Here is a 72,089-nt window from a genome sequence, read left to right as displayed (position 1 = left end):
CAATCTATAGATTCAATATAATCCCTGTGAAAATCCCTATGATATTTTTTGCAGAAATAGGGGAAAAAAATTCTAAAATTCATATGGAATCTCAAGGGAGCCCTCCCCCAAAAATCTTGAAAAAGAACATAATTAGAGGAACGCTTTCTGATTTCAAATCTTAGTACGAAGTACAGTAATCAAAACAATGGAGTATCGACATAAAGACAAACATATAGACCAATGGAACAGAATAAAGAGCCCAGAGATAAATTATCTCACATATGGTCAAATGCTTTTTGATGAGGGTGCTAAACCATTCAATGGGGAAAGAACAGTCTTTTCAACAAATGTTGCTGGGAAAACTGGAGATCCACACGCAAAAGAATGAAGTTGGATCCCCACCCAATACCATACACAAAATCAACTCAAAATAGATCAAGGACCTAAATGTAAATAAGACCTAAAACAGTCAAACTCTAGAAGACAACAGGACAAAGGCTTCGTGACATTAGATTTGGTAATCATTTCTTGGGTATGATACCAAAGGCACAAACAACAAAAGTGGACAAATTGGACTTCATGAAAAAATTTTAAATGTTGTGCATCAAAAGACATTATCAGTAGAGCAAAAGGGCAACTCACAGAATGGGGCACAATATATGCAAACCACGTATCTGATAAAGAATTAATATCCAGAATACATGAAGAACTCCTAAAACCCAAAAATACAATCTGACTCAAAAATGAGCAAAGGACTTGAATAGACTTTTCCCCGAAGAAGATATACAAATGGCCAGCAAGCACATGAAAAGACACTCAACATTACTTAGGGAAATGCAAATTAAAAGATGGCTACTATAAAAAACAAACAAAACCCTGAAAACAACAGGTTTTGGCAAGGATGTAGAGAAACTGAAACACTTGTGCACTGTTTGTGGAAATGTAAAATGGTACAGCTGCTATGGAAAATAGTTTGGTGTTTCCTAAAAAAATTTAAAACAGAATTACCTATGATTTAGCAATTTCACTTCTGGGTATATACTCAAAAGAATTACAAGCAGGGTCTCAAAGAATTATTTGTACACTCGTGTTGATAGCAGCCTTATTCACAACAGCTAAAACAATCCAAGTGGAAGTGGAAGCAATCCAAGGGTGCACTTAATGGGTGAATGGATAAGCAAAATGTGGTCTATGAATACAATGGAATATTATACTGCCTTAAAAAGGAAATGCTGCCATATGCTATAACATGGATGAAACTTGAGGACATTACACTAAGTGAAATAAGCCAGTCACAAAAAGTCAAACACTGTATGATTTCACTTACATGAGGTACTTAAGAGTAGTCAAAATCATAAGGACGGATGGCATAATGGAGGTTGCCAGGGGCTGAGAGGAGGGGAGAATGGGTATGGTTTCAGTTCTACAAGATGAAAAGTTATGGATGGATGGTGGTAGTGGCTGCACAACAATGTGAATGTACTTAATACCACTTAACTGTAATATACTTTAAAATGGTTAAGATGGTAAATTTTATGTTATGTGTATTTTACCACATGAAAAGAGAAGTGGGGGAAAAAAACCACACAGGAATGTTTATAGCAGCTTTATTCATAATTGCCGAAACTTGGAAGCAAACAAGAGGTCCTTCTGTAGGTGAGTGGATAAACTATGATACACCCAGTGGAATATTACTCAGCGCTTAAAAGAAGTGAGCCATCAAGCTATGAAAGCCAATCTGAACGGCTATATACCGTATGACTTCAACCACATGGCATTCTGGAAAAGGGCAAAACTGTGGAGACAGTAAAAATATCAGTGGTTGCCAGGGTTTCTGGGCACAGCAGGAGACAAACAGAGGGAGCACGGAGGACTTGTAGGGCAGTGAAAATGCTCTGTATGATACCACAATAGTAGATCCATGTCATTATACGTTTGTCCAAACCCCGTAGAATGTATGGGGGTCACACCAAGAGTGAACCCCCAGGTAAACTATGGACTTTGGGTGGTTATGATGTGTCAGTGTAGCTTCACTGATCATAGCAAATGCATCGCTCTCGGTGGGGGGGGGGGGGCGGATGTTGATCATGAGAGAGGCTGTGCGTGGGGCGGGAGGGCAGGGGGTGTATGGGAAATCTCTGGACCTTCCTCTCAATTCTGCTGTAAAACTAAAACTGCTCTCTAAAAACATTTTTTTAAACTATAAGGCTTTATCAGAGTTTTGTTTGAAAATTAATTTCAGAATGGAATGTAATTCTTCAAAAGGATTGCTGTCAGAATAAATTCCTAGTTTTTAGTTTCAAACTTTCCTGATACTGTATCTGTATTTAACATAACATTTAAAAAAATACTTCCATATTTGTGTATATTTATTATAAACTGTCATTAAAATACCTTATGTTTATTGTAAAACACATGCAAAAATACAAATTCAAAGAGAGTGAGTTAAAAATAAATATAAGTAGAGGGGAGGGTGTAGCTCAGTGGTAGAGTGTGTGCTTAGCATGTACGAGGTCCTGGGTTCAATCCCCAGCACCTCCGTTAAAAAATAAGTAAGTAAATAAAATCTAGTTACCTTCCCCCGACAAAAAAATTTTAAAAAACAATAAATATAAGTAAAAATTCTCTTATTTTCTTCCCATATCCTGACAAACATGTCATGTCACTCCCCCGGGTGCCTGGGCCCCACTGTGGCAACCACTCCTCGAGGCAAAGGGAAAAGAAATGAGCCCTGGCCGCAGGCCCCTGGCGAGTGAGTGACTCAGGGAGCCTTGGGAGTGGAGGAGAAGGGGCAGGAAATGACTGTACTGTGCTCAGGACCATAAATTCTGCAGTCGACGTCAGGCTATCAGTCTCACAAGACACACTCTCCCTCCCTGCACCCTACCCAGGTGATCAACACAGAGGCGGCCCCTCTCTCATTCCCGCTTAAACTGCTCAGCCTGAACCTTGTCCTTGTGGGGCGTTGGCCTCCTCCCAGGCCACCCTGGGTGATCACACATCAGGTGGAGTTCACCTGGGCAGAGATGCTGAAGAGGTGAGCTATGAAATATGATGTACCCATACTCCTCCCAAGACAGCACCTGGAACTTGGTTGGAAACAACACTGGCATTTGTTCAGAAAATTAGGCTAACCAGGGTCATCTGAACCCTGGTTTGTCCCTCAGCATCTTCCACCACTCCTCAAAAAGAAGACTTGCCTGAAGCTGCTGTCCTGAAAAGTCAGCATTTCTGCCCCCTGCCTTAGGCAGGTATTATGAACAAAATTCCAATAGAATTTTTTTGAAGAACAGTGTCTTTCTTTAAACTGCTATAACCTTGTGAGCACATTATAAAACATACACAAACACAAATTATAAAACATATACAAACCTACAAAGATACATATACTTCTTTTAAGAATCCTCAAGGGAAAAAATGAACAATCTGGTTGATCACCAAGGTCCTCTCAAACCTAAAATTCTGATTTTGGGTGAGGTTTCATGTGAATATTATGGCAGAGTCCAAACATCAATCTTACTCATTTTATAGAGACTTGGTGAAAATATAAAACTCTGGTGGAAAGGGGCCTCTCTCCCACTCCCCTTCTCAGCTCCAGCCCTTTGAATTCCACCCACATCAGTGAAATGGAAACAGAAAACACAGATTAACTATGATGTGACCAAATCTCTACTTCGTTCTGTCAGCATACGCTCACCCTACTAAGTTCCTGAACACCCTTGGATGAATTTAAGAAGTCATAGAAGACACAGAATGAGGAATGACCAGGTTGTGGTTTTAAAATATGCACAACTGAGCTCTTCTGTTTCCTCAAGGAACGATTCATCACCTCCAGTAAGTGCTGTAACACACGCCAAGCACCGAGCAAGTGCCTAAGCGCACAGCAGGCTCTCCACGCCCTCACGTAAGGAACCGCACACCAACAGAGATACACACAGAAATATGCCAAATAAGAAACCTTCCCATGGTCCCCACTCTCTGGACCCACCCAGAAAACACAACAAGGATGTTGGTTTGAAGTTGGCACTGGAAGTAATAGCTCAGGTTGGAGAGTTTCTAAGAGGTCAGGCATGGGGCAGGAGTCACAGTGGACTCTTCCCACAAGTGGAATGTGTAGGGAAAGAGCCAGCACAGAAATCAGTGACAGTGGGCTTAGCTCCGGACTTCCGACCACCACGCCTGACTGCTGCCATCACTCTTTTGGAACCAGAGGGACGATTCCCCGTCATGCGGGGCTGAAAGATGTGTCTTTAGGACAGAATGAACAAACAGGTAGCTGGCCAGCTAACCAGAACCAGGCTTATCTGACGGAGGAGTGAGGGCGATGGATAAAGCTTACTAGATGGATGCGCAGTTTAAGAGAGTAGGGTCTGGGAAGGGCACTGATGGCTCCGCGAGCTTACTTTCAGAAACACAAACAATTGGTACTGGAGTAGGTGGTGGGGGTGGGGGGGTGGAAAATAACAGTGTTCTAAGGTTACAGGGTGGGGTCGGGTTGACAGGGAGGGGGAGCATAAACAGAGCGCTAGCGACTTAATCAAAACCCCAGGAGGGAAGGGCACACTTTTGAAAAGAACAAAGCTGCATGAAGGCTGGAAAAGAGGGAACGCAGACTAGGACAGTGAGGAAGAGGTAACAGTGGAATGCAACTTCTTCTCCTTTCTACATCTGACTTCAGTTTACTTTTGTCTCCCAGTCCTCATCTTCTGGGTCAATAGTGGAGCCTCTTGAAGGCTGACACCTTCAAATACCTGAAGGTAGTTCTCATATCCACCTTGACCCCCAGCCCTTAGTCACTGTGGGCCAAACATCAGACAAAGAGCCCTTTTAATCAGCCACTGTGTCCCAGTCACTCCTCACCACAAACCATCCCAGCTCAGGGCGAAACCTGCCCGTGCAGGGGTACGCTTCTCCCTTCTGCCACCTATTGGTGGAAATGAGAATGTCACATTCTTCCACCTGCTTTGCAAATAGATTGGAGTCTGAAAGCTCATTTGTCTTGTTATGCGGACCACATTCTTCGAAAGGAAAAATATATATATTATAAACGATGGTTCAATAATCACTCAATACACGCTTGCTAAATGAATAATATGAAATTATGCACACACACACTGTATTTAGCGTAATCAAATTTGGTCCCTTATGAGCTGTATGGACAAGCTACGTAGCGTTCCTCACCTGTAATAACAGTACTAATAATGGCAATCGCAGTGGCTAACACATTAATCTCTATGAGGATGAGCCACATATACAGTTCATTTAAATCTCACGAGGTGGGTTTATTACTATCTGTGTTTCTTCAGATAAGGAGGCTGAAACAAGAAAAGGCTGAATAATTTGCCCAATGTCTCACAGCTGGTAAGGAGTAGATTTGACAGTCCGGCTCCTTAGAATACAAATGGGAACAGTAATATCCACCTGTTGTGATTTTTCAAGGAACTAGAGATACACGTGTCAAGCAGTCAACACACAGTATGTTTCAGAAAATAAGAGATATTGATCCTTCCCTGTGTGCTGGGCCCTGTGAGATGTTAGTCACATCCACAAAGAGGCCATGGGCCCTGCCCTCTGGGTAAGCAGGGTCACAGGACTACACTAAGTCTGAGTTCAGCCAAGACAGCACCTGACTTTCCTTCAGTACTGTCTTCCTAATGCCTGGCACAGTGACTAGAAGGGACTGGAAGGAAGAGAGAGAGGGAGGGAGCAGAATTAAAAATGCATAGATAAAACCAGGTTTAAGACTCGATGAGGCAGGTAGGAGAGATACTCTTATTTCCCTATTAACATGTGAGAGAAACTGAGGTTCAGGAACTCACGAGGTCCCACAGCAGCAAGGGAACAGCGCTCTGGACTCACTCTTCCCTCGCGCTCTGCTGTGTTCCTCACCCCTCCAGTGCCCTCCAGTCCCTAGATGGCAGCCACAGGTTAGCGAAAGGCGATCATTTGGGGAAGGTGTTAGGTGAACAGATGGTTATGAACAGATAAACAGGGCCTACCACCTAGGCTTTCCATGAGCCCACTTTTTTCCTGGTCTCTCTTCCACTTGGCACAAATAGCTTTCCTCTAGGTCAGAGCGTTCAGTGCTGTTTTCCAAGGTTCTGCAGTTATTTTTAGCTGGTGTTTCAGTGCATACCTGGGACAGGTGAGGCACGAGAAGGAATGTGGGTGTGGGTAACCCTTCAGCCGCTAGTGCCAGGGTCTGGGTCTCTTGTCATTCCAGCCAAAGAGGCGTGACTCACACCCTGATTTATTATCAGCCCTGAGTCTAGATTTCACCTTAAGAACTATGTGGATTAAAACTTCTTGTAGATTCTCTAATTCTGTGCTCAAGGCTTTGGGGCATACTTGCTTGACATTATTTTGTTACCTGCTTTTGATAACTTGGACGCCTTCATTTTCTGTAACCAATACCACAGCCCGTGGTTCTTTCTGGTCTCATTTCCCAGGGCTTCGAGGGACCTGCGATAGAGAGTCTCTGATTTAGATTTTTTGATCTACCTGCATATAGAAAGCTACCCACAAAACACTCTGGCTGTAAGCCAGATGTCTTTATAGAGTCAGCCAAGTCCTAGGATATTCATCACATTTTTGAGGGACTGAGAAAGAATAATCATAATCTAGTTGAGTCTAGACCCTTCCTGACAACTCCTAGAATCCCCTCACAGTGCCCTTAAACTCCAGAGTGCCTGGGATTCTGGGCTGGCTCTAAGCCTGGAAGAGCCTATGCAGCTGAAACCCCATCACTGGGATCCTAGGACCCCTTCATAAGGTAGGTATTTTCCTCATTTCACTTTACCTCTGTACAGAGGAAGTAACACCAGGATAGCTGGCATCATGAAGCCATGATGCAATGAACACTAGATAAAGTGTCTTCGTGATTCAGGTGAGAAGTAAGGGAGAATTTTTTCTGGGCCAGCACTACTAATGACCATTGCAAGACACTCCCTTTATTAAGTCATAAAGTTAGGTGTGGGAATTATACCTGTGACGCTTGGGACACTGACGGCAGAGATGAACTTTACATTTCACTTAAGAGAATGTCATTTCTTTAAATGAAATCACATTTCACTTAAAATGTCACCTTAAATTTCTGTACCTCTACCCATCCTATCATTTCTGAAGACCCACCTCCTCTTTTCCACTTTCTTTGCAATTAGCTCTACCACTTGCATTCCACAACACCATCTTAAACCCCCAAAATGTAGCAGTCCAGAAAGACGGTTTGCACTGGGTTGAACTGAAAATTCAGGTCTACGTGGAATCCCAGAATGTGACCTCAAAACCAATGACTGTATCCACCCCAGACACACTCTCTTCTTACAAAATTACTACACTCAACAAAAATGATTAGGCACTGGCGGAGAATATAGCTCAGTGGTAGAGTACATGCTTTGCATGTACAAGGGCCTGGGTTCAATCCCCAGTACCTCCATTAAAAATAAATAAATAAACCTAATTACCCTCCCCCCCCAAAAAAACTTAAAAAAAAATTAGGCATCTTCTAGGTGTAAAAGCCCTCAAAGCACAAGACTGTTCATGACAGCAAAGCTGAAAGTTGATTTCCATTAACTCTCCCTCACCCTACCCAGTCCCTACAGTGCCAGATGCCGACTTCTCCCCTGGGAGCTGACGGCCCAGCTTTATAGCTCCCGAATTACATCACCCAACAGATGGGGACAAAAGAAAGGACATACCGTCCAACAGGCACCAAAGACAAGTGGGTCTTGGAATTACCCCCTCTCTGACACTTCCTGATCTTCCTCTAGTTACCTGGGGATAAGAGTCCATATAAGAAACCAGTCTTTCCCTCTAACCACCTGATTGATCCAAGAAGTCAAGGAAGTGAATCTACTCAGGATCTAAGAGACTCTGCAGTCTACTTACAGATTTTACTCCATCCCCAAGAAAAACACAACTTCCTTTTAGGCAGAACTTCCTTTTCAAAGCCATCCACCTTCTAGTTCCTTTGCTCATTTTTTTTAAAAATTATAACATTTACCTTAAATTAAGGACAATCAATGACTTTGCCATGAAACCAGCATTGTCAGTTTCACTTTTTTTTTTCTTTTTTTCCGCAGGGAGAGGCAATTAGGTTTATTTAGTTGTTTGTTTTTTCAGTGGCGTACTGGGGACTGAACGAGGACCTTGTGCATGCTGAGCGCGCACTCTACCGCTGAGCTACACCCTCCCCCCACCTGTCAGTTTCTTGCCGATTAGGAAGATCTCAGTTAAATCTATAAAGTCTTTCACCTAAAAAGGTCCTCAAGGAGTTTGAATCGTTTAAAAATAATAAATTTATTATTTCCCATTAGGTCTCATGAAACACAAGCTGAGGCTGCTTACGTATCACCATTTTACAGATGTAAAAGCTCCTTTTCTTTACAATTACAGGCCAAGTGCTTCATCAACCCCATCCTTGACTTGCAGCTGAAAAAAGCAAAGGTCTGTGTGACGTGACAGAGCACACCTGACTCATGTCAGGAGCAAGGAACCAAAGTCGGTAACAGTCACGGTCTTGACGTCAGCGCTGCAGCAACGGTGCTCTCACACACAGAAAGGGGACGAGCCCTGGGTGAGCTGAGCAGATTCTGGATACAATTCTGTTGGATTTCAGCCTGAGGAACTCGGCTGGAAGGGGTCCCATTCTCTCCTCCAACTCTCTTCACAGGACAGAAAGCAGAAATCAAGTCTTTACAAAAGAAATTAACGGCCTTTCCGTTTCTTCATTTTCCCTCCAGCCACCTTGTTCCTGACACCGATGGCACCCTCTGTATCGTCATTGTCCCCAGCATCCTCCCGCGTGCGTTTCTTCTTTTCCCCATGCTCCCGTAACTCCTGCAAGAAAACAGGATGGGACTGAAAATGAATGACTGTCACATCCTGGCCTCCTCTCCTTAAAATTAAATGCTGAGTAACTCCTTACTACCTCATGTTAGCAAAGGAATATGACCAAAATCCCAATGTACAAAAACGTTAACCTTATTAGTAATCAGACATGAAAATTAAACAATAAGCTACTATTTTCAGACGGCAGACCAGCAAAGATTTGAGAGAACGGTAACATCCAGTACTCAAGCTGTGGGGACATTCACATATATGGTCACTCACAGTGTAAACTGCTATAGCTTTTCCAGGGGGCAGTCTGGCATCCTGTATGAATTTGAATTTTAACTGTAAGTTCCTCCACCTAACAATTCAATTCTGCTTCTAGGAGTTTATTCTAAGGAAACAAGACAAGTGTGCAAAGCTGTACATACGAGGATGCTCAACACAGGACTAGTTAAAATACAAAAAATTGGAAAAAGCATAAACACACATCAGTGTCAATCATGTTATGTGCTCGTAACAAAACTGTGTAGCCATTAAGCAGTGAGCGCACGAGGACTCTAAGACACCAGCGTTGAAGATAACAGGGCTTCCAAACCTGCAAGTGATGCTGTTCTTAAAAATCTGAACTCGCTCTCCTCAGACCAACAATTTTCAAAAAATTGGAAAGCAATAAAATATACCTAATGCGAAGTCTAGAAGTCATAATTTGATTTCCCTTGATTCAGAAGGAACTTTCAACGACTCTAAGAAATGACTCCTGCCTCGGGTGTTTAGGAAAGTAAGGTAATTAAATCGAATCTGTGCCAAGAGACAGCCTAGATGAAGCACTGTGAATAAGGTTAAAATGTGGAGGAAAAAAAAGTGATCACGTGAATCTATATTTGTTGAAAAAGAAAAACGATACACGTTTAAAGTCTAATTATGGCTAAAGAAAGAAAAATAATTAACTGTTATCAACTGTTTTCTATGGGGGGAGTGGTTTATGTGTTTCATTTACTATTTTAATCTTTTCTCTATTTTCTAAAAATGTTTCCCAATGCACATGTAGTATTTTTATAAACAAAAATACCAAACAAAGAATTCCACGTGGGCAGAAAAAAAAAAGACAAATCCACACTTGAGCTTCTCAGAAAGAGCCCCGTGGGCAGTGAAGCCTCTGGCAAGCACTGCAGGGAGCCAGCAGCAGTGCAGGGGCGCTCCTGCAGAACTTCTCACCTCCACTCCAACTGCGGCAGCTACTGCTGGCAACTGCGCCATTTATATCAGCTTATCCGTGCTCATAAAACCTTGCAACGCAAGTATTATCCCCAAGTTACAGGTGAGGAACCGATTCTGAGAGATCAGACACTCTGTCCAAGCTCACAGTTCATAGCCGCATCTTCTGATCTCAAGTCCAAAGGGCTTCTTGGCACACGTGAAACATGAACGGTGGCAGGGAACATGACCACTGTGGTCAGACTGAGTCCAAACCCTGATTCAAGCATTTAGTTATAGGGTCGAAAGCAAACTGCCTAGGATCTCTACGCTTTAGTACACTTACCTCAAATTTAGAATAATATAACAGTTTATTAGGAGGATTAACACGATAAAGTGTCTTGCACGTGGTTGGTATCATTTGCCTAGAAGCTAGTGAGAAAAGGCGATGCGTACCATTCGGGCAAATCTTTGGGCTTCAGTCACACGTTCTGTCAGCATCATAACCTCGTCATCCTGAGTTGGGAAAACAGGCAGTCTCTTCCCAATTAAGTGTTCTATGCGCTGGAAGAGCTCCACATCGTATCTGAGGAAGGAAAGCTGGCATGGCTCTGGCTGGCTGGCCACACACACCTATCTACTCCAAACCCGATGCGACAGGAGCCACAGCTCTAAACAGTACCCGTCTGTGATCCCTTTTCAGAGTGCTGGTAAAGAGCAACCTCCTGCGCACAGCCCAGCAGAAAAGCACCCCATGTATCCCTTACTCCCAGAAAAGCCCTGGGCACGTAACAATTTGTTCCTTTAGAAAACAAAATCATAATAGTTACTCTATTACTTTGAGTTGAGGGAAAGGTCACTGCTCTTTGGCTCGAGCAGGTGAAATAACAGGGTGTTCCTGTGTGCTTCCATAGGCCAACGACCTCACTCCACACCCACGGGACATTACATGCTTCTGCGCATGTCTCTTCAGTCTTCACTAAAACCCTGCTAGGCAGGCACTATTATTTCTGTTTCACAAATGATGCAAACAAGATGAGGGGAGTTAAATGACTATTCTAGTAAGTGATGAAGCCAGGTTCCAAGTCAGACTGCTCCAAAGTCCTGCTCTGTTCCCTACATTGCTTTGCCCTAACGTCCAGTCACTTACTGGGTGACAAAGGTGATGGCCTTTCCAGAGCGCCCAGCCCGAGCTGTTCGACCTACTCGATGGATGTAATCCTGAAACAAAAAGGGTAAGTAAACTTGAGGTAGATGGAATATAAATTAAAAACCATGCATGTGAAGTCTTACCACAAGTCTTGGAAAGAAAACAGATTTGTGCTGGAAAACGGAGAAACGGACGGGGCGATTTGTTGAGATAAATCTACTTCATTTTTTTTATTCTCCTCATGGCACAAAATTGATGGCCGTTTTTCTTTTCTTTTATAGAAAACAAATCTACAAAGCACATCTACGTGCTTACAGACAGATGGTGTAAAGGAAGGCAGCACTGGGCCTAAGGCAGGCCTGGGTCACCGCTCTGCGCCCACCGTCTCCTAGCCGCACAACTGTCTGCAGGTCACATGACCTCTCTCAACCTTGGTTTCTCTCTGTAAAACGGGGTACAAACACACGCCCAAACTCACAGAGTTAGTGTGAAAATCAGGAGAGACAGCACCTTGTCCACGGGAGTTTAACACACAGCCGAGAGACACCAGCTGCTCTCAGGGGCAGGGAAAAGGGGGGCTGTCCTTCCCAGGGGCATTTGGGAAGTCTGGAAACGTACTGGGTTGTCACTGTGTCACCTGTGCACAGAGGCCAGCAATGCTGCTAAGCATCCTACAATGCAAAGGACAGCCCCACAACAAAGGATTCCCGGCCCGAGGCATTAACGGTGCTGGGGCTGAGAAACCCGGTACTGCACTGAGGACTGCAAGCCGTCACTTCTCATCAACTAGACTGACAGAGGTCAGCACGTGGTGCGTCTGCTCCTCCGACTGCGAGCATCCGACACTTCTTCCCCGCTCCTTCATTCACATTCATTGACATCACGTCCTCAGGCACGTGCAAGATGATGAGAATGAATAAATCAAGATCTTTCCCAATTTTTGATACTTAACTAATCAAGGACTAACCCCCCCCCAAAAAAAAAACCCTAATGTTGTAACTAAGGAAACATAGAAAACATTCCATTAAGGAATACATTTTGGATACAATGAAATACTATTCAGCCATTAAAAAAAAAAGAATGAAATCTTCCCACTCATGATAGCATGAGTGGACCTTGAGGGTGTGAGGCTAAGTGAACTAAGTCAAAATACCAAGATCTCACCTATACGTGGAATCCACAACGACAATAACTGAGCTCAGACTCAGATATAGAGAACAGCTCTGGTGGTTGCCGGGCGCAGGGATGAGAGTATGAGAGTGTATGAGGGAGAGAGAGAGAGTATGTGTGTGTGCGTGCATATGTGTGAGAGAAATGGGTGGAGGAGGTCAAAAGGTACAAATTTCAGTTATAAAATTAGTAGGTCATGGGGGTGTAACATACAACATAGTGACTGTAGTTAATAATACTGTACTGCATATTTGAAAGTTGCTAAGAGAATAGATCTTAGAAGTTCTCATCACAAGAAAAAAAAATATTTCTAACTATATATGGTGATGGATGTTAACTAGACTTACTGCAACCATTTCACAATATACACAAATACTGAATTATTACATTTTAAACCTGAAACTAATATAATGTTACATGTCAATTATACTTCAATTGAAAAAAGAAAGGAAGGAAGGAAAAGAAAGGAAGAAGGAAAGAATGACCAGAAATACACTCTGGGGCTAGGAGGTCAGGTCAGCATTGGACTCACCTTGGAATGAGTGGGAATGTCAAAGTTCACAACCACATCCACATGAGGTATGTCCAAACCCCGGCTTGCCACATCAGTTGCTAGAAGAATGGAACGAGCCTTTGCCTTAAACTTATTAAGGGATCCTAGGCGCTTGCTCTGAGATGATGAAAAAGAAGAAACGAAAAGAATTTTAATCTTGAAAAACTAAGAAATCTTGGAATCCAAGACACACACACTAGGCACACTAAATACAAAAACCAAGACAGAAATTTTTAAAAGGATGTTTCTCCCTAAGTCTGAACTGGGCTTCACAGGTCAAAAGGAAACATGGAAGCAACAACAACAACAAAGATGTAAGACTAAAGCTAGAAAACAGCAACATGAAACAGAGATAGTTTAACACGACAGAAAATTAATTGAGAAATAATTCATTCAACGCCTTTAGAGACCAAGGAATCACTATTCCCTGAATAAACTAACTCAGCAGCTTCCATACCAGACAACTACCTGTGGACAGTTCTAATCTGTGCCTCCTGCTATCCTGAAAGGAGGAAGCAGCATAAAATCAGAACACCTATGGGAAGATGCATTAATGTCAGGTGATGCTACTGCAGAAATCTCCTGCTGTAAGGTTATCTTTCTCACGCCCCCAGTTTACCACCGGCGATGCTGAAGAAGAGTTACCTGACTCATCTGTCCATGGAGGGGGATGGCAGTGAATCCAAGATTCCGGAGTAGCAATGCTGTCCTCTGAGTGTTGTTACAGGTGCTGCAGAATATCATAAAGGAGTTTCCAGCCAGTTCATTTAGAATATAAACCAGGTACGTATCCTATGTCAGAAAGCCAAGATAATACATGTAATCGAACATGGGGGAAGGGTGGAGTCCTGGGCATACAAATTAGGTAAGAGACTAAGCCTACAGTTGCTTCTCACTTATCCAGACCCCCAGCTGCCAGCTTCGCCCTCCTTAACCAGCACTGTCATCCCTGCAAACCATAGGTCTCACATATGGCCTGAAGCCAAATGTAAGGAGATCTGTACTCAGCAGATACAAAAAACCTTACATCAAAGCACAAAACTAGGGTACCTTGCCCAGAAAAAAGCCACACAATAAGCAGACAAAAGAAAAACCGCCCCAAGGATGGGGTTAGGAAGGAATTATATCATAACTTCATTACTGTGGTTTAATATGTTGTGAATTCCCGGAATGTTTGACTTTATCAATGATAAATGTAAGAACAGTCCACATTCTAAAACAAACAGAACAGGCTCCAATCTGTAGCACAGCTCTTAATCAAGGGTTGACACATTTTCAGATACTTTGGTTAAGAAGGAGAGGGAGAGGCAGAGGCAGGAATGATCAGCGTGAACACTTCACCTTGAATTTAGAAGGAATAAAAAGGTAATACTGCTGTAGCTTCTCAACCGTCTGGTATTTAGAGGAAACGGCACATTTCACAGGATTCTTCAGTGCTGCTCGCTGGAGTTTCTGCACCTGAAGAGAGAAAACCTAGAATAGTACACTGATTCCTAAATGTTCTATTTTTATTATTGTTACTATTACTCTGTTTCTACTTACCAATTCTTATAAAGAAGAAAAGGGAAGCCCTAGAAAAATCTCACCTTCTTGGTCATGGTAGCAGAGAAGAGAAACGTTTTCCGATCGCGGGGAATCACTTTGAGGATCTTGTCAACCTAAGACACCAAGAGCACAGGGTACCAATAAAACATTTAGACTGGACACCTGCAAAGGCTTTGTGCAGGAGACTGAGAGTAACAAACTAAATACATCTCTGTGGGGACTTGGGGACTCAAAACTTTGATTCAGTTCAGCTAAAATATACTGGTATTTACTATTTGATACCATCTCAGATGCTATCAAAAAGATAATGCCATCAGAGGAAAGAACAGTTTAAATCAGTAGAGTGAACTTAAGAGAAAGTCAAGAATAAGCATTAATCAACTATGATGAGTGGGTCATTGAAGAAAGTAAAGACATTTTAAGGGGAATGGAAGAGAAAATCTGGTTTTGATATTTCTCATCTCTGGAATCAGGGTCAGACTCTACTCTAAAGAGGATGCTGAGGACCTGACAGTGCGAAGGGTATCAAGCATGAAAAAAGTAGCAGAGACGTCACATTAACTGACAACGGTTAAGTGCTCCGCTCAGGCAGATGTGCCGTGAACCTGGTTCTAAAACAGGACATTTGAGATGCTCCAAGAGGAGGAAAGACAGCGAGAGCTCACCTCTGTCTCAAAGTCCATATTCAGTATTCGGTCTGCTTCGTCCATGACCAAGTACTTGAGGGCTCTTAAATTGAAACCTTTTGTATTTTCCAAGTGGTCGATCAGGCGACCAGGAGTTGCTACCAGGAAACGTTTAGGAGACAGGGCAACGTTTTAAAAAAAAGGACAGAAAGAAAGTTACCACCCTCTCCTAATTAGAATTTCAGAAATTAAAACAAATTACACAGGGTTATAAAAATCCTTTCTGTGAACTCATTCCACACAAATAAGTCACATCCAACATCGGCAGGTGTTCTCCAATTCATCATCACCGGGGTCTTTTACCGTCATCAGTTACTCACCTATTACTATATGCGGTTTTTTCGCCAGGGCTAGAGATTGGGACATCGAATCAATTCCACCTACAATCACAGCTACAAAAATAAAAAGAATATTGAAAAGAGATCCTTAATTTTCCCCATAGTTCACTGAACATCTTTTAAAGCCAATGCCAGATTTCTACTTTAATTTTTCTTCCCTTACAGTTACAACTCTCCCCAAAGCTAAAATACCAGATCAGGTCTTTAGGTCAATGAACTCGTGTTAATAATACTCCCTTCACCCTCATTCTCAACCTGTGAAGAAACTCTGAAGATTCCTTTCCTCTCAGACACTTACCAGTCTGCACCCCAATGGAAGACCCCAGGGCTTCAAACTGCTCTGAGATCTGAAAGGCCAGCTCCCGAGTGGGGGTGAGAACCAAGGCAAACAAACGCTGGGGCGTCTCCAGCAGTGCGTTCAGAATGGGCAAAGCAAAGGCCCCTGTCTTCCCAGAGCCAGTTTCCGCCAGCCCAATGATATCACGACCTAGAAGACAAAGAAAACATCTAATAGCAAAAAAAATGCTCCCCGTATCATTTCCACATTATTCCACAATGACTCAATGGTGGGCACAAAGTAGACCATGAATAAATAAAATGAATTACTGAGGGAGAGGAAGATTAACTAGACAGAAAACATGGTCTCTGCCCTAAATAAGTTCAAAATCCAGTGGTGAAATACACAAGTATGTTGTAATACGACAAAAGTTTTAACACAGGTCCCCCGCAAGGTACAGTGAGAACACAAAGGAGGGAGTAACTTACTGCCCAGAGGAGTCAGGGTAGGGTAACAGAGGTGATGGGTGAATTAAATCTGGAACTAAGCAAAGAAGGCAAGGAAGAACAGTCCTCTATGAGGAAAGAGGATGGAGGCCTTGAAGAACGTAGCATGAGTAGGGAGACTGAGAAGTACAATGTGGCTGGAACACAGAAGTCAAAGGGGGAAAAAAGGAGAATGAGGAGACTCAGAGCCTCGCTAAGGAGTTTGGATGCCTTCCTACAAGAGAGAGGAACTGAAGGATTTCAAGCAGGGATTATCATGACCAATGTTACTCTTTAGGAAGATAAACTCCAGGCCTGACTGCATAAGGAGGAGCCAAGGAGCTTCAGAGCACACCGTTTACACTGCTCCTTCCGAGGGAAGATGCCAGAAGTAATTCCTTAACAGTGGGTCCCCACGCCAAGCAGGCCATTAACTGAGAAGATCTGGAAATTAATTCCCAATCCAAGACATGGTCTTCAGGCTGGCAGCTGCCCACAAGGTAGTCGAGCGCTAGGACAGCACCCGGCGGGAAGGCTTCCTGTTGACTAATGACCTCCACAGTGACGCTCACGTTATTGCCTGACTGCAGGACTGCCGAGGCTTCCTCACCCAGAGGCTAACCCTACAGTAAACCCCCTTTTCCCAGATGTAGCCTGATTTGTGTGAACCTATTCTCTCACCATTTTCAACCCTCTCCTGGGTCTCTGTTTCTCCTCCCTGTCATCCCTTGACCTCATCTGGCAACCTTACCCTTTTTCACAGTTTCAGCAACAAACTCTTTGGATTTGGTGTCTATATCCAGCTCTGGAGGCATCTTCATCAAGCTCGAATCCCTTTGTTCCAACTGTGTTGGTCTACTCTGATACTTGAAATCAATTATTTCCAGCTGAACTAATCTTTCCTAAAATTATTTTTTCCTCCTGAGTTTCCTTTTTACATCAGTGGTACACCAGTAACATGTCCTAAAAAGCTAGAAACCCTGCAGTCATCTTATGCTTCCCCACCCCTTGCCTTCCACTTAACAAACTGGGTGTAACTTTATGATTCTTTTTCTATCATTTTATCTTTTCATTCTCACTACCACTACCCTACCCATTATTTATTGCCAAAATTATTGCAATGATTTCCTAAATGATCTCCTAGCCCCCCATCTCTAAACTATCTTACACAGCTATGAGATTAATCGTCCATGAATACAACTCTAAGAATTTCATTCTCCTGCTAAAACAATCTTCCATAAGCACTCCACTGTATGGAACAAAGGCCGAATTCCTTTACCCAGCATTCGAGTCCTGTATAATCTGGCCCCATTCACGTTGCTAATCTTTTCTAGCCTCTCTTTTAAGAACTCCACAGGTCTCCACACACACCCAGGCTTTCCAGCCTCCTTGGCCTTTCTTCATGCTGTTCCCTATGCCTAGAAAGTCCTCCCCTCCCATCACATCTGAATGTCTAAATCCTATTCGGTCTCCAAGGTTCATTTTAAATATTCCTAGCCAAAAAGTAAAATGAAATAAATTTCTCCATCCCATTCCAATTAGAAGTACTCTATTCTGCTCTCTCAGAAGACTTCAAATGTAACTTTATGTCCCTGCCCACCTTCGAATAAATTTACTATAATAATGTTCTTACTAGACTGTAAGCTGTTGGAGAGGGCAGAATCTTACCTCTCAGTGCCTTACAGTTATATCAAATACTCAGTACCTATTTATGGAAGCAGCAAATGGAATTTCACAGAATAAGCCTAATTCCTTTTTCACATGACAGCTCTTCAAATCACTAAAGCCAATGATCATATCCCATCCCCTAACCCTCCTCTTCTCCAAACCAAATGCACTCAGTTCCTAACTCGGGACTTGTGGAAGAAGAATTCAGGGTAAGGAGTTAAGCTGGGTTTTTTGTTTGTTTGCTTTGGGGTTTTTTTTTTCCCCTAATGTTTTTAAAGGAGTTAAGTTTTATATATAGATATATTTACACATTTTATGGGAAGAAATAATTTTATTTGACTCTCAAAGGGATGAGGGACCCCCAAAATGTCACCCTCTTCTTATAGTAATATAGCTAAGATTATCTTCACTTTCTCTGAAGATCTTAATAAATTCCAGGTAACTAATACTGCTGGGTCTCTGTTACCACCCACTCTAATCCTAAAAAGTGGGCTTTGGGAATCTTTAGAACAAGGTTTTACCTCGACTCCTATGAAAGTCCATCCCACTAGTCATCAACCAACAGGCTAACCACTCTTCTGCAAATGTGATACATCTGTCCCACAGTGAAAATTCTCAACTCCTCTAGATACTAACATGCCTTCCAGACACCCTTACATAAATCTGCACTTACTGATCCATAATTTCTAACAAGTTTCCTATTAGTACACTTTAATCCAGTGCTTCCTTAAAGTTGGCATCTGCTGCAGACAACAAACCCCCTTACAGGAAGCTCAGGAAAACTGGAGGATTATTTTCCAAAAGCCAGTAAGCCACAAACTTTGATATCTTTCGCGAACATATTTTTATTTTGCTTGACCTATGTGAGCAATAGCTCTCAAAAGTAGTAAGTACTTAATTGAGTATGTGCAACGTCATACTGAATCTGTACCAGGCCGCGTATTTAATTTCAACCTACCTTGTAAGGCCAAAGGAATAGCTTCAATCTGGATCTTGGTGGGCTTTGTCCATCCCAGCTGGTCACAGGCTTCACACAACACATCTGTCACACCCTTAGGATTTGGAAAAAATGCACTTTAACAAAGAACAATACACAAAAACCGCCTGCCTCATCAGTACACGACTGTCAGAGCCGCCTTGCAGGTGACATGCGCATCCCTCTTTGATTCACAAGGTATTTGGCGTGAGCCTACTCAGTCCTCTCCTTTACTGTAAGTACTGAGACATCAAGACTTACCGATCCCTTTTCCACTCACCAGGGAAAAGCCAAGTTCTTTCCCTGCGTTACTTCATTTAATCCTCACAGTTCTATGAGGTCCTTACAGTTATCCCCAGTTTACAGATGTGGAAAGTAAGGGACAAAAACAACGCGCCTCTGGTCAGCGACTGTGTCGGAATTCAAACCCTATTCACCCGAACCCAAGTCCCAGATACACTAAAAGCCGATTCGCACCACATGCATCATTCTGGACAGACACAACGTTGCCTGCCACCTTGGTGGAGTTGAAAAGGGCAACCGGGGGCTCTCGCGGACCGGCAGCCCTTCCACGACCCAAACCCAGAGCTGAGGGTGCACGTCCGAAACCCGAGCTTCCGAAAGCCGGGGTGGCGGGGGAGGACCAGAGCTAGGCCCCGGCTGCCTCTGCACACCGGCAGCCGCGGTCGAAGGCAACCGGACTCTGCCCGCGCCTGGTCAATTCAGTACAAAGGCAGGCCAGCGTCATCCATTCTTACCAGGTCTTTAAATGTTTTCGTTTCCTCCTCCCCTACCGCCGTCTGGGCCGCTTCGGCCGGTGAACCGTGCTCCTCCAACGCCGCCATGCTGTCCGCGGGCTCCGGAAGTGGGTCGGCGGCGCGCGGAACGCTGGGAAGTGTAGTTTTTTTTTAATTCTCCCCCAGGCTGCGTGTTGTGCGCGCCCCCTTGCGGGCTTGCCGAGATTTGCATCAGCCTGCATCGTGGAAAAGCAGTGAATAGTGATGGATATAGGTGTTTGGATTTGTGGAACTGAGCCGAGTGCAAAAGGGCCCGATGACCAGGGCCTCCTGTCTGCCTTTTCGGTCTCTTTTAAAAAGCTTTCCCCACCTCTCACAACCGCTATGTTTCTCGCTCTTCTGACCATAGAATTTTGAACGTGTTCCTGTCACAGTACTATTTATTTATTATAATTATTTCATTCCTTTATTCAATAATATTTGTTGAGAGCCTATCATAGGGCTATGCTAAGTGCCTAATGAACAGGACAGGAACCCTTGTCCTCGTGAGAAGACAGATAGTAAGTGATCCCAGATCATTTCACTCTGTGGAAAGTACAATTATGTAACAAAGGGAAATCAAAATGATGGCCAGCAACCTGGGAAGGTGGTTTGTGGGGATAACAGCAAGACCGGGGAAGGCATCTCTGAAGTCTTGATGTTTAAGCTGAGACCTCACTAGTAAGCAGAAAAAAAGTTCCTTCAAGAGCCCAGGGGATAATTATTTCAGACAGAGGGAACAGCAAGCACAAAGGCCCTGAGGCAGTGTAGCCAGTGAGGCTGTTCTGGATGGCAGTCTGCCACTACTGAGGCCAGTTCAGCATCTTGCATGCTCTGTGCCCAGCAAGCACATGCCTGTGGCCCAGGATGCAGGTTCTGCTGTGGTGCCAGGGTGTCCAGTGCAGTGTTATTCTGGAGGTGGGGAGATGGAGACAAGCTGGTGTCCACCACTGGGGGAGTGGCTAATTAAAATGTGTGCGTGGTGTGGACAAGCATGCCCATGACCATATGGCTAGGTCTCAAAAACCTGGTGCTGAATGAGAAAAGCATAAAATACATCATCACGTACCTTTGAAATATATGCCCACAATGTAAAATGATTATAAATCAATAAAAAATGTTAAAAAAAAAAAAAAGGAAACATATGCCCACAAGATACCACTTTCTGCTGGAACACATACAAACAGAAAGATCCACTTTAGACATTTTAGAATGGTTGCCTGCAGGGGAAGAAGAATTGGGGAAAAATTGGGAATTGGCGATCTGGGGATAAAAGATAATATATACATAGTGGGGGAAGGTATAGCTCATGCTTAGCATGCACGAGGTCTTGGGTTCAATCCCCAGTACCTCTGTTAAACACAAATAAATAGAAAAATCTATTTTTTTAAAGTTTTTTTTTTTTAAGTGCTGGGAGAAAGTGAAGACTCGGTGGGAAATTTCAGGGAAGCAGAGCGAAGAGGCCTGGAAAGGAGACCCAGATGGAAACAATTGGGAGGACTTTAAAACTGTATATAATAGAGGGTTTAAAGTTAGCCCAGTTTTGTTAAAATGTGTTACAGGAAAGAAAAAAAAAATCACACATAAGATTTCTGGGGCTTTGAGGCTGCTCTAAAGGGAAACTGATTTAAACCACCAACTACTATTGTAATATCAAACTGTCCGTTCTGGCCAAGCAAAAAGCTCTTCTGTGTATTCTGGGATAATTCCAACATGGGCTCTTTTTTCAAACTTCCCCTGATGCCAGCACCCAGCTCAGTGACAGGATTCATGTCAAGCCGACAGGGTGAGCACAGGCAGGTTCCCACCGAGAGGACTGTCTGCCTTTGACTACCCCTGCCAGGTCTGGAGTGGTTTGGATATTTACATTCTGGTGGTGGAAATAATAGAAGTCCATTCTAGTAACTGAACCATGTCATATCCTGTACTTTCAGAACAATGAGGGAGTTTAAAGAGGAAATCCAAATAAACACTCAAAATGATGAGGTGGGGAAAGCAGGCCTGAAACAATACACTGGCTCCAGGAGCAGAGGTCAAAGTGACTGACCCCACCTCCCTCCAAAAGGTTTTTTGGTTTTTGGTATTTGGTTTTAATTTTTTAATTGAGGTATAGTTGATTTACAGTGTTGTGTTAGTTTCAGGTGTACAGCCGAGTGATTCAGTGATGCACTTATACATTCTTTTTCAGATTCTATTCCATTATAGGCTATTACAAGATATTGAATATAGTTCCCTGTGCTAGACAGTAGGTCCTTGTTGTTTATCTATGTTATATGTAGTAGTGTGCATCTGTTAGTCCCAGACTCCTAATTTATCCCTCTCCCTCTGAAAGGTTTTCACAGGAATTCATGGGCCCCTTACTCCAAATATACACAAAAATATATATTAAAAATTACAGTGTATGACTGCATCTGTATAAAGATAAATGTATTAGGCAGGGAGGGTCTAGCTCAGTGGTAGAGCACATGCTTAGCATGCACAAGGTACTGGGTTCAATCAATCCCCAGTACCTCCATTTAAGAAAGAAAGAAAGAGAGGAAGAAGGAGAGAAAGGAAGGAAGGAAGGAAGGAAGGAAGGAAGGAAGGAAGGAAGGAAGAAAGGAAGGAAGGAAGAAAGGAAGAAAGGAAGAAAGGAAGAAAGGAAGAAAGGAAGAAAGGAAGAAAGAAAGAAAGAAAGAAAGAAAGAAAGAAAGAAAGAAAGGAAACCTAATTACTCGCACCCTAAAAAAGGGGGGAACATTTATTAGTATTATCAATTAAAATATTTTCTTTGACTTAAAAGTTTATCTTTTTCTTTGGATTCTAAAAGAAATTAAACCTTTTTTGTGGGCCTCTAAAAGTAGGGTGGCATGGGTGAGGGAAGGCGTGAGGACCACAGTGAAGCCTTCAAGAGGCCAGGGACACGGGCTTCTGTTGGGTGACAGCATGTGAGGGTAGGGGTATCTCCTGGACCAAAAGTAAAATGAGCTCAACTTAGGGACAAGTGTTCCGTGGATCTGAGTCAAAGGAGAATCAGCTCTTAATCAGTGTCTGCTCACGATGTTCCCAGAAGCTGCATACATGGCAAGCTATTCTGAAGAAAGCTCACTCAACTAACTGCTCCATCTTCATCATGAAGGAAGCAATGCAAAATTTAATCCGTCAAAAAGTTATCTGTAACTTATGAATTCAGGTCTGTTATGAACGTGTATGTGCAAGTGGAGAAAGGACACGGATGATGTAATCATGGAGGTGGGGGGAGAGAGAGAGGTGGGTAGTCTGCATGGAATCCAGAGAAAGGGAGAGTGGATCTACAAAATACTTCATTATCTAACCAATTCGTGTGTAGGGAAAAAAAGATAACTAGTCCTGGTTATTTGTTGATTTCTCTCCTTTTGCCTTTAGTTTAGAAAGCTTTTTTAAAAATACAGAAAATTTGTGTGATTTTTTTTTTATTCAACAAACATTCTCAAACACTATGGCAGATCGCAGGACAGACATTTAGGAACCAGAAGTAAGCAAGAAATCTATGCTTCGGCCCCGGGGCCAGGGGGTGGGGGGTGTAGACCCTGTTTATAAAATAACAATAAGTAAAGAAATCCTCACAATCAAATGAGACAGACCAACCCAAAAATTAATCACAAGTAGGATCCATGGTAAAAGAGACTAAAGCAGGATGCTGGAGCAGGTATAATAGGATGACCTCGCCTCTCTCTGTGAATCAAGGACGTTTTCCCCGTGGAAGGGACTTTTCAGCTGAGCCCTGGAAGATGAGCAGCACTTACTGGCCGTGTAGGGAGTAGGGAGAAAGAACCTTCCTGGTTAACCCTTACAGTGGAAAAAAAATCAAATGAAGCTTATAGAGATTATAAAACGGCACTTGAGGAGGAAGCCCGTGTTATAGGTGGGGACCTGAGTATTTAGGACCTTATAGGTCATGTAAAGGATCTGGAGATTTGGGACTTTACTCCAAGGTCAATGGGAAACCTTCAAGGGATTTCATCGGGATGCTTTTGAAAACAGCCCTCCGCTGGCTGCAGTGAAGAACAGACTGGGGGAGGGAGAGGGAAGCAGGAAGGTCGGTTAGCAGTTGTTCAAGCAAAAGACGATGGTATTTGGGACCAGATGGAGCACTGGGATTGGAGAGAACTGGATAAAGTTCAAGGGTATGTAGAGGTTAGAGAAATCCTCGTGATTGACTTAACACCAAGGCTGAAGGTCAAGGATGTGTCGATGATTCCTAGGTTTCTGGCTTGAGCAAGTAGAAACTTGGTGGAACCTTTACATAGCTGGAAAACAACGGGGAAGAGGCAATTATGTGGAAGGATAGAGGAGCAAGTGTGTGTTCAGAAGGTAATGGTTATCGTAGAAACAGAGACCTCACCCCAGCAGGCTGGCTTGAGCTCTGGCACTCTTACCCCAATGTTATTACTGCCGCTGTGTTTTCCCTAGGACAGTAACAGGAGATGGAAATATAATACGCCCTTAAATTTTTCAGTTAGATTAAGCCAAACTGTTCTGTCTCCTGTGCAGTTACACACCCCAAAGGGTGCCCCTTCCGTGGATTTAGTTTTGAGTCTCAACTTGGCCTTATCTTCCAAGGAACATTAAGACGTGAGTGTCTGTCCCCCACACTTGCTTGTTTCTCTCTCCATCTCTTCATCTCACCTCTTCCTTTCCTGCCGCCTCCACACCAGCAAGTCCTGCAGACGCGGCTCCTCACATTTACCTCGAGTCCCTCCACTTCTTCTGCCTCTCCATCACTGCCACCATGGTCCAGAATGAGCTTTCTTATTGTCTGATGTCCCAGCTGACTCTCAGCACTGCGAAAGGAGTTGCCACATCCGTGCTACTGCCTAGCCCAGGATACGCCTTCAGCAAATCCTTGTTCAATGAATAAATGAGGATGGTTTGCAGACTAGTCTCGTGAGAGTGGGATGGTATGAATAAATCCCCAGAACCTATTTGTTTGCTAATTATATGAATCACAGAGAATTCCTGAATCTGGGCTGGGGTAGGGGGATGGTGAAACTGACCTGGACTGGGGCCATTTAAGAAGGTGGGCTGCAGCCAGCCCCTCCTCCAATAGTGGGCACCACCCCACAGGCAGTGGCCAGGAGCAGCTCAGTCTGGCAGTAAAGCCACCTTCTCTACCAAACCTGCCATTTGGCCCCTGAAACATTAGTCTGAACCCCTTAGTTCACTATCATCCTTGGGTCTTATTTTCTGTTTGTTTAGGAGGAGGTAATTAGGTATATATATATATATATATATAATTTTTTTAATGGTGGTACTGGAGATTGAACCCATGCATGCTAAGCACACGCTCTACCACTGAGCTATACACTCCCGCATCCTTGGATCTTTAGAATAAGAGATATTTTTAATGTCCAGTACCTGAAAAAATCTGATGTCTCAGGTTGAGAATTACAGTGAAGAGGTCAAAGATGTTCTGAGATGTAAATAAAATATGTAAGAAATGGGTTTAACCTGAAGTGAACAACAAGCAGGAAATTCAGATGTTCTGTTACAATCCTTACAAACCACAGAGGTACGAGTTCCAAGCTCACTTCATACTGTGGGGTGGGTAATGAAGGAAAGGCAGCTTTGACTCATTTCCTGATTTCCTGGTTGTTTCATATTCCTTTCATACAATGTTGGTTTTTTTTTAATGCGTACACAATTTTTTAGAAAACCAGTCGTTAGAAATGGAGGTGTTATGAAATTCCTTGGCAGTCCAGGCGCCATTGCCACAATGAAATAATAAGCATAAAACACAGCATCTTGCAGCCACACTTTCCAACAGAAGCACATGAATTGGCTCTGTCTTCCCTGAAAACTCCTTTCCACTTGGCTTCCAAGACACCACAGACACCTGGTGTTTCTCCTGTCTTGCCAGTGAGCCCCCCTCACCCCCACCCGCTCCTCACTCTAGATGTCAGAGGACCAGGGCTGAGGCTGGACTGCTCTATTCGCCACCCATTCCCTTAGTGGTCACATCCAGTCTCACGGCTTGAAACACCTCCTATTTGCTGAGGATCCTCAAGTTTCTAGCTCCCTCTAGCTCCTTCCTGGAGCTCAGACTTGCACATTCAACTGTCTAACCATCCATCACTCCCGGATTTGTCAGGCAGCTCAAACTTGACATCCTAAAACTGAACTCCTGGGGCGGTATAGTGCGTGCTTAGCATGCATGAGATCCTGGGTTCAATCCCCGGTACCTCCATTAAAAAAACAAAAAAAACTGAATTCCTGTTTATACTCCTCCAAAACTCGAGTCTCCCAGTCCTCCTCATGGGAGGAAATAGCAGGGTCATCCTTCTGAATTACTCAGGCCAAAACTCTCTCTCTCTCCCCTCCCACAGCCAATCCATCAACAAGTCCTGCTGGTCCACCTTCTTAGTCTATCTGGAGTCTGACTACTTTTCTCCAATCCGAGCTGCCAACAGCTGTCACCTGCATTACTGCAGTTGCCTCTTAACTGGTCTTCCTGCCTCCTAACTAGGCTTCTTGCCTCTACACACACCCCTTGACTGGGAATTCTCAATATAGCAGCAAAGGGGACCTTTTAAAATATCAGTCTGATCAGATCACTGCTCTGCTCAAAATCTTCCAATGACTTCCCGTCTCACTCGGAGTAAAATCAAAGTCCTTACAACCGTCTGTGAAGCCCTACACACTCTGGCCCCAACACCCCTCTAAACTCATCACCCATGGCACTCCCCCTCCCCTGCTCCACTCCAGCCACGCCCAGCTGCTTACTGTTCCTCAAGCATACTGGGCATGTGTCTGCCTCAGAGTCCTTGTTCTTTCTGTTGCCTGCTCCTGGCATGATACCCTCCTGACTCTCTCCCACACCAACTTCAGGTCTTCACTCAAATGTCACTTTGTCATCAAGGCCTTGCAACCCATGCCACTCCCTCCATCCCCCACAACTCTCCCCCCTCCTTGCTTTGTTTCCCTTCACGGCACTTACCACCATGTGGTAAGCAGAATGATGACCCCAAAGAGGTCCACATCCTAGTCCCCAGAATCTGTGAACACGTTATGTTACATGGCAGAGGGGAATCCCATTACAGGTGGCATTAAGGGTGCCAATTAGCTGACCTTAAAATAGGAAAAGTACCACGGGTCGTCCAGGTGGTCCCAATATAACCACAAGGGTCCTCAAAGTGGAAGGTCAGAGTGGTGCAAGGGGAAGGACTCAACCCATCACTGCAGGCTTTGAAGAGGGAATCGGAGGGTTGCAAGCTGAGGAATGCAGCCACCCCTAGTGGTGGGAAAGGCAAGATAACGCATCCTCCCTGAGATACTCCAGATAGGATTATAGCCCCGTCAACTGCTTTATGTTAGCCCAGCGAGACCCACATCAGACTTCTGGCTGTAAGAAAGTGTGTGTTCTTTTAAGCCACTTAATCTGCAATAATTTGTTACAGCAGCAATTGGAAACAAATACACACCACCTCACAAACCAGACATTTATTTCTTTATTTATGTCTGTGCTCCCTGTCAGCACTAGAGTATAAACTCCATGAGAGCCCAGATATTTGACTGTTTTTGTTCACTCCTCCAGCCTCAGTGCCTAGAAATATACCTCACAAATAGCAGGCACTAAATAAATGTTTTCTGGGGGGAGATAATAGCTCAGTGGTAGAGCACATGCTTAGCATGCACAAGGTCCTGGGTTCAGTCCCCAGGACCTCCATTTAAAAAAAAAGTCTGATTAAAAAATTAAATAAATATTGTGTTGCATGGATGAGTATCTGTGTGTCTGGAGGAGCGTAGTGCGTATGGGAGGGGATAAACACAGTGAGCTAAAGCAGCAGTTGTGATGGGGAAAGGTCACATGCTTGTGTGTGAAGGACGTCGTAAACTAAATTGAGCTTCTGGAAAAGGTTATGACCCTGGGCCAAGATTGCTCCTCCCTGGTGAGGACAGAAGCAGCTCAGCAGCCTTCCACGTGTAAGGCCGCGGTGTGGGGATGGGTCCAATTTGACGGTAGTACACAAAGGAAAAACCTCTCTTAACAGCCCCTGCACATCGAGAGAAATGCTGTCCCCCAGTCCTGTTCTGAGAGGTAAATGTGCATTAGCAACTTCAAGACGAAGCTTAGAGAACTGGCCACCCTGGAGAGGTGGGACGGGTACCCCAGGGCCCTTGGAAGTCTTCTCCTCTTTGGATAACATACATTTAAAAGGAGGCCTCCCTGGGGAAGAAAGCTTTCAGAGGTTGAGAATTTCATCGTCAGCACCGTAGATTTACGATTCAGCTACAAAACAGTGCTGAGCTAGGGCTGGGCCTGCATTTTTCACACCAGCCGCACAGGTTTAAGAGCCTATGGAGGTGGGACGTCAAGTTCAACATAGAACTAACTTTCCTCTCTGCTCTTGGTTCTCACCATCGGAGGTCCTGCCAACAGTTTGTTTTGCTGGTGCGGGAGGGTCTGATCCTTTCCCACAGGTCACTCAGAACCACGTGGCCTGCGGCTTCATGGAGGATATTCACTAGTGATGGCCCAACCCTGCCTCTGCCAGCTGCTGGCCCTCTGCTTTCCACCTCCCCCGCTTCCCAAGGCTCTCCCCACCCTCATCCTTGGACCTGTTCTTCCAGATTTGGCTCTTTTTGTAAAGTCCATAAACTACTTCATTATTTTTTCAGGAAAACCACAGGATTAAGTTCATCTTAGCCCTTCATAATATCACCCATCACAATCCACTGTTAAAATATAACAAATGTCACAGGAACTCAGCCCTTCTCTGGGATGTGTACTCAAATTCAGATTCAAGTTTTACATCAGGTTATGTTCCGTCAGATTGGAATAGGAAGAAACCTGTGACTCATGTAAATGAATCAAGGATGTAATATAGCATGAATTTGAGCGGAAAGAACTTGGAATCGGGAAAACCAGTTTGAAGCTTGTTGCAAACGTCAGAGAGTAAAAGCCTCCATGGGTTATGGTAGCAGCGGAATGGATCAAAATGCACTGGAGAGACATTTAATAGGAAGGATAGACCTTGGCAAAGGTCTATCAGAGAAATATGGAAGGGGAAGATTTGGAGACGACAATGAGTTCCCAAGGTAGGCAACTAATGCAGCCTTGGACAGAGGGAGAAAGGTTGTGAAACTGGGCCAGTTTTGTAGAGGAGAAGCAGGATATGTTCAGCTTTAGTTGGGCTGAGAAGCAATGCCCATATATCCTTGAGGATGAAGATGCCTGTTCATTGTCCATTCATTCCACAAATGTTACATCCCATCTCCTGGGGCAGGAGCTGGAGAGACACTGTAGAGAGGCTTAATGATATCTGAGATATTGTTTCTGTCCTTCAGAGCCTTGGAGGAGGCACAAATATCTCTAATTAAAGGTGTCATGTGATAAGTCTGTGTAAGAGACACAAAGATTGCTCTTGAACCTCTAGATAAGTGCAAGTCTACACTGGGCTGGAATCAAAGCATAGCACTTCAGTGAGAGGGATCAGGGTGGGAAGAAACAACTCGGATTTTCATTTTTTGAACATGCTCCCTGTACCTGCTTTACTTGGTGATCTTCACCTTTGTTTTCATCTCATCTAGTACTCAACAAGTCCAAACTGACTCAAGAGAATCCTTTAGCACTGGTTTCATTCACACCAACATCCAACCCAGGACTGGTGAAACACTGGGAATGGACTGAAGGATCAGAATATACGATGGAAGTGGGAGGGATGGCAGCCTGGTCAGAAGTTTAGGAATAGAGGAGGAAGAAGATGGTCAAGGAAGCTAAACAGAGAGACATATAAGAAAGGTGTCACAGAATCCAAGAAAGAAGAGTGTTTTAAGAACTGGGTAGTCAACAATGTCGAAACTGCAGAGAAGTTAAAAAGAATGAAAATCCAACAATTGACAGTGTTTCCTACACAAAAGCTCAGGGAACAACGTTCAAAACAAATCATCCACAAAGCGTTATCATTTTGAATAGTTTTCTGACACTTAGAGCCATTGCTGCCCAGACCTGTTTACTCAGCCACAAACATCCAACACTGTAGTGCATAGCTACCACGCTGAAATTGAGCACGCGCCCCTAACAGGAAGAAAACTGACCAGCAGTTTCAGCGGCAGTTTCGATGGAACGACCCCAAGAAGTTTCATTTTCAGAGGTTTTTATACAAGATCTGGAAAGGCCTGTTGAACCAGTAATTCCTTTATTCATGTCTGTGTGGTTACTGTCAATATCGTCTGTCCTGGCACATCAGCTCTTAGCAAAATGCTCTTATTAATCACATGCTTCCATTTCAGGTGTTTTGTTCACAAGAACCTCGCCATGTCTGTGACTTCTGGGGCAGCACTACAAAATATCTATGCATAAGCGTTTACAATCAAAGCTGAAGTTTGATCAGTTTTCAAATTGCACCCATGTTACTTTTTGCAAATACTAGCCATTTGCAAAAACTACGTTTTAATTTCTTATTGATTGTGTGATAAAACTTGTCAAATTGTACTTGGAACAGTACCTAGTCAGTTTCCAATAAATGTTAACTATCATTATTATCTTTAAATACCCACATTTATTTTCTATACTTACTATCTAAATGGCATTTGATTTAAGCACTGAGAAAAGTATTGTTCTTCGATGACATTTTGACAGTGAAGTTTTAATAACACAATCAGTTTTAATAAACGTCTCCATGTCAACCAGGGAGTCTGGCAAAGGAAATTTGGGGCCTGAAAGAAAGATTTTGGACATCACTTCCCCTCCCCAATTCCATCCACAGAAAAAGCTTATCTCGGTTACAGTTGTTTGGGTTAATTTAACGACTGGATCCACACAAATGCTGGGACAAGCCATGCTATGGCTGCCCGGTGTGCTTGGGAGGCAGTGATCTTGGGCATGACTCATTGCAAAAGTTCTGGAGCAAATCAGGTTGCAGGCCTGCCGGCACTCCCAGCCCTGGAGTTATATTGGAAACGTACAATGGGATTAAACATCATTCTCTGCAGATGTAGCTTCCTATGGACAAGCTTCACCTGTGCAAGCAAGACCACATCAGAGGGTCTTCTCTCCACAAACCAGTGCTAATGCCGCTCAGAACTGGGGTTGTGGGGGCTGCTAAGGATGCCTAATATTCATTCCTGGCCCCTTAGGGGTCTCGCTTCATCAGCACAATTTCCCCTCTCCTAACAACGCTCTGGTTGCTAAGGGATTATTTCCAGATCTTAGGGCTCACTCTTTGTCCTAGTCCAAACCACAGCAGGGTTTACTTTCCCTCCTGTGAGTCTGCCAGGAGCAAAAAGTAACAACATCCCAACCTCCTGTCAACTCAACAAGGAGAGATTTATTGCAATTAACTAAAAGGATACTTGTTATGACAGGAATACCATATGCTTCAGCAAAGATAGGATCCCAGCTCATGGCTGGCCTTTGCAAACAGCCAGGATCCTGCCAACACAGCGGGGTTTTTTTGTTTGTTTTTTTGGTTTTTTTTGGTTGCACAGTCATTAACAGGGCAACACCCAGATTCAGGGATGTTTCCAGAGTGGAGACTCCAAGGCTGGCACTCTGACAGTGAGATCACCTCCAGGGCAATAGTTCTCAACCGACTGCAGCAACCACTATCGGGCCTTTGTTTGGATTGCTGGCCCCTCTACCCAATGTCCACCCTCCTTTTGGTCTTTACAAAGAGAATCCTAGGTATATTGGGAACAGCTAGTTCCTAGCTAAAAGTTCTACATTTCTCAGCCTGCCTGGCATGGGCAAGATCACTGACTCGCAAGGTGAAGTCCCCTGGAGATTTCTGGAAAAGTTTTGCCTTTGTAATATAAATGCTGCCCCTCCCCATCCCTTTCTGCTTCTAGCATTTGGGTTTTATGAAGACTAATTTGGCTGATTCTAGGATTCCTTTCAGTTATTTCCCAGGTTGTTATGTTCAAAGATTTGAAACTGTTGGGTGTCTGATTTCTAGACAGTAACAGAATTCCCGAATATGAGTAGATTACTTTTTAAAAATGGTTTTATGCTGTTTGATGCTGAATATTCTAAGTAAAAATGATTAAATCTCTGCTCTTTTTCAAAGTCACTAATTTATACACAGGCTAACATGAGATTAGGGATTTAATTACAGGGAAGATCAAGAAGTGTGAGGAATGGGCAATTTAATTCAATAAAAGGAAAGGACTGATTTTGCTGCAGTGAGGGAAAAAAATGTGGAATTCGAAAATTGCTGCATTTAACTGTATCCCCATTTATCTCTGCACAATGCCTTTATCTCAATGTCTCAATTCCATCTACTTTCTTTTCACACCAAGGCATTGAGTGAGAACTATATCAAGTTGACAAATTGTTTGACGTATCTGATCTGGAGTGGCTCCTACACCACTCTTCTCTCTCTTTTTCTCTCCCGGTAAATACTTTTGACTTTGACATTTACCACATTGGAAATGACAGGTGCCTGAGCACAAATGCATCGAAGAGATTAGAATCAGAATGTTTGCTAAGGATTATTTTTTTTAAGAGTAGAATCTAGTTTCATTGAATCCCTGACATGCAGAACCAAATGAATCTCCTTTACTGTGAAAGGAAACAATCCAAATGATTGAAAACCCCAGAAGCCGACAGAAGCACTTAAACCTTTAGTATAAACATATTTATTTTTCAAACTCAGATATTTTTCTGAAGTACACTTGTCATCTAAATACTCCTTTCTCTTCTTCCCTTTACAACATAACATTTCAATCTCTTTGTTTATAGAATGAAGGCCTGAAGGAAAAGCCTTGTTCACATTCCCACAAAAGAAGTAAATAAAATACTTGCCTCTAGGATCCATTTAACTGAACTTGACTTAAATCTGGGGAGAGGCATCCATCTTTTTAACAGACACATAAGAAGATGGATGATCTGTCATTATTAACGAATTCCTATTAATATAGCTAAGCAATTCACTAAATTATTCAATTGCATTTACTGAGCTCCCATAATGTGCAAAGTACTGTTCCAAAGTAGACATCCTTCTTTAGATGTAAAGTGGGTCACTGAAATTATAGCTTCAGCAGTGTAAGATTTTGATACACTCAAAATACCCTACTGATAGGAAATGTTTACTGCTGCTGCTTCCAAAAGTGCCCGGTTTATTTCTAGGGCACAGCTCAGGCATTGGAAATTAATTCACACTTAAGCACTAATAAAAGATGGAGTTAGGGAGTGACTGTACCTTTTTACCATTATATAAACAACCATGTGAAGTACATTCTGGCGATCTAAAACACTAGCACGTGTGCAAGGTAATCTAGGAAATGATACCATTTAAAAAAAAAAAGTACCAACTTTAAAATAAATCAGGATACAGATCAATTGCAGTTTATAGGAAAAAAAAATACAGAAACACCAATCCATCTCCCCAGCACTGAAATTCCACTTCCTCAGACACACTGCCATCATTGGGAAGCATGGGGGTCAACTGAGTAAATTTAAAGCATATTAAATAATTAAATAATAAAGCCAAGTTTTTGTGTGTATGGTCCCAAAGACTTTTCAACATATTTTTCAACAGTACAGTTGTAGGAATGGAAATTGAAGAAATTGGAAGTATTTTCTTAGAGACAGCTTACAGATTTCTTATAGCTCCCAGAGTGAAAATATAAGACATCACCACCATAACAAAAGCTAGTTTGTCTATTGTCCATAAGACCCAATTTCACCAGACATCAGGCTTCCAAAATCTAAGTACTTCCTTCATATGCCTCTAATTGGGTCCCCCTCCCCCAAACTAAATAGGGAAGGCTTTTCAGATCAAGTGATACCTGCTGGCAAAGTACCTTCAGGATAAATATGCTTGTATCATTTCAATATTCACTAAGTCACACCTCCATTTATAAGCTTAAATTCAGCTCCTGGTCTCTCTATCCAGAACTTCCCACATTTACTTAAAAGGATCATTGAAAACACTGTGGGGAAAAAAAAACTCCCCTCTGAAGGAGAGAGTCTTGTTGAAGGAAAGCAATGCTGTTTTCAGCTAAGGCCCCATCTTAGAAAGGCAAACTCAACTTCATCTCCCGACAAGAACCTCAGTAGTCCCCCGTTCAGAAACTTGCTATTCCCTACTTTTTTTCCCCCTAATGTTGTGGTTAAATAAAATTAAACGCAAATAATAAAAAGAAATTAAATAAAGTTAAAATAAATTAAGAAGAAAAAAAAAAAAACACGGTCTGGAGGTTTTTAGAGAAGATAATATAAAGGTCAGATTCCATTAAGTTCACATTCCTTTCTGTACCGGTGTCTACAACGAGTGGCTAACACTGCCCTCTAAAGGGTTGATTGTGTTACAGCCCTTAGTTCGCCTGGGGGGAAATTGCACCAGGATGCACTGACAAAGCCGGCTCCCACGCACATTCTTTTACTTCTGGGACACAGTCTGTCCCTGACCTTCTGTGAGTGACTCTGAAGACCGTGGAGCCCCTAAAGAGGCTACAGACTTCGTGAAAGCTCATTAGGGGCTCAGAAACTAACACCTATTGCAGTGGTTTTCAAATCTTAGCAGACATCAAATCACCCTGAGGGCTGTTTAAACACAGGTTGCCAGTCCCCACCTCCAGAGTTTCTGACTCCTCAAGTCTAGAGTTGAGTCTAAGAATCTGACTTTCTAACAAGTTTCCAGGTAATGTTAATGTTGCCAGCCCAGGGGCCACACTTGGTGATCCAGACTTGGTGCTTGGCACTTTATCTCACTTAATAACTCCCAACAGGGTGAGGTTTTAGCATCCATCTTACAGATCAGGAAGCCAAGTCTCAGGGAGAATAAACCCAGGACTAACTTAAAAGCCATTGCTGCCTCTCTGCACTATGATGTAAGTAAATGAAGCAGTCGCTTCCTCTTCCTTGGCCTCAGTTTCTTCCCACAAGGGGACAGGACTTAAATGACCGTTTAGTTCATCTCCCCTCTCAGAGTACCTGGAGGTCTGGAGTACGAAGCCATCCAGGAAGGTCCACTCCATCCCCAGGCTGGATCTGTGAGTGGGCACCCTGAGAGGAGAGGGGACAGGTGTCACGGGGAGGGTGCCCCTGCTGCATCCTGAACCCTCCTACACAGTTCAGAGAGGGTCTGATTTGCTCTAGACTCTGGAGTTCTCTGTACTCAGAAACTCTGGCAGAGAGGGTTTAAAGCTAGTGTCTCCTCTTACAGGCATTTTGATGACTTCAGAGGGTGGCCATGTCTGTACCCTCTCCAGCCTGGGCTCAAACCACTGGGGTGGTGGCAGGGGCAGGGACGCCACAACAATTTTTTTTTCAGGTCACATATTCCACCAAGATCAGGCAAGTAAAAAGTCCCCAGCGCTCAGCCCCAGGCAGGATGTTGCAGTGATGGGAAAGGACATGGAAGGACATGCCCCCACCAACCTCCCCCCCCCCCTTCAAGAACAGTTTTTCCCGTCCTTTGCGTTCAGGTCCTAACCCAACTTGGTGTTTTTGTGATGGAGTTACAAATCTGGAGCATCCCAGAGGGGTTGGTTTCTGGCCTCGGTCTTTAGGGAGAAAAGATGTTCTCAGAAAAACAGCCCCGCGGGCTAGTCAGCTGAGATCTTGAGGTCGTGGCCACGGCTGCTCTTCGTGCAGAGCTGGACTCTGGACTCCAGCTGCTCACTGAGCTCGTCCAGGGCCCCGGTGCAGGACTCCAGGCTCTCGGCCAGTTTCTGAATCTTGGCCTTCAGCACAGCCTGGCTAACTTTGGTGGCCCCCTCAGCCCGCCTGGGGATGAGGAAGCCGCGGGAACCGAAGAAGACGATGAAGTAGACAGAGTTGTACAGCGCAATGGAGGCGTTCCTCCCGCACTGCAGCAGCTGGCGGTCCCCGCGGCCCTGCCCGCGGCAGAAGAAGTCGAGGCAGCTCAGGATCTCCCGCATCTGGTCCTGGCAGGTGGCCGTGATCTCCTGCACCCGTCGCAGCTCCCGGGAGTTGCAGAAGATCAGGGAGAGATCAGACGTGATGGTGATGGCCCCTCCGGCGGTGGCCACCCCCAGCCCCACGGCCGACGCCAGCAGCGAGACCCCCAGGGTGACCGGGCTGAGCGAGAGTCCCACGATGGCGGCCACAGCGCCCGCCGCGCTCAGGGAGCTGCCGGCCACGTTGGCCACCAGGGAGCGCCGGCGGAGACGCTCCAGGCGCCGGGCCACCTCGCGCAGGCGCAGCAGCTGCCCATGCAGCCGGCCGCGGCGGTCCAGCAGCAACCCCTGGAAGCGGCGCAGCGCGTCCGCGCCCTGCAGCTCCCGGGCCGCCGACCCCTCCATGGCCTGCGGGGACACGACACGCGGTTAGCCCGGAGTCAAAACACAACAGCTACTGCCACGCAAGGGGAAACGGGTCATTTTCCAGTGAGTCATGTGTCAAGTTCTCAAAGACCCGTTCTGTAATCTGGGACAAGTCCCCCAAGTTCCCAGGACCTTAAATGTGCATAGGGCAATAGGAGTAATGCTGTTGTCCGCTTTTCTCCCAGGGAACGCCAAGGATGGACTGGCTTTCTTATCTTTTAAATAAGGGCGGGGTGGTATTAGAAGTCTACTTCAATACCGAGGCCCCTGCTCTGTTAGAAAGGTAGTACTTTGCAAGTGGTCGGTTGTACCTGTTTATACAGACCTTCCCCTATGTGAAGATTTGGATCCTAAGAGCCTTGCAGTAACAGTTTTTGTTTTTTTGTTTTTGTTTTTGTTTTTGTTTTTGTCTCTGATGAATGAAAAACATTCAGTCACCCAAAACTCAAAAGTCAAACTGTCATTAGTAAGAAACATCTTTCTACGTTAGATGCTCACCTGAAGCAGCTCTTCTGCCTGTTTCTCTTCCCTGCTCTTATCTTAGAATCAAGCCTATGATGTGGTTTTCCTCATTTCTTCTAACTAGAGCTCATAATGTGTTCAGAAATCTCACTCTCTGATGACTGCTAATTAAAATGAATTATATTCAGTTAATACCATCATGTCCCTTTATCAGGAAAGCATCTTTTAAAAATGAGTCATGGTTGAATAAAGTTTAAGAAGTGGCCAAAATTTCTGTTTAACAACTCACTGAGGGCTACCTGTACCAAGTTGAATTGAAGCCAGTTGAAGATGACTAACAGAGAGAACTGTACATCCTGATAAAAATACATCCTTCCTAGTTGCCAGAAATCCCCCCCTTCATAGTCACCTTACTTTTCATTGTCAGTAACTTCTTGAAAGTGGCAAAGAAGCCATAGAAATAGGACATTTCACTACTGAGAGATATCAGGGCAGACATCATTATTCTCATCTGGAAGATGAGGAAATTGAAACATACACATGTTCTAGAGGCAGCTACTTTTTCATAGAGCCTAGTCTAGAATCTTGGTCTCCTGACTCCTAGGTCTTAATTTTATTTGCATGCCTCCATAATTCCACCCACCACTGACAATTTTCCAGATAAAGACACCTTTCAGCAAAATGAGACAAAGTCACTCAAAATATATAATAGACCAAGGATATAACCCCTGTATTACAAATCCAATGGCTATTTCTCAGATAGTCTCCCTCTGGCCTCCCCACTTACCATTCACTTCTGGCTATCTCCAGGAAAGAAAAAATCTGAGGCTGTTTCTGTATGAGCAGACTTTATAGTAACAGAGAGCCAATGACCGCCCTGGGAAAGCCTGGTCTCATTCTGAGAATTTGCCGTTTCCTGTACTGGCCCCTGCTGCCTTCATCCAGAAGGATATGACATGGTGGAAAATGACCCGCCAGCCTCGCAGCACATCCCGTATTTAGGAAATGAACATTGTGTGCTCGCTTTCCCCCAAACGCAGGAAAAGAACCACAGGCTCTTCCCCAACTTGAAACAAGTGTTGTCATTGTCCCAGGGGGCATACCCTGCCTTTCCTCTCCTGAGAATAGCTGATGACGTTATCTGGGAGGACATCAAATGCACCCAGGCCGACGAATTAGAGTTTCTGGAGAGGCCACCGTTACAAAATCATTTTTTAAAAAGAAAAAGGAGGGAGGGGACCCTCTTATGTCTGAGAAAGCCCACTCCTGATCTACCCCTGCATTTTAAAAAGCCCTGTGAATCTGCGAGTGGTTGAAACACGTGATTCATTCAGCTTGCAGCCTGAAGAATGCGAGGCCACACCCACAGGAAGTGCTGCGTGCAGCTTGTGGCATCTCCAGCTGCGGGGAAGATATTGGAGGTCTCAGAAAGGGCACGCATTTTGAGCCAAATGCGTCAGAAAAACCAGTGGGGTCAGGCTGCACAAGGAGCTAATTATAAACTTTCAGTGGCAGCGGGGATTCGGCTTCCTGGGTTTTCATCTGAAGCAGCGGCTGTAGCCCAGGCAATAGTTACTTGAGCGCATTCTGTCCCACGTTAGTGAAGCATGGGCTGAAGGGCAATTTTCTGGATCATTCAGGGGAGGAAAATCAAAGGAAAAGCTTCCGTGGGTGCTTTCTTGGGGCATTCAGATTGGTGGCAACAGTTCAGCCTGGAAGCCTCCTCCTACAGGGTCCCAGATACATCATCCTTCTTCCAAGACTCTCACCTTCGAATCAGGAAGGCTGGAGCGGTTTTTCACGTCGGTAATTATTGCCTCAACTCTCTGATGCAGCTGAAAAGCCTCAACAGCTGTATCAATTAAACCCTCCACCTCTATAACTAGGCTTTGTACTGAGCAACACAATGCCATTTTCTGCTACTCAAAATCATGGTCCTTTTGAACTTAATTTTGAATTTGTTCCTTTTCCAAATATCCTGGTTACATCTCCTCAGAATATAAACATAACCCTTAGTCAGATGCCTTCAGTATCTACCTGTAGGAAAGTGGTTTCCTTTGACCCCATAGACATAATCATTCCAAAGGGGATGTAAGGTCAGGCAAATTGGGGCAGCATGGGGAGTGAGACAATGTACCCTGATTCTTTGGTTCTTATATGCTCCTCCAACTTCCCTGGACATTTTCTTATGTGTTTTCGGTTTAGATGAACACGAGTAAACCTTTATGTCATGAATGGTGCATTTTGCTGCGATGCAGAGAGACTCATCTCCAGAGCATCAGTAATCATGCTACAGAACTAGGAGATGAAGAGGAGAAGGTGCAGGAGAATGCACAGCGTGTGTACTGACCTCAGCCCACATCCTGGAATTTGTTTTTCTCTGTGTGGTAGACTCATTTTCTTCAGATTTGTGTTTTCATGAGGGAAAAAGAATCCAATCATTTGATAGTTTGGGCTTGTTGAAGTTTTACTGCCTGTAAAAACCTGGTACTTCACATCATTTATAAGATTGACATGACCATCAACAGATGAATAGATAAAGAGGATATGGTATATATATACAATGGAACACCACTCAGTCATAAAAAAAGAATGAAATAATGTCATTTGCAGCAACATGAATGGAACTAGAGATTATCATACTAAGTGAAGTAAGTCAGAGAAAGACAAATATTATACAATATAACATATGTGGAATCTAAAAAATAATACAAATGAACTTGTTTACCAAACAGAAACAGACTCACAGACATAGAAAACAAACTTATGATTACCAAAGGGGAAAGAGGGTGGGAGAGGAATAAATTAAAAGTTTGGGATTAGCAGATTCAAATTACTATATAAAAATAGATAAACAACAAGGCCCTACTGTATAGCACAGGAAACTATATTCAATATATTGTAATGACCTATAATAGAAAAGAATCGGAACAAACTATGTGTATGTAACTGAATCACTATGCTGTACACCTGAAACTAACACAATGTTGTAAATCAACTATACTTCAATTTGTAAAAAATAGAGTTAAAAGGAAAAAAAAGGAACAGACACTTGAATGTAACATTTTTGATTCAGTGTTTATTTACTTTTATACATTTAAGCACAGTAAGAAATTTGAGGTCTAATTGGAGGTATTTTGATCCAAAGTGTTTCATAGGCAGTTCTCCCCAAAATCTGTGGACTGCATCCTCAGACTTCTTTTCTGAATTGTTTTTTGGGGGACTTGTAGCACATCACCTCAGAGAGGCTATATTAAAAATGTTGGTTGACCCTCAGGCTATCCTTCAGATCTGTTAAACCCATGATGCAACTAAACCACAGTGCTAACTTGAATTCGGAGTCCTGGAACCATAGGGAAATACAGTGCAGGAAAGAGAAGAAGAAGAAAGCTTTTTAAGTATAGGAATCTCTAGACTTCAGCCCTGGAGAGCCTAGGTCAGGAGGTGTGGAGTGCGGTCTGGAAAAACATAGGTTGACTCTGACCTGCAGAAAGGGCTGTGAACCACTGCTGTAGAAGCTGGGAATTTTCTGACCACTGGTTACAGGGCAACAGAAACAGTCCATCTAGTAGATAGCAGTTTGTACGTTAGGTGTCTATATAATGAGATTATGAACAACCCATTAGCTTAGTTAAAATGATCACATTTTAAAGATAAAGTGATAATTATGCTTAGGGTCTCCCAGAGGTCTAGAGAAGACAGGGTCACCTCCATTTTTTGAGGGTCTCAGTGAATTTTTAAAAATGAAGAAATTCTAAAAGAAGATATAAATAATTGTGGTTTATTTCTTTTAATGAGAGTGTAATATGTCTTACATTGTCAATAACTCTTATTCACAAGATAACCACTGGATTTATAAAAGAGTGCACTACATTGACAATGTGACACAAGTTTAAAGTGATGTGATGATGACTTTTTCTTTTTAATCCTTAGCAGTTTTTCCTCGGCGACTGTACATAGACCCCCTTTCGGAGACAACATCGAAAGTATAAAACTGAGACAATTTGTGAACGTGAGGTTTAGGCCAAAGGTCTTTCAGACTTTCCTTTGTACTAGGTCCCAATATATACAGTCATCCAAATAAACAAAAGTAAGTTAAAATAATAACATACCCACCTGGGACGCTTTACCATATTTTTTGGTAAATTTCATAAGCATAGCAGATAGTTAAGTTCTCAAAATTGCTTGTTGAATTAAAGAAAAGTGTTTTGTTCTCTTGGAGAAATGTCATTATTTTTATAATAATTTGTTGAGAATTTAGCATGGAATTACAAGCTGGTAGGTAACTGAGAGCCCTTATTCTGTGAGGACTTTCAGGCTATCCATGTTGCCTGATGTTCAGCTTTTACTGTCATAAACTCATGGAACTTGCACAGGAAAGGAAAGACCCAGCAAACACTGAATTCCAGCCATTTTCATTTCTCCAAATTGGCCTCTGATCTTCGTTAATGTACACCCACATCCTTAACCACTAGTGTTTAAACACTGGTCTGTGTTCTTTTTTCCACTTAACGGTCCTGCAGATACACACTTCTCTATGTTGACATAGTCCTCACCTCTGTCTTTTTTAATAGCTATGTAATAATCCCATTGTTTGCTTAGTCATTTCCCTATTAGACACTTGGATTGCTTCCAGTTTTTTTTTCTTCCCCTATTTTAACTGGAGTTGCCAAGAACATCTGTGTAAATTTTCCCCCTTTGGATTATTTCTTTGGGGAGCATTCACAAACAGGAAAACACCAAGTGAAGGAGAATGAACATGGTCATAGTTTTTGCTACATGTTATACTGCTTTCCAGAAGAACCAGTTTATGCCATCAGCTTTGTAAGGATCCCTGCTGCAGGCTATGAGGCAACTCAAAGTTTCCTTATATTCAGGGTTAATTTATTGGGTTTCTGTCAGCTCCACGATCATGGATCGAATAACTACTGTATGCCAGCCATCATGATGGATTCTGAGGATAAAAAAGCTGAGTAAGACACCATATCTGCCCTCCAGGATGGAGGCAGTCCACTGGAGAGAAACGCACAGAACAAATCATTTCAACTCTGTGTGGGAAGTACTGGAAGTGTGTGCACCAAGGGAGCCCAGGAAAAGTGCATGCCTACGAAGCCCTGGGGGTGACTTTCTGGAAGCACTGACATTGAGCTGAGCCTTGAGAGCCGAACAGAAGTGATTATCCAGACAAAAGTTAGGAGGGAGAGGAGGGCAGGCTAAGGGAACAGAGTGGACAAAGACATGGTGCGGTGTTCCAGGTGCCATCCAGGTGTGACGCTGAAGGGGTACATAGGAGGTAAATCGGGATGGCTCTCAGATGCCGTGCGGGGGAGGATGAACCATCAGAGGCTTTTAATCTGTGGTCTTGCAAGGTTAGATCTGACATCACTGACAGCTGTGTGAAGGGTGAGTTTCAGAGGCACCCAGCTAAAAGCCAGGAGATGCGTTAGAAGGCTTTGAAGTAGGTGAACGAGATTATCATGGGTTTGGACAGCACTGGTAGAAGAATGGAGTGGATGAAGTAAAATATATATTTTGGAAGCAAAACTGACAAATCATTCTCAAAGCTTCAGCTCAGACATGGTACCCATCACATCCTCTTACACTCTAGGGGTCAGTCAAGTCATGTGCAACATCACTGAGCTGGAGAAGTGTACTCCTTTAGGGGGAGGCAAGAGGGAGAAATGCAAACCATCGGACCATCTACCACAGTGTTTTCCTTGTAAAGGAGATATCTCAGGATGAACTGTGACACCACCAATGATCTCATATAGTCTTTTCCTCCATCAGTTATTTCTTTGAACTTGCAGTCTCCATATGGATAGAGAAAATCTCACTCTGGCTAGTAAAAACAAACGACTGCTGAGAATCTAAGGGAACATGCTTGAGAGTAGGGCAGGACCAAGGAGCTCTGGAGAACCAGAGCTGGAAGTTCAGCAGCTGTTTTGTGGCTGGAATGGTCTGTCTGGGTGCCATTGACCAACCGCTGTTCTTCTCACTGCATCAGCTTAAGAACCAAAGTCCTAGGAGTGATCACTGGATTGTCTGAGCTTAAGTCAGATGCTCATCCCCTGGCTTTACTGGGTAGATAAAAGAAGGGTCAATCACCTTCAGCTTTCAAATAGAAGATGGTAACTGAACTTCACCCTCCTGCCAACACTACATATGGTCAGACAGAAGAAATTTCACACTAGGAAATGAGGATAGGGTTGGTGTATTAGGGAGGGGGAAACTGACGCTTGGGGGAATAAAAAAAGAAAGGAAGAAAGAAATCCACAAAATTTTAAATCTAATTTGACCCACCTGGGGTTTATTATACTGCATGGTGTGAGTTAAGCTATTTTATTTTTTTTAATGGAGGTACTGGGGATCGAACCCAGGACCTCATTCATGCTAAGCATGTGCTCTACCACAGAGCTATACCCAACCCCTCTGAAGCTAATTCTTGTCCAGACTGATCACTTTATAAAACAGTAACATGCTTTTCTATAGATTTGTTATTGCTGTCTTTGTCTTACACTGATTTGTTACTGTTGTTTACAGCTACTTCTGGAAACTCTGTTTTACTTATCAATTACCTGTTTTTAATTCAATATAATATAATCTTGAAAATCGCTGTTTCATCATAGGATTCTTATGTTTAAAGGAAGAATCTGTCTTAATTGCCTTTTTCCAGAAAAAAAAAAAACTGTAATCTTGTTTTCTTATTCTTCTGGACAGATCTGACACCGGGAGCTCTCAAATTGCCCCCGTCTCCCTAACGTGATCAACTAAAGCCAGTTTAAGTTTGTTGCACTTCCTCCTCCACAGGTGTGCACACCTGCACAGCACACCTGGGATCGTGTGGGTGAAACATACATTACCTCATTTATAGAGAAGCGTTTGCCCCATGGGCCCTATTACAGCATAACTTCTTTACCACATGCCTTTTCCTCTGGTGCCAGAAGGACTGCAGCTGAGTCCACATCCCTCCGGTAGCCATAAAGATTCTCTTATCTCCCAGGACACCGCGAAACTATTGCCTTTGTGTCTTCCTTTCCCAGGCTCAGTCATTATCTCTCAAGTTCTCAGACATATACAGCAATCATTGCCTCCTGATTATAACACCTGCTGGTTCTGTAGGTACAGAGGCATAATAAATCTTAAGAGTTCCTTCAGCTCTCAGATACTTGAATAGTTTCATTTTCAGCATGTCTCTTGTAGATCAGAGAATGTTAGATATTGTTTTTTAACTTTGCTTAATTCCTATTTTTCATAAAAGAATTTAGTCATTTCACATTAAACATTATAGTGAAGCAAGGGTGGATCGTATCTTCCAACACCCTGAAAATGGATTGTTCTTGTTCTAGTTACTTGCTTTATTAAAAAAAAAAAAAAAGTTCCTTCAGTGGCCTTTCAAATCATTTGCTTTTGAATTAGATGAGAAAATAACTTTTTGTAATCCACTTTTTCCCCTACGAATTTATTACTATAAAAATTATTTCTGCTTTTACTTTCTATGCTAAAAAAAGTTTAAACCACCTTTGAAAAAGAGGGGAAGCATATCTTATAAGATAGACCTCTCTGTATACAGTGAAAATATGGGGCTTGAATCCTGAGTCTGCGGTTCCTGTGTGACTTTAGGGAAATCACTTAACTTCTCTGAACCTCAATTGCCATTACAGAGTTTTCTTGATTAAATTATAAATGAATGTGGAATCCTTTTGAGACCTAGAAATTTGGGTACAAATGTAAGTTACTGGTACCAAACCAGTGACTATTTGTAATTTCTGATGTCCTGTAGGCTTTTAAATAGTTCATTTGTACTTTATTATGCTGATAGTATATTATTCAGTTTACCAGCTGATTTTGTTTTTCATCATTGTGTTACTATTGCCTGTCTGTGGCTCTCTCTGAAATACCTTTTTTTTTTCCCAGCTATGGGGCAGTTCAAAAGTGATTTTTAGCTGATCAATTTTTTAACATTCTTGCCCCTTTTGTAACTGTAGTAGATAACTTGGGAACATACGCCTCACTCTTGATGTAAAAGTAGTTTTTTATCTCCATCCAGAGGATTCCAGGATCTGTGTCCGTATCGTGTTACATGACCCTGCTTTACTGACTGTAGCCTATTGGGCCAGAGGTGGATATCTGAATGAAACTTGGCCAGTCTTTCTCCTAGGATTTTGAAATTTGGACCTAGACAGAGTTAAGTTAGTCTTTTCAGTGGCTGGAACTGAAATATGGAACTCAAGATCTGTGTAGAAGCTACATTTTTCCCGTTATATGCCCAAAGAGCAGAGAAAGTTTGCTGAGAAAAATAAAGAGACAAGGACCTGAGAAGCAAACAGAAAGTCTTCATTTTTATTTCTTGCCATCTTTCTGTTCCTTGAGCCATCCCACATCCTTATTTTTTTTTAACTCCCCTTTTATTCTTTGAAGGATCTTGCTTTCTGATCTTTGCAACAGAGAACACTAACCAACACGACAGCATATAAGATTTACTCTTTTACTTTAACATGAAAAAAATAGATTTTTGGAGGTGTTTATGCAATGCCCTTAAGTGAATTAACTGTTTAATAACCATTTAAAGGCTTCTCCTACCATCTTCATCTTAGGCATAACAGTGCTTTCTTTTCATGGAAAATATAGCTTATCTTTATTTTTCTAATCACAGAAGTAATATTTCTTGTCATAGATTCGTATAATATAAAAATGTAGGAGTTAGAAAGTTTTCCCTCTCCAGCTGTTTTCATCCCTTATAAGTAATATTAAAGTTCATAGGTTGGAGGGGGAGGGTATAGCTCAGAGGTAGAGTGTGTGCTTGGCATGCACGAGGTCCCAGGTTCAATCCCCAGTACCTCCATTAAAAACATGAATAAACCTAATTACCCCTACCCTGAAAAAAAACAAAAACAAAAAAATGAATTTTAAAAAAATGTGCAAAATCAGTGACAGCTCAAAAACAAAAGTTTATAGTTTGCTATGTGTTCTTCCATAATGTTTACAATATAAATATGTGGTTGTGATTTTCTTTTACAAAAATAGCATATTGTATATATGGCTATACTGCTTTTTTTGCACTTAAAAAATATAACACAAATGTTGTGCTAATCATTCAATATCCCCGTAGATTATTTTTGGCCCTTTTCCTCTGCCTGCTCTGTACCCCAGCAGGTTGACTCCTATGTACCTCCTCACTCAGGCGCCCTTACCAGATGCTTCTGAATGGGTCCAGCCAGTGGGAGATACCCACGGGAGATCAGAGCAGGAGGAATGAAGTCACAGTATTCCTTCCCTGCTTTCCCTCACTTCAGCTCTGTCTTTTGCAGTACAGTCAGCCCTCCACATCTGCAGGTTCCACATCCCCATGGATACAGAGGGCCAACTATATGGGGTCAAGCATCCACAGATTTTGATATCCATAGGGGGTCCTGAAACCAGTCTCCCATGGATACCAAGGGATGACTACAGCTGAATCTCTCATTGGCTATAGTTTCACTGGTTGGCCCTGCCTCTATGGTTCCAAATCTCTCTGGAGTCCCATCGTTTATGTTCTCTCCCTTGTACCTTGTACCTTAAGCCCTAGGACTGGTAATAGCTTTCCACTACTGCTAGTCTGTGGGTACGCCCAGATGGCGTAATTTGTTTAACACTGCCCAACCTCTGTAAGTAAACCCTTCCTTAAAATCTCTTCATTTGAACCATCTGGGGTCAGTTCCATTTCCTGCCAGGACCCTCTCTTCTACAGACACTTTTCCAAGGTGATACACGTAGCTGTTGCTCATCGTATGGACAAGTCATGATTTGTTTAACTATTCCTTTATTGATGGACATTTATCATATTTTCAATTGAATTGTTTAGTACAAACAATGGTGCAGTGAACATCCTCGCGTGTGAGTATGTGTATGTGTGTTTACTTTTGGTGAGTATTTCTGTAGGAGAGATTCCTAAAATTGGAATTGCTGGAACAAAAGACACACTTATTTTGAATCTGATAAATATTTTCTCTCCCTCCCAGGCAGAGGGTCAGCAACTTCTTCTCCCTGGAACATAACTTACATTTATATGAGCAACAAACAAGCTATAGCTATGATGAATGAAAAAGTAAGGCTCTGGTGGAACATGCATGTTTAGACCTTTAATCCAAAAGAAATCACGGATATTTTTTAAAGCTAAAAATAAAGTAAGTCTTTGTAAAGGAGTTTCTGAATCCAACAGCTATTCAGACAGTGTAATCCTTCAATCAGCTTTATTTCAAGGAAAGAGAACAATTTCTGACTGTTTGAATTAATCTGACCAGAAAAGGTTCCAGTAGTCCCTAAGTGTATTAGATTAAGCACATGATTAAGAATAAAACACAAAGTACATTCTGCTGGTAAGTTTCAGAGTACATTCACATAATTTGCAACTTCTATTTGGGGCTCAGATACCAAGATGTTTGCTGTCATACTCAAGGTTTAAGTTTACAAGATTTAATATCTCAAAAGCATAGATGTAAGAAGCAAAGACAGAGATGTTCACTGAGCATTGTATGTAATAAGTTAAAAAAATCTAAATTTTCACCAGTCAGAAAATGGTTAAACTCTGTTATGTCCATACTATGAAATTTTATGCTGCCATTTTAAAATGCACTTCCTTGATTATAAGTAAATTTGAGCATTTTTCATATATTCACGGTGATTTTTGTTTTGTCATTTCCCCCTCATATCCTCCTATACAGATATCTTCTCATTATCTCCTTTGCCCATATTTTTATTGGGTTGCCTTTTTTTTCTTATCCATATACAGAAGGTTTACTATGATGTAGGAACTAATTCTTGCTATGTATGCAGCAAATATTTACTTCCATTAAATTGTTTGTCTTTTAATTTTACCCATGGTGTTTTGTAGTCCTGACATCATGTAATCAAATAATCTATCAATACGGCTTTTGCCTTTCTGTGTCTTCTGATAATAATAATAGACTCATCCAGGTTCTTAATGTGAACTTAATTAATATCTGTGAATGGTATGAGGAGTGATAGTCAAAATAAATTTTGGGAAATTGTTCCTAGTAGAAATATTACCATGACTATTAGCCTCCTACACTAACCCCCAGCTTCCTTGAGTGAACATAAGCTATGGGGAAGTGTTTTACAGGAAACCTTCAGAAGAGAAAAAAAAGGAGGCCACCAGAACTGGTTAGAACCAGCTAAATCTAAGAAGGCAGAAGACTTGACCTCCAGTAGACCTTGAGCCTCATTATATGCTCACCAGAGCCTAGCCAGAGCCTAGCCAGTTTGACACATAAAATTAATCATCACATGCCTCATTCTTTAAGTCATGGTCCTTTGTGTCAGTCAGTCCAACGGGGACTGCTTCCTCCTGCTTCTCCAGAAAGCATGTATGGACCACCCCAGATTCCTTCCAACCAAAGGTTTTCCCCTGGCCTATAAGAAATACCCATCCATCCAAATGTTTGCCTCCTTCTGTCCTCCCACGTACTTTTTAACTCCACGATCCCTTTACCCTGACAGAGCAGGTGTGCTTCTGGGCCGACTCAGCTTTCAGTCAGACTTGCTATTGAACTAGAGATGATTTTTTTCAATCTCTTCTCAAAATTAATTTTTAATTATTGCTCATTTTTAGTTTAGGAAATACTATTACTTAAGTAATTATTTTCTTACCCAGATGGAAGAATTACAGAATAATGATTTGTACAACAGTGTTTTCATAAACAAAATGGATTTAAACAAAAAACAAAAAAAAGGCTGTTGGTTTACTGCTGTTTTGCCAGTTCCCAGAACTGTGCCTTGCATGTAATAGAGGCTCAGTAAGCATTTATTGAATGAATCTGTTAATGTAGTAAATTAGTCACATTTTCATTTAGATCATTCTCGCATTCTAAAATAAATTCTAATCACTCAGGATGCACTACTTTTTCAGAATACATCTACATTAAATCTACTTACTGAGTGACTGATTCTTCCCTGCTCCATTTGGGATTGGGCCTGTTCCTTTTCTTGTGCTGTCCTTGTCCTGGATGGTATCAGAGTTAAGTTGGGTTTATAAAATGAATCAGATAGATTTCCACTTCATTCTGTGCTCTGGAAAGGCTTGAATCGGATGGGACACATCTGCTCCTTGACTACTTGGGGGAACTGATTGTACAATATTTGGGCCATGTACCTTTTTTGTAGGTATTTCTTTTCTTTGTTTTTTTTTTGTTGTTGTTGTTGTTGTTGTTGTTGTTGTTTTTGTTCTTTTTTTTTCTTTTTTCAGTTTTTTATTTTTGCTAGGTATTTCTTTGACAACCAGTCCATTTCTTTTGCAGTTGTGGGTCTGGTCAGGTTTTCTGCTTCTTATGGATTCAATTTTTTTAATTTAGGTAGTCTTCAATGATTGTTTATTTTGTTAAATATATTGGTATACATTATATATTATAGTCTTCGAAATTTCCTCTTTGTGAGTATTATGTCTCTTTTTTATCCCAATGTTAATTTTATCTTTTCCTTTCTCTTGACTAAACTTCCCAAAAGTTTATCTAATTGCTTGTTCTTGTCAAGAACCTATTCTTCTTTTCTATTTTTCCTTAATTTTAGGCTTGCCATGTTTAGCTAATAAAAATATAGACTGCAAGCATGTACCCTCATTAGTTTCCCATTTTATCTTTATTATTTTTTCCTTGTACTTTCTTTGGCTTTGTTTTGTTTTGTTTTGTTTAGCTTCTTGGGTTAAAAGCCTAGGCATTTATTTTCAGTCTTTCTTGTTTTCTAAAAAGCACATTTAAAGCTACAGATTTTCTTCTTTCATCGCATTCCACGGGCTTTTGTTCAATTCTAAATAATTTGCAACTTATACTTCGACAAAATTATTTAAATGTCTCTTCTTATTTTTAATTGTTAAGTATGGGGGCAGTGGGGGAAGGGTATAGCTCAGGGGTAGAAAGAGTGCTTAGAATGCAAGAGGTCCTGGCTTCAATCCCCACTACCTCCATTATAAGTAAATTAATTTAAAAAATAAATAAATATATATGTACGTAGAGAGCTTTGGGGATGGTTCTTTTTAGCCTCAGTTTCTAATTGTATTATTTTATAATCATTGCTGGTGGCCTGAAATCTGTTGAGCACTTTTTCACTCTCAGGTACCTGCTCCCCAAAATTTTTGGTGCTGTGGTACATACAGAAAACTATATTTGTGCCTCTAATTGGGGTAAACTAAAAGGAACTTAGATACCCAGATAAGGATGCCAGTGGGAGTCGGGCCACAGTCCCCAAAAGCCTCTGGCCTATCCTTGGTCCCACTCAGTCACCCACGGTATACAGTTTGAGAAACATGCTGTTTTCATGAATGTTTTATGTGTATTTGAAAAGAATGCTCTTTCTCTTCTTGCTGATACAAGCATATATGCATGTATGTTTGCATACATGTTCAAGATTTCAGTTATCTGATTCAAATTCTCTATAGTGACTTATCTTGGTCCGTTTTCTTAGCGATCACATACTCCTCTTTTCCAGCTAGTGGTAAACACCATGCTACATTTGGTGCTCATCATTCCATGCATTTGATTATGCTTTAAGTACTACGCATGTACCCTGAATCATATATAATACTCTTTTGCCTGTTTTATACTTTGTATAAACGATATCTTACTGAATATCTCTTTTCAGCAACTTGCTTTTTTCATTCAATACATTTGCAAAAGCCATTGCTATATGAAACGTGTAGCTCAAGTTAATCGTAATCGAATCAGATTCTTTTGTAGGGGTCTCTTTGTTAATAGAATCCAGTTTAACTGCTCATTTTCCTACTGACGTATGTTTGTAATTTTTCTACTTTTATACTATGCTGCTCGGAACATTCTCATCCAAGACTTACTATGGCAGGAGTTTCTCTAAAGTATTGACCTCCAAGCGGAATCGTTGGCCCTAGATTATGTGCATTCATAACTTCTAAACATTACCAGACTGTTCTCCAAAGTGGACATACCAATATACATTCCTTCCAGGGGTACATAATAAGTCCTATGGCTCCACGTTCTCACCAACAAATGGTATCTTCACATTTATTTATTTATTTATTTGCCAACTGGCTAAAACATTGAATCACTTTGTTTTTCTTTGGGTTTTTATATTCGTAGCAAGGTTCACCATACTGTTATTTCTCATTTGGTTTTTCTTTTCTGTGAATTTTTTATTTTTTGTATTTTTTTTTCTAATGGGTTATTTGTATTTTATTGATTTTAGGAGTTCTTCATGTAATCTGGATACTAATCTTTGTGTAATATTTCATATGTTACAAGTATCTTCTTTCAGATTATAACTTCTTGTTACATTCCATTTTTATGATGTCTTTAAATAAGCAGACATTTGTATCTTTTTTTTTAATTTTAATGTTGAAATTATCAATTCTTTTCCTTTTTGGTTTGGGTTTTTGACTTCCTTTTGCCCTAAAAGGCAAGACCATAAAAAATATTTCCAATTTTTTCTTCTAAAAATTATTTTTCACATTGGGTCCTTATCTGGAATTCATTTTTGTTACATGATATGAGTTAGGAATCCTAAATATGTATAATGGGCATCATCTGCCAGCATCACTGATAGAATAGTTCATTCTTTCCCTATAGATCTCAAGTGTCAGTTTTATACAAATCATGTTTTCATAGATGGATGGGGCTGTTTCTGAGGTCTCTGTTCTGTTCCTAATTGTTCGTTTGTCCATCCATGCACTAATATCACACTGATTTAATGACTTCATATTAAAGGTGGAAGTCTGGTAGGAAAAGTTCCCCCATCTTTTTCTTCTGTTTGATTGGTCCTAAAAGACTCCTAGATTAAAAATTACTGTCTCTTAAAACTATGAAGATAACATTGCACTGATATTTTAAAACAGTGTTGCCAATGAGAAGTCTGATGTTAATCTGATGCTCCTTCCTTTGTAGGCATTCTATTTGTCTTCCCTGGAAAATTAAAACATTTTTCTCTTTATCTTTTCTATTCACAAACTCCACACTATTTGTGGAGATTTTGTAGGGACCTTTCGATCTGAGGACACAGCTTTCTCTGAATGATATATTTAAAACGTTCTGCCTTTCTTCTTTACTGTGTATTCTCTCTTTCTGGAACTCTTATTAAAGTTAGAATTCTGGACCTATCTTCCACACCTTTTGATTTTTCTTTCATACATCCCATCTCTCCCATTTAGGCTCTGCTCTGGGAGAATTTTTTAGCTCTGTCTCCCAGTTCATTAATTTGTTCTTCAACAAATTAATTTAGCATTTTAATTACTTCAACAATCAATTGAAATTCCACAATCTCTAGTTTATTCTTATTTATAATGTGTGTTAAGCTTTCACATTCCTTTGATGATACAAGTCATACTTATTTCAAAGCCCTAATCTTCTTGCGCTATTAACTCTGTTGTCTCAGATGGAAGTTTTATCATCTGTTGGATTTCTTATCTCTCTTTCACGGTGGCATTCTTTAAAGTTTGGCTGTCTCCTCTCTCCAGCAAGACATCTGAGCAAGACATTGTGTTCTTGCAAAGTTCAGAGACGTGCAGTGGCAACACACTCAGTTGTCAGATTTTATTTGAGGAGCTGTTCTTTCCCACGCAGATATACAAAACCTTTTCATTTTTACTTCCTTTTTGAACCTCAGGTGTCTGCACCGCAGCACTGCCATGAAGGTGACTTCTGTCTAGTGACAGAGCTCCCACAACAGCCAGGAAGCATTTTCCTTCCTGCACTGAGATGGCTCTGCCCACTACCTGTTCCTGTGGAATTCCTCAGACCTAAGAAAACCATCACTGGGGAGCATTTCTCCACCATATATAAATAACCAGTTTCCAGCAGCCTTGAGGACAAGGAGAGGGAGTAATTCTTGAGCCACACAAATTCAAACTTAGTCCATCTATCCCGCCCTCTTTTGCCCTTGAAGATGGTTCAAAACAACATAAAAGAGGAATTTAAAGTAGGATTGTTTGTTTATGTTACCCACCTGGGCCTCGCACTTGTGCACTGAAAACTAAACTCTCACTAATGCTCTGTGGTCCAGAGAGAGCCCAGGGCCCCACAGTTTTAAAAACAGCAAATATTTTCCCACTCCTTTAATATCTAAAAGGACAGTATATGAAAAGACTGTTTCTTTCTCCTTATAATTGAATCCTTGCCTCAGCTGTAACTGCTTATTAAGGCCTCTTCAGCTCCTGGCCCCTGTGCCCATGCCAAGGTCCTCTTACAGCCTCTGAGTGGCTTTTCCAAGGTCTTTTTCCCCAGCCACAGCTCTTAACAGCCAACTGCGCCACCATAAAAAGCTACCTGGTCCAATATAAGCCTATACAAACTGCCAAGATCAAAATGTCCTGCATATTCAAGAAAAAGAGCCCAGGGTCAAGGCCAATCCCTACCACGCTGCAAACCTTGATCACTCCGTGTGTCTCCATTTGCTCCTCTCTGCCTTTTCTCCTTATTTGTTACATGTCAGTTTTCCGGCCAATGCATCAAAAATGGGAACGTTGAAGGGGCACCCCATAAAAAGCACTGTTCCTTCTTTTATGAGTTCAAAACAAATTAAGAAATGAGATAGAGGAATAAGAGAAGAAAATCAAATGATAACTTAATTCCTGAGAAAGCTGGGTTGCGGGGCTCAGTTTACTATGGGAGTCAGGAGAGTTTCCCAACAAGCAAGCCTCAGGATGAGATCCAGCAACTCGATCTGATCCAAAGTAGACTTGCCTCGCTGTGGGTAGGAGAGTCAGCCTGCTCCTGGCGCCGACCTCACGCTGGCTGGATTTCAAAGAGGAAAGTGGATGGGAATGAGCTGAGCGTGTCCATTTTATTTCCCCCCAAATCTGCCAATTAAATCATGCCCTCTTTCAGTTCAAGGCAGAGTTAAGAAAGGGCAGAAAAAAGCAAGGTGTTAACAGTAATGCAACTCCCTTCACCTGGAACTTAAATTTTTTTTAAACTAGTAAAATATATGTATGTATTACTTAGATAATTAAATAATTTGATTTTGTTTTTTTAAACCAAATGGTAGAAGCTGCTTCCTGGTGAGACGGGGGTGCTACGGTTACAATCTGGAAGTCTAAAGATAAGATTTCGCAGGCATTATCAATTAGCATTAGGAGACGACGCCCTACTCTTTCAAAGAGTTCTCCATATGTCTTTATGAAAACACTTAAGTTCACACATTTATTAACCATGCACTTAAAAACATGATTCATATCGCTTTGCGGCCTTTGGGCTAGGATCAAGTGTAGTATCTGTTCTTATCAGTTTAATATCTGCTATGTCCTCTTTCCAAAGACAATATATTAAATGGATTTTTGGAGCAGGGAGTTGGAATAGGAGCTTGCTCTGTCCACTGCACACACTGACCTGGTACTGCCGTACCTCCAGGAGCGGTTCCTCTCCTGGGGCGGAGGGGTAGGAGGGCATGAGTCACAATTTGGAGCAAGATTTAAATACGAGTTTTCCTCAGTTACAGAGACAAATGTTTTTTGCCTTCTCAGCTGTCCTTCTATTGCCCTTGTGTTCTTTCTTTTTGTCTCCACCACGTGAGTCACTCCCCACTTCCAGGCTTGAAGGAAATGGCCACACCACAAGGTGTGAAATTAATTTCCTGAATGGTCACAGAGTGGCCAGATGATGCCGCCTGGGAGTTCAGAAGCTTTAGCTTCATGTAGGGTGAACGTTGGCCAAGGGAAAGGGAACCAGGATGAAACAGGCAGACAGATGCTTTCCTTTCTCTTCATCTTGGAATTCTCTGAGATGTAGCTTTTTTGTGCAACCCTTCCTCAGAATCCCTGAGTACTGAACAAATATCCCTAATGAGAGACCTGCTATTCAAACACTACTTTGGAGGGAGGATATAGCTTAATGGTAGAGTGCACGCTAAGCATGGACAAGATCCTGGGTTCAATCCTCAGTACCAGCATTTTAAATAAATAAACCTAATTACTACCACCAACCCCCCCAAAAAAAGGTTAAAAAAAAAAAAACGCAAAGCCTACTTTGCACCCTCCCTTCGCCTGTTCCTCACTCTCACCATCTGAAACTACTCGGGCTCTTTGGGGTCATCTTGCCCGTACTCGAAGGCCACCTGCGGAGTCCATGCATCCAGTCTCCCACAAATCCAGCACTTACCGAGTGTTTCTTAAGGAAGCAATGAGATTACATCACACATTACCTAGGAAACCCTTTTAAATATTCTTTAAGTTTTCCCTCAAAAGTTCTACAGCTTAGCACTCATCCATCTCTACATCCTCTCTTCTTCAATCTTCTAATAAAATTTTCTTCCTTATTCTGTGGTGGATGGAAAAGTTCAGTCTCCTCTCAGCACTTCAGTTCTCCTCACTGCCAATCGCCCTGCTTATTTCAACAGAGACCCTCTAGTGAGCTGAGCACACAAGGCACTCATTCTCTCTGGTGGGCAGGAAGGCAGGTATGGCCAGTACATCATTTTAATATGTGTTTCCTGTGTCACACAGGCATAAAACAAAATTCCAAGCAGGAAGGAAGTGGAGGGAAGAAGAAGCTACATCAAGGTGGCGCAAGCATGGGGTCCAGGTGGGCATGAGTTTGTAGTGATGTCTGGTGGAGGGATAGTTCCAGACCAGGAGTGTGGCCCTGGAGACAGGAGCAGACACAGCATAAAACTGGGTTCAAATGAGGCCACATCACCCGTGCAAGAGGAAGCCAGGAGATAAGAAAGGCTTTTCAGAAATACTGGGCATAGGAGTTCAGTTTAATACTCATATCTTACACTCAATATGCATTCCATAAGTTTATTGCTGGGATCAGAACTGATCCTGGTGAACTCTAATTCAAAAGGACACATGCACCCCAATGTTCACAGCAGCACTATTTACAATAGCCAAGACATGGAAACAACCCAAATGTCCATTGATAGACGACTGGATAAAGAAGTTGTGGTGTGTATATATGTATATGTGTGTGTGTGTGTGTGTGTGTGTGTGTGTATGTATATATATATATAATAGAATACAACTCAGCCACAAAAAAGAATGAAATAATGCCATTTGCAGCAACATGTGTGGACCTAGAGATTGTCATTCTGAGTGGAGTAAGCCAGAAAGAGAAAAAAAATACCATATGATATCACTTACAGGTGGACTCTGAAAAAGAGACACAAATGAACTTATTTACAAAACAGAAACAGACTCACAGATATAGAAAGCAAACTTATGGTTACCAGCAGGGGAAGGGGGTGAGAAGGGATCAAATGGGAGTTCAAGATTTGCAGATACTAAGTACTATATATAAAATAAACAACAAGTTTCTACTTTATAGCACAGAGAGGTATATTCAATATCTTGTAGCAACTTATAATGAAAAAGAATATGAAAAGGAATCTATGTCTGTACATGTATGACTGAAACATTATGCTGTATACCAGAAATTGACACAACATTGTGAACTGACTATACTTCAGTCCAAAAAAAAAAAAAAAAGAAGAAGAAGAACAAGAAGAAGAAGTGATCCTGGTGGCAATGAGACCGATTCTGAAAATGGACAAACAGATCACCTGCCTAGAGCCGAGGGTTGAGGAACCAGGAAATCAAGCAGCTCCCTACTCTTAATATTGTCCCCTCATGCTTAAGAATAATACATTTTCCTTATGTATTAGTTTTCTATTGCTGCTGTAACAAATTACTACAAACTTGGTGGCCTGAAACAACACAAACTTGGTATCTTGCAATGCTGTGACCTGGACGTCTGATGGTGAGTCTCACTGGCTGACACCAAGGTGTTGACAGGGTAAAATCTTTTTCCTTGCCTTTCTCAGCTTCCAGAGCCTGATTAATTTGATTAATTAAGACATATTGTGCTGTGTAGGGGAGGGTACAGCTCAGTGGTAGAGCACATGATTAGCATGCACGAGGTCTTGGGTTCAATCCCCAGTACCTCCATTAAAATAAATAAATAAATAAATAAATAAATAAATAAATAAATAAATAAATAAATAAATAAATAAATCTAATTACCACTCCCCTCCCCCACCCAACCCCACAAAAAAAGACATATTGTGCTTAGGAGAGAGGCCCTGGCCCTAGGAAGCAGGTCTAACACACCAGCCCTGAAGAAAACATGCATATTATCCCCAGTATGGGCTGTGTTACATCAGATTATTAAGTAGTGTTACGACACGCCCTTGGCTTTGAATTGTTCTCAGTGTTCCTCAAGTAAAGAATAATGTGTAGTCAATATTCACTCCACTCAGAACAGAACAGCACAAGTACAATGCTCTAGTTGCTAAATCTGAATGGAAGAATGTACTTCTATGAATATACTATGCAAATTGGAGAGACAGCAAGAAGTATGGGAATAGGTGTGGAGGGAGATCAGTGAACAGGGCAGCAGAGGACATATTTTGAAAAGTTGCCACGTGTGTGTATAAATTGGCTTCCTCCCATTGGGCGTGTGATATGGTGATTGATAATAAGATGTATTTGGTCTTCATCTCCTTTTCTGGCACAGAACTCTTAAAACCCTTGAAATTTCCTAAATGGTAAGCAACGAAGGTGTCTTTTTTTTACGTTAATGAGATGACTTTTCGAAAGTACCTGAGGGGTGGGGGTTGGTTGCCAGAGGAGCCAACTGTGTGATTAGAGGGTTGGAACTTTTAGTCCCACCCCGAGACTTGCTGGGAGACGAGAGGGTCCCACTAACCATCCCCACCAGGCTGAATCAGTCACCAGTGGCCAATGATTTAGTCAGTCATGCCTACGTGGCGAAGTTTCCATAAAAACCCAAAGGGATGGGATTTGGAGATATTCTGCATTGGTGAACACATGGGGACTTGGGAAGAGTAAGTAACATACTGGGAGAGGGCAGACCTTTCCCCAGACCTTGCCCAAGGCACCGCTTCCAACTGGCTGTTTCCGAGTTACATCCTTTTACAATAAACAGGCAATGTAGCAAGTAAGTTGCTTCCCTGAGTTCGGTGAGCTGCTCGAGCAAATTAATGGAAGCCAGGGCAGGGTCATTGGAACCTCCAATCCACAGCCAATTGGTTCAAAACAGGTGATAACCTGGACTTGTGACTGGGGTCTGAAGTTAGGTTGGGGTAGGGGATGGGGAAGGGGGCAGTCTTGTGGACTGAGCCCTCAACCTACAGAATCTGATGCTATCTCTGGGTAGACAGTGTTAGAACTGAGTTGAAGTATAGGAACCCAACTGGTGTCAGAGCATGCTTGGTGGTGGGGAACCATTCCCGCCCCCAACACGTCAAAATTGACCCCAGAACCTTTTAGGCAAAATATTGCCTTGCACTCCTAGTGACATTAGCTGGCACCTCATAGCATGTCCATTAGCCACCATTTTCACACGTAATAATAATAAATTTTAAATGCACTTTCAGATACATTATTTCAGTTGATTATGAAGACAACCTCAGCCTTGTAAGGAGAGGTTGTTAGTTTCCCTCATAAGCTTAGAGAGGTTGGCTAGGCATCCTACAGAAGAATAATGACCCAGCCAAAAAGTTTGTCATGACCTTGCTGATGGAGACACTGGAGTCATCCCACTGAAGAATACTGTCAACTAACCAGACCCACACCTCCCACCCACCCCCACTCCCACCTCAGCTCTGGGTGTATCCCATCTGAAAAGCAATCGGCCTTTCCAAGACCAAAACCCTGGGACTAAAATGACAGGCTGAAATGAAGATACAGGACTTCATTGTTCTTTACAGAATTACCTTCAAAACAGGAACTCAAAAGCAGATAAATGAGAAAACTTCCCGAGCTGCTCCTTAATCACCCAAGGAAATGACTTTTTAATGAGACCCCACACTAAATAAACAAATTAGCAAACATCACTCGGCTACTGTTACCTACCTACACTTCCCCCAAGGTAAGCTGGGCCCTCGTCCCAGGTAAATGATGTAGGGGGTTCTGGGTTCAATCCCCAGGAGGTAGGAAACCAACACAAACAAGCATAGCAAATGCAAAGCTTTTGAGCAGCTCCTTCTTTCCTACTTTAAAATAAGGTGGCTTTTGAGAAACACCCAACTCTATTTGGAGTTAAAAAGCAAAAGGAGTTTCAGAGGCAAGATCGAATTTAAAGTCCTTCCTATCTCAAGTCAATCAAGCAAGCAAGCAAGCAAGCAAGCAGTCATCCAGTCTCTTTCCTTGGGCCTTCCGTGGTTCTCCCACCATAAAATGGCCTTCATCCCTTAAGAAGGGGCTTCCTAACCTTAAAATACCTGGTGGTAGGTGTAGCCTGCCTCCCCAAAGTGTCTACTAATCATAACTAAGTAGCATCCCGTTTGTCTTCTTCTCAAAGCAACTTCAGAAAGTGATGCTGTTCTTTCCATCGTGACTGAGGAGAGGCTGAGGTGCAGAGATTTTCCTGTAGTCATTCCGGGCTTTGTTTTTGTGTCTAATGAAACAATTATGAAAGATTTAGGGATATCATTTTTCCATAAACGGCAAGATATCGCTGGCCAGAAATATTTAATCACTCTACCGTCTTTCAGTTGGGCAGAAAGTGAAAGAGAAGGATTTGGGATCGCGTGTCACACTGAGCGAGCTGGCCTCGTTCTCACTGAGATGATTTACAAGAATAACAGGATGGCCTCTGAAGCCAGGCTGAGAGTCAGCAGGACCCAAATTTGAGCCCTTTTTTTTTTTTTTTCAGCTGCTTAATGTAACCTTGAGCAATAGCTCCCAGGCTTCGTTTCCTCATCGATATAACTACTTCTCAGAATTTCCATCAGAGTTAAAAGAAATAATGTAGATAAGTGACTCAGCACACACTGGGTGCTCCGTAAATGTTGGCCACTGTTGTTATTTATTTAACTGCAGAGAGAAAACATCTGCTTATCAGACTAGTGGGGGGTTTTCCTGTGGGCAGACTGTAGCAAAATGCAGCCCAGGGCACTTCAGAGAGGTGTAAACCAAAACCTAGTATTTGGAATCATTTTTTATAGTTCTTCTCACTATAAACTGGGGATAATCATATGTGACTATTAAAACTAAGTTGGTAGAAAAAAGCATGGAAGTTTGCAACAGATGGTCCAGGCTACAACCTAATATTTATTCAGTTGCTTGAATTCTACTGTATTTTTTCCAAAAGAATGGAAAGAGTGGTAAGACATAATTAATGAGCTAGAGTTTCCAGGTAGTATATTTGACATAGATCAGTGGTAGAGTATATGCTTGGCAAACACAAGGTCCTGGGTTCAGTCCCCAGTGTCTCTGTTAAGGGATACATTAAAAAAAAAATTCCAGGTAATACTGGACACATCTGCCCTTCCACGTGCAGGGGGAGAAAGGCTGACGGCCACTGCCTTGAGGGACCTTGAAATTTGTAATTGCATTAAAACTTCTAATTCCTTGTTCAAGCCAGATTTAGAAGGAACTTTAGAATTGCCAACCCATATTTAAGGAAACAGATTGGGAATATTTGGTTAGCATATCTAGCTCAGAGGAAGGCTATGTCTTTTTTTTTTTTTTTTTGGCTATATTATCCTATTTTTATAACCCCTGTAAATAATAAACATCTTCTAATCCAAGAAGTGTAAAATTACCTGCGCAACCTCAAGATGAAAAGTTTACTACAAAGAGATGTCTGTTACTCAGTGTTATTACATGAAGCATAGAGGAAGTTAATAAAATAGATTTGTTTTCCTTTTTAGAAATGTTCAGCACATCAATTATCTCGTAAGTTACTCCAAGTTATCTCTGCAAGTTACCCCTAGATATATTTTAAAAATATTATTTTCAGTTGCTATCCAGTAAAGGATACATTTCAAATGTATCTTGATTAGCCAGTCACATGTAACAAAAGTTCCTTTCCTTGAAAATATCTGCAGGAGTTCTGAAAACATAGTAACTTCACTTTACTGTAACACTGATACTCTTTTTCTGTTCCAGCTTTTGCCTGCTTCTTTTTAAGACACAAAGAGTACCCATCTTCTCAATCTCCACAGCTTTCAGGCCACTTGACAAGGGCAGAATGCAAATTACTCAGTAACTACATATTTAAATAACCACGGTATAATTGGAGTTGAGCAGAGGTGTCCTGGTGGAAAAAACAAAACGAACCACCCTGTGCAAGATGTGTACTCTCCTCATTCAAAGTCCCCCCCCCCCCACTATCTGTCCCCACCTGCCAAGCCAATTTTATCTCTTCATAGGTCCCGGAACACCCCTCTCCCTGAACCTGTCTCTTGCACAGCTCCCAATCAGAATCAGTTCCTTGCTCAAAAATCCTCAAGGATTTCCGTATCAGTTAAGATTTGCATTTGGCAGCTAGTAACAGAGCCCAGAAATAATAGTGGCTTAAACAAGATAGAAGTTTATTTTTCTTTTCTTTAAAGGAATTCTGGAGATAAAGTGATGCAGAGCTCATACAGCATCGCCTCTAGTCCCTGTATCTTTCTGCTCCACAATGCACCTTCTATCCTCAGGAACAAAGGATGCCTCCTCAAATTGCATCCATCTTATCCACCTTCTAGGCAGCCAGAAGGGGACAGACAGGCAGCTGTCAAACTTCTTTTCAAATACCTTCAGGGCCTAACACAGCCCGGCATACATCATGAGCTCTCTTTCAATAACTGCCAGGTCCCTAAATTAATACAGCAGCAATACTGAAATAAGGTGATTTCTCATTTACAAAACTTTAGTCAATTTTAACAGTATACCCAGGGCACCAGATTAGAAACTATAAGGTATAATTTGAAACTCTTCTATGACCCCTGCTTTCAAATAGCTCTATAATTGACTGGCCACAGTACCTGAAACTCCAAGAGAGATTTATTCTGTTAAGAGGCTATTTTTCCAGTAAAAGGTACTGTATTACACTGAGGGGGTGGGGAGACTTCAACTAAGTACAAGGCAACTTATTACAAACGAAAACTTAAGGCGGCCACGAAAAATACTCAGCACTATCAAGCAGCATAGAAGAGCCAAGATCAGGAGACATTTCAAGAGGGATAGAAGTCTATGAACATCTTTTGGTAAATTTTGTGAGTTGAGCGATTTGTGAGTGCCACAGAATAAATAACTCGAGGAGAGGGAGAAAGGCTGCCCAGGGCTGGTCAGAGAAGTTGCCTGCTGGCTGCGCTGATGGGCCCGGGTTCCCTGTGTGCCACAGGGAGGAGTGGGGGCCTTAGAAAAGAGGAGCAAAAAGTACAGATGAAAACCATCTCCTGCACAATGCGGACCGAGGAGAGGGCGGGTGTCATACAGGAAGTGCTGAAGCTGGAGAACCTAGGAGCTCTGGGTTCCAGTCCTGCCTCAGCCACCTGCTGGCTGGGTAATCTTGGGCCATGGACAGCCTCTCTGGACCTCAGTCTTCTCGAAAGAGAGGTTTGAGCTAGATGGCTTTAGGTCCCCTATGGGCATTAAAATGATCATCACTGGATACTAACATTTCACGTTAGTATGACAATGATGTAATAAGTGTAGTCATTGCCTACAAACATTGATTGGTTTATCAGATCCTTATTCTTAAATGTGCCTCTAATTTGGGGTTTTTGTTCTCCATATCCTTCATTATTTCTCTTATTTTCACACTTTGCCCTTTTCCTCTGTGCACTTGAAGACCTCAAGTTTTTTCCTCACTGTTACTTTGAGTTCTCCACAAAGTAAATTTCTTAACAATAATAAAAAAAAAAAAAGAAGAAGAAGAAAATATGAGCATGAGTACCTCAGGAGTGAGAGCGGGTTAGACCTGGGAAGGCAGCAAAGGGGGGCCATTGTGTGGAAGCCATGTGCCAAACCAGAGGCATCTCTGCAGCTCTGCTCCCGGGGGCCAGAGACACTACCGTAGACGTGAGCGTAGGACTTACTCTAGCCAGTACGGGAAGGCACAGCAGAGGCTGTGGCATATTCCAGAGCAAAAATATAATAATAAGACAGCAAACACACACATAGCTATTATTCTTAGGGAGGTCTTGTTATAAGTTATTCACACACACATTAATTTTATTTTTTCCCCAGAGAAAGGTGTTCTTGAGATTCTTAAGAGAGAGGAAAAGCAAGAAACAGAATTAAGGTACATCACACACTTGGCCCAGGGCCCAGCAGGTAGTAGGCCCTCATCATTGTGGTTGTTACTGTAGACACACAAAAGGTCTCCTGTAGACTTTCCCCTTTCTCCTCCCATGTAAGCACCCCCCACAGTCTAGAGCATCTAGTCGGCCATTCACCAAATCTCACATTCCCACAGTTGCACAAATCCATCAGAAGACGCTAATGGGATTCCCATCTCTTCTCAGGTATATAACCCCAATGCGGGGCCCCAGGGCTTCACAGCCAGTAGAGGATATGCTAGAGATAAGGGTTTTGTTCCCTCCTTCTCACTTTCCATCAGTGGTTCTCTCTTTTGAGCCAAGATTTGTTTTATTTTATTTTACTGGCAGAGAGGAGGAAGGGAGGCGGAGGGCAGAAGAGAGAAAGGAAACAAAGAAGATAAGATGCAGGAGGTATGTCAGGTCTGGGTTTTGGCGGGGGCTGATATTTAGCGCTTTTGTGTTTGGGAAATATGAAAGACTGAGACTGAAGACTGAAACAGAAACAACTGGGATTGGGGCTGGGAATGACAGTCACTTAGATCAGCTCCAGAAGAATCTGAATTGATAGCTGAGATGAATAAACTGTGAGCAATCAATTTGCAACACATGTAAAAGCTTAAGGGATAGACCAACTCTAGGTCATTATACCAGTTTAGCCAGCAGAGGTCTCTCTTTTACTAACCTTCAATTGGGGGAAAAAAAAAAAAAAGAACCAAAATCCCTGTGAGTTGTCCACTTTTACTATTCCTCTTTTGAAGTCTCTTTCCACAACCAAATATGTAAATAATGAATCGTTTGAACAAAGTATTTGTGAACACTTAATCCAGGTGCTCAGTAAAAATAAAAGGCTAAAATGCCGAGCTAAGCAGGGAGGGTGTATCTCAAGTGGTAGAGTGCTTAGCATGCATGAGGTTCTGGGTTCAGTTCCCAGTATCTGCTTCTAAAAATAAATAAATAAACAAACCTAATTACCTCCCTCTCCCCCACAAAAAGTAAAATAAGTAAGTTTAAAAAAAAATTAAATACCTAGCTTTTCAAAGAAAATGATTTCATATTCACCCCTAAGCTGTTTACTCGCTTAGAAGATTCACACCAACTATACTGGCAAAGGGCAAAACGCGAACTGGCCCCTGAAACAACCCAAGCAATCAGCTCAGGTTGACAATGAAGAGAACGCAAGCTGAACCAGTAGCAGGCGTAACAGAAGGACGTCAGCTGGCTGACTCTGCAGACCGACACCTGACCATGGCACTGGCCTGGGACCGCCTTTGAAATCTGCAATGAATCAGTTGTGACCAGCATCCATTCTGATGGTCCAAGGACTTCATGTCCCCTTCACTTATTGAGACAAGACGTTGGGTGTTTTTTTTTTTTTTTTGAAGTGTACTTGATTTACAATATTAGTTTCAGGTGCACAGCAGAGTGATTCAGTGACACATAAACGTACATATATTATTTTTTCTTTTCATATTTTTTTCCATTATATATTATTACAAGAAACTGAACATAGTTCCCTGTGCTATACAGTAAGGCCTTGTTGTTTATCTATTTTATGAGTAGTAATGTCTGTCTGTTAATCGCCAACCCTAATTTACCCCCCCTGCCCTTTCTCCTTTGGTAACCATAGTTTACTGAGGCCAGAGTTTTAAAACATTTTTTGACATTGTGTATGTTGAATAGCATCTCAAAGAGATACAAAGGTGTGAGCCTGGACTTTCTTTGCCACACCCTGTCGGAATGATCCCAATATGAGACTAAGGGTTTGGCCTGAATTAGACAAAAGGAGGAAATGAGAGAGTTTAATCGACGCTTAACTAAAGTCACTCTCTTCAGGTTGTCCAGTGGCTTCCCATCACTCCTGATGTAAAGTCCAAAAGCCTATCACCATCTGCACCTGCCCACAGCTCCAGTCCTAGCCCTCAGTCCTGCTGCCCCGTCTGCTGCCTCCCAGCCACAAGCCCCTTCCTTCACTTCCTCAAAGGCCTTCCCGGACATGGGGCCTGGGGCAGGGCTCTGCCTAGATCACTTCCTTCCCGCTCCAGCCTTCAACTGGTTAACTTCTGCCCAGTCTCTAGGTCTCAGTTGAGGTACTTTTTTGAGCAGAGACTTCCTAGCCCCCACCTAGGTGAGACCCTGTGGGCCAAACTCTTATAGCATCCTGCAGGGCGGCCATTACAACACAGGGGACTGCAGAAGGCACCACACAGAGAGAGATGCATTTTTAAAGGCTTATTTCTTTTCGGTGAGCATAGGCTGGCCTGGGGATAGTGTTTGGACTTCAGCCCCAGCCTGATCTCTCAGCTGGACACGTTTGTATGGGGCCCAAACTGATGGAGCACAAAGCAAGGTCCCTCCACAGCACACATTAACAATTATAGCTGTGACTCCTTGTCCATCTCCTCCAACAGCCAGCAGTTTCATGAGGTCAGCGCTCCTGTCTGTCACGTGGAGACACAGAGCTTGGCCCTTAGAAGGGGTTCCATGAGTATTCAGGCAACAGCGAAACAGTGTTTGGCACCACTGAGCAAGCACTAGGTTATACCTTCACGTGCCTTTTTCTGTGAAGATAATAATCACTGTTCAGCTGACATTCTTGTACTATCATCTTCCTTTGACTCCCGTGACTATGTGGTTTATGGCCAAAAATCAGGAATCTAGCTTCCCTGGAAAATAACCTGATCCACAGGGGATGGAATTCGTGATCTTGACTAGGAAACAGGAATCCCAGAATTGTAAGCCAGAAGGAACCTATAAATCATCTTGTTTATATTCCCTACTTTACAGGAAATCATGGATTTGATTTTTTTCATCTGTAAAATGAATACTGGATGCAGTGATCTCCCATTCCAGGTATTCTGAGATTCTGAGTTTGGACCCAGGTCAGTCCCATGGAAAGTGACAGCTCAAGACTGGACCACTAACTTGAAATTTAAAACAATCTCCCCAGCACTAGGTCCTAAGTAACAAAACTACGGCAGGCAGTTCATCTGTTGAATTCCAGGCAGAATCCCTGGGTGTGCCAAATGCCAAAGATCAAGGAATGTGAGGTTTGGGATTATATTACCAACAGGATCCCCTGTGGCAAAAAGATGGAATAGGCTCAATTTTCCATGGTTTGTTAAGATATCCCTGAGTTAATGGGGATGATATTTACATACCTCACTTCTGTGCCCTGGAAGCAAAACCATATACCCAGACACACACACAGTCCTCATAACTCATATATGGATTTAATGGTATCTGAAACTAAATAGAAAAATGAAGAGGAAATGAAGTCTAGAAATGCTTTGTTCTCTGTTAATGTTTGAAAACAGACTGTATATGACACACAAAGAGAAACTTTCTCTGTGTTCAAGAACTGTAAAGATACAGGAAAAGAGGAACATATTAAATGACAGTTTGAGTATACAATAAGAAAAATCCAGATTTCAGGAAACCCAAGAGGCAAAAAAACCAAAAAACAAACAAACAAAAAAACCCACCAGGTTCCTCAAAGAATTGCAAGGAAAAGAAAAAGATACAGAATGAATCAATAGAATTAAGAATCAATATCAAGAGGAGATGGTTGCACAACATTGTTAGTGTACTAAATGCCACTGAATTGTGCACTTTAAAATGGTCGATTTTATGTTATGTAAATTTCACCTAAATAAAAAGAATTTTTAGAATAGATAAACAAGATTATACTGTATAGCACAGGGAAATATACACAAGATCTTAAGGTAGCTCACAGAGAAAAAAATGTGACAATGAATATATATATGTTCATGTATAACTGAAAAATTGTCTTCTACACTGGGATTTGACACAACATTGTAAAATGATTATAGATCAATAAAAAATGTTAAAAAAATTTTTAATCCAAAAAAAAGAACTGTAAAGATAATTTTTCTCAAATTTAAAATATCTGTATGGTTTTTTTTTCTTGTTAAAACCCATTATACAAAATGCACCCAATAATAAAATGTATAAAGTCTCTTCACAACCTCACTCTCAGAAACGGGAGCAGTAACCTTCCAGGTCAATCTAGGCATATATGTGAATTTTTAAATTTTTTTGTAAAAATGGGATCATACCATATTGTTCTGTGCCAGGTTTAATATTATGGAATTTTCCTATTAATACATACAAATTCCCTGGGGTGTTTTAATGGCTGCAATCTGTGTTATACTTGTACATACTATAGTTGGTTCAATTAAATAATCTATCTTGTAATCCTGTATCTAAGGGGATGTTGTTAGCTTACTTTTTCATTTCCTTTTAAAATCTAATATATAACTTAACAATGACCATTCTGGTAAATATGTATTTAGTCACACATGTGATTATTTCCCTAAGTTAATTTGTCTAACTGCTAAATCAAAGACTAAACTACAATCTATAAAATAAAATACAATATGTATGTGTGTGTAGGAATGTAACATTTTTCCCACATGGTAGCTATAACCTGACACCGTTTTTTCCATAATATTGTCCCTCTCCACTGATCGGACATTTCATATTTATCATATAATAAATTCTGCTTGAAGTTTTTAAAAGAATAGCAAATCTGAAGGGAAAGTGAGAATCAGGTAGTGATTCTGGACTCAGATTATCTGACAATATATAAGCATTAAAAGCAGGAAGGATGAGATGTGTTGAGAAAGGTTGTTGTACCTGTTTTAAGAGGCTGATTCTGGGGATTTCTATGGGTAAGTAAGGTGATGCCACTAAACCAACGATTAAATGGCTTGGATGAGAGGGATTTCACACTGAAATTGAAAGGTGGTCATGGCTTCCACACATGCAAACTCTTTGTTTCTCTGGCCATCAATAAAGCTGGAAAAAAATCACTCAGTTTTGGATTCAAGGGAGGGAAGCAAGTGTTAAAACTATCAAGAAAGGATAATGGCCAACTTTGTATCTGAGTGATGCTAACTGTAAGTCTATTTGCCTAAACTTATGTATTCTGTATATAACTTACATCCCAATAGTCTTGAATTACAATTGAGCATGTTTTCGCATTTTAAGACCTTTTTGTATTTCCTTTTCTAAAACCTGTGTTCATATCCTTTGCTTACTTTTCTATTGGATTGTTTGCTTTTTCTCATTGATTTGAAGGAATTCTTTATTTATCAGGGAAATTAGCCCTTTGATATATGGGTTGCCAGCATTTTTCCCAGTTTGCCATTGTCTTTGCATATGGGTGTGAGTGTTACTGATTTAGTACCACAAACAATTCCAGACCAGGTCCTTTCTAAGATAATTAGAGACGGCCGTAAACCCAATAAATGCCTTATTTTTCAAACTTTGTTTTAAATTGTGCCAAAATATACATAAAACTTACTATTTCAATCATTTTTTGCAGTATGTTTTCTGTTTATTAAATTACCCCCCCCCCATTATTTGTTCTTCTTAAGGGTAACAATAGCAGTAATTAAAAATGAGAAAATATATTTACAAGGTCAGTATAGTGCTGGTTGTGGTTACTTGAGAATCCAAAATAAGAACTGAATGTCTGTTAATTATACATACAATGGTTATTATTTATTATATACTGTGCTAAGTTCTATACACACAGTTTCCCACTGAATGGTGTTACTAACCCTATGAGAGAGCTATAAGCATCCTCATTATATAGCTAAAGAAACAGAAACTATAAAAGGTGAGGTAACTTGTAAAAGGGTCTCACAGGCAATAAGTTAGGTAACTCAAGCAGTCTCATTTCAGAGCCTCAATAAGGATGGGCTACAGAACGCTGTGAGATTTTTTCTTTTTAACATTTTTTTGATTGAGTTATAGTCATTTTATAATTGTGAGATTCCTTTAGATGGAACATGGATGAACTTTAAAATTATCCCAGTACAGTAGTTCCCCCTTATCTGTTTTCACTTTCCTCAGTTTCAGTTACCCGCAGTTAACAGGGGTCTGGATATATTAAATGGAAAATTCCAGAAATAAACAATTCATAGGTTTTAAATTGCAGGCCCTTCTGAGTAGCATGATGAAATCTCTCGACAGTCTTGCTCCATCCTGCCCAGGACACAAATCATCCCTTTGTCCAGTGTATCCATCCTGTATATGCTACCCACCCCTTAGTTCAGGAAAAAACATAGCATATACAGGGTCTGGTGCTATGCTGTTTCAGGCATCCGGGGGGGGGGGTGTCTTGGAACATATTACCCATGGATATGGGGGGACCACTGTACTTACATATTTATTTATTTAACTATTGTAGTTAATTACAATGTAACAAAATTTACCGTTTTAACCGTTTTTAAGTGGCATTAAGTACATTCACATTGTTGTGCAACCATCACCACTATGTCATCATCTTTTGACTTTCTGTGGCAGGTTTTGTCATGCAGAACATTTTAATTTTTATGTCATTGAATTTATGAATATAAAGGTAAATCCAAAAGGATCACGACAAGGTCATGATTCTGGAGAGATTTAGATTATGGATTTTATGTGCTGTGTCATGCTTAGACCTGTCTCACTCTGAGATTATATTTTTAAAAATCCTCTGAGATCGCTTCTAGTATGTCTATGGTTTCTTTCTTTTCTTTTTTTTTTCTTTTCTTTTTTTTAATTTCACTCTTTAATCCTTCAAGAATTTATCTGGTATGAAGTGTGAGATACGGATCCCACTTTATATTTTAATGCCAATAGGAATTACATTTGCAACTAGACAAAATTCATTTTAAATCCATGTTGGAAGTGGGTGGGTATAGCTCAGTGGTAGAGTGTATGCTTAGCATGCACAAGGTCCTGGGTTCAACCCCCAGTACCTCCATTAAAAAAAAAAATAATAATAAACAAATCCATATCGTGGGAAAAGACAAGCAGAAGCAGCCAGGAAAATTCTGAAAAGAAGAGTAAAGGTACTGGTTGGAGTATAGAGGATTAGTGCTATGAGTAATTAAAACTATTCTAAATCAAATCTATTCTGGGGGAGGGAATAGCTCAGTGGTAGAGCACATGCTTAACATGCACAAGGTCCTAGGTTCAATCCCCAGTACCTCCTCTAAATAAATAAACCTAATTACCTACTCTCCCTCCAAGAAAAAATCCATACAAATTTAAAACAACAACAACAACAAAAAAAAACTATTCTAAACAGTAATTAAAATAATATGATCCTTAGTGTTTAAGCTAATCAAACAATGGAACAAAATAGGATGATCAGAACTTACCAGAACTCAGTATAAAGGTTCAAATTTAACATAAAAGGTATAAATTTACTGCCATTTTTATCATGGTGACTATTCCTATCCCAAAACATGGCACACATTTTCACTTGTTCCCATCTTCTGTCAGAGATACAACCTGAGAAGGAGAACACTGCTCCACCTCCCCACAGCTTTCCTCTCTGCTGACAAGAGGTAGTGAAACGTTACCGGTGGAGACTCTGTCTGGGGTCTAAATTTTCCCCCAGAGTCACTCCTAACATATTGGACTTCACAGGTTTTCTATATATATACTGTTGAAAGCTGTGACCAAGTCTGATTTAATCAGACATATCTGTACCATATTAACATCATCTGGGCTAAAAACCAATACTAAGTGTCAAAGATTAAACAGTAGGTGTCAGGTTTTGGCAGAATTCTTTATAAAGGTTCCCAAGGCTGAATTTGGGCCTTAATTAAACTTGGAAAGTTAGGATGGCAGCCAGAAGTTACCACCTACTCCTCAGTATTATAGCCACCGATCTCAAAGATGGGGCTTTGAATTACCATAGGTGTTGGTCTAGAATAGCAACGTCCAAATGGAAGTGCAGTGTGAGTCATATCTATAAATTAAAACTGTCTAGTAACCACACTAAAAAAAAAAAAGATGAAACAAATGTAGCATTTTAACCCAATACACCAAAAATACAATTATTTCAACATATAATCAAAATAAAAATTATTAATGAGATATTTAACATACTTTTTCATACCAATTCTTGGAAACCTCGAGTATATTTCACATTTACAGCACATCTCAGTTTGGACTAGTCACATTCAAGTGCTCAGTAGGTGCAAATGGTTTCTGCCTACCATACTGGCCAGTACAACTCTAGAAAATGGTAATGAGCAAGGGAAATTGCTTAATTTAGTAGAAACCCAGAAACTCCAAGGTTGGAAAAACAGTATCTCAAGGGTCTGGAACAGAGTTTTATAATCACTAGTCCTAATGTTCACTTGATATTTGAATCTTTTCCAGATGTCCCTATCAAGGGTCATCCAGACTAGTGCTTGAGTGGCACTTCCAGGGGTGAGGAGATCACTGCTTCCAGAGGCTAGCCAGTCCATGGGGGGCGGGGGAGCAATCTTAACTCAAAAAATTCCACTCTAAGGGCACGAGCAGGTTGCTTTATGGTGGTCTGTGCAGTTTAGTTGGTTTGGAGTAAACTTAAGGTTGGGTTAAGAAGTACGGGGGGATTTTAGAACTAAAATATGGACTGTAGGTTGGACAGGATGGGAACTGTTACACTGAAGGCTAGGACTGGACATCTCATTAAAATTGTCAGCTACACTGCAAGAAAAGTAACAGACCCCCCAAAACTGTATATATGCTAACTTCATTAACCTGGAGATACAGTGATTTGGAGAATGATTTGAATTATTAAAAACTTTAAAATTTTTCACAGTACAGTAAAACATCACTGGGTAATAATTAATGAAGAATATCACTTGCATTAGACCTGTATTACAAGGAACATCCTAAATCGTACTTTATCAAAGAAATTAATTCCAGACCCAGAAATCAGAATCACTTCCAAAGTCTTAGTTCCTATCTCTATTTTAACATTTTCTTTACTCAAAAACACCCTGGAAACCACAGACAGGGAAAAAAAATTTTAATTCAGTAAAAATGACACTGCCTGAATTACGATAAATTCTGATTGGGTGGCGCTTGAAATAATACATTTTTGCTGTATTTGTGTTTCTTCTGTTAGTTTCTTCCCCTCCCCCTCCTTGGAAATGAGAAGGTGTTCTTTTCCGGGCCACCTTCACCCTCCCGCCCTCCCCAGTTCTACCTTTCCAGGGCAGGGGAAAGGTGCATCCTCGCCAGGGCTCCTGCCAGCGCCTCCTAGTACCTCTGGCCAGCAGCCGGTGAAACGACGCGCCCCGGACATCCATTAACGTTTTATACTACACTCTGCCCTCGCCGGAGCATCTCCAGTTTTGCTGACTGGGGCTCCACGCTGCGCGACCCGCCCGCACCCTATCAACCGCAATTCGGGGGGAAAATTTGGGACCAGAAGCTCCACCCACTCTCCTCCCTCCAGCCTCCACAAAACCGGCTACAACACCCCACCTCGGGCTGCCGAAGTAGGTTTCGTCACACAATCTGGGGCACAGTATTTTTTACAAGAAAACAGGCATCCAAAAAAAAAATTCAAACTGCCCTCGCGGGCCAATGGGGAAGAAGCGGGAGGTGGGCGGAGCCAGCGCGCGGCGGGCGGGGCGGGCGCGGGGGCTGGTACCGCAGGGGATTCGTAAAAACACGGCGGGCGCACGGTTTGGCTTTTTTTTTTTTTTTTTTTTTTTTTTCCTTTTTCTCCAAAACTAGCTAAAGCGCGAGACTCCGCCCGAAGCTGTAGCTTCTCGGATCCACCTTAAATCTTCAGTGGACTCGGCGCAGGGGTCAGTGGGCGCAGCCAATGCCAATCAAGTTTACAACCACCAGCACGGGAGGGAAAAAAGGAAAAAAAATCTTCAAGTTCCCTGGTCCGCACACACACTCACAGGGACGCACGCACACACGTC

At 41.9% G+C, this 72,089-nt stretch overlaps 2 protein-coding genes and 1 non-coding gene across 3 annotated transcripts; 1 reads left to right on the top strand and 2 right to left on the bottom strand.

Moving 5' to 3' along the window:
• Positions 1-8,261: 8,261 nt before the first annotated feature.
• On the bottom strand, positions 8,262-19,722 carry DDX47 (DEAD-box helicase 47). The gene is made up of 12 exons (XM_010986239.3): positions 19,615-19,722; positions 18,839-18,932; positions 15,749-15,937; positions 15,433-15,504; positions 15,092-15,210; positions 14,468-14,539; positions 14,223-14,339; positions 13,527-13,673; positions 12,861-12,998; positions 11,159-11,229; positions 10,465-10,594; positions 8,262-8,820 (listed from the first exon to the last, which is right to left on the bottom strand). The coding sequence occupies exons 1-12, from the start codon at positions 19,699-19,701 to the stop codon at positions 8,689-8,691; spliced, it is 1,368 nt and encodes a 455-aa protein (XP_010984541.1). The 5' UTR covers positions 19,702-19,722; the 3' UTR covers positions 8,262-8,688.
• A 12,491-nt stretch (positions 19,723-32,213) lies between these two features.
• APOLD1 (apolipoprotein L domain containing 1) lies at positions 32,214-71,806 on the bottom strand. The gene is made up of 2 exons (XM_010986238.3): positions 71,357-71,806; positions 32,214-35,865 (listed from the first exon to the last, which is right to left on the bottom strand). The coding sequence occupies exons 1-2, from the start codon at positions 71,453-71,455 to the stop codon at positions 35,143-35,145; spliced, it is 822 nt and encodes a 273-aa protein (XP_010984540.2). The 5' UTR covers positions 71,456-71,806; the 3' UTR covers positions 32,214-35,142.
• On the top strand, positions 53,531-53,721 carry LOC116150404 (U2 spliceosomal RNA). Its single transcript, XR_004134167.1, has one exon. It is a non-coding gene; the product is annotated as a U2 spliceosomal RNA (small nuclear RNA).
• Positions 71,807-72,089: the final 283 nt, after the last annotated feature.

The sequence above is a fragment of the Camelus dromedarius genome, chromosome 25, assembly GCF_036321535.1.
Source record: "Camelus dromedarius isolate mCamDro1 chromosome 25, mCamDro1.pat, whole genome shotgun sequence".
NCBI lineage: Eukaryota > Metazoa > Chordata > Mammalia > Artiodactyla > Camelidae > Camelus > Camelus dromedarius.
This window is presented reverse-complemented; position numbering and strand designations above follow the sequence as displayed.

What these genes read in the sequence shown, in the direction of transcription:
- APOLD1 (XM_010986238.3), bottom strand. Translation starts at nt 71,455, where the DNA reads ATGTCCGGGGCGCGTCGTTTCACCGGCTGCTGGCCAGAGGTACTAGGA. An exon ending in CTTTCCCCTGCCCTGGAAAG is followed by an intron (nt 35,866 to 71,356) that starts GTAGAACTGGGG and finishes GTGTCCCCGCAG; the next exon opens with GCCATGGAGGGGTCGGCGGC.
- DDX47 (XM_010986239.3), bottom strand. Translation starts at nt 19,701, where the DNA reads ATGGCGGCGTTGGAGGAGCACGGTTCACCGGCCGAAGCGGCCCAGACG. An exon ending in CGAAAACATTTAAAGACCTG is followed by an intron (nt 18,933 to 19,614) that starts GTAAGAATGGAT and finishes CCAAATCCTAAG; the next exon opens with GGTGTGACAGATGTGTTGTG. An exon ending in TCCATGGACAGATGAGTCAG is followed by an intron (nt 12,999 to 13,526) that starts GTAACTCTTCTT and finishes TCATCATCTCAG; the next exon opens with AGCAAGCGCCTAGGATCCCT.